Genomic DNA, 72,089 nt, shown 5'->3' on the forward strand with positions numbered 1-72,089 from the left:
ATTAATAATATATAATTAATATAATAGAAAATACTTGTCTAGATCGGGCTTGGGCTTAGACTTGGTTATTTTCTGTTTACAAAGAGGAAAAGCCCATCTCATCCCAGCCTGTGAATAGGTCTAGCTCTAGGTTTATCAGTTAGAACCGGGTTTGTATGTTATCATGCTTGTGGCTACTAAGTAGGGCCTACAACTTATGTTCCAGTCATATGCAACACTCTAACTGTTGGGTTGTTTCATTCTTGGACAAATGTACAAAGGTGCTCAAAGTGCCTCATCGCATTTTATGCAGCAGTTTGATTGTTCAAAGTAAATATAAAAATAAAAAATATATAAAAAACTTATGAGGTGTTTGGAAAGTCTTTTTAAGAAGATATTCCAAAAGCTCAAGACCTTCAAAGACTAATGAGCTTTCATGGTTGATCTTCAAAAACCAAAGACCGTTTGATTGCAATTTTTTTCATAGATCTTCTCAAGAGCTAGAAAAAACCCAAAGGCCGTTTGGAAACACATAGCACAACTTAATTAATGGATTCCCATTGGATACTCATCACCCAATCCACCCAACCCATTAAAATCCTTTTTATTGGATTCACGGATTGACCCATCAGCTATGGATCCAGGATTAAAAAATATGACCTAGCCCGCTAATAAATGGGTGGGTTGGGCGGGTTGAGCTGGTTGATCAGGTTGGGGGAAAATTTCCACCGCTACTTTCCACCATTGGGTGGTGGCTTTTCATCATCTAGAGTTTGAAGTAGTAAAAGACCTTCCAAACCTAACCTAAGACTGAGGATGACCTCTAATTTAACACCATTGGAACAAAGACTTGTAATTTTGGGGTTTATGCAAAAAAAGGGCATATGAGAGTGTTGGCCCTTAAAACGACCATAACTTTTGATCAGGTGTCCATTTATGATATATAATAGGGTAAATTTCTTAAATTATCATTATGGTTTTGCTAATTGACTAAGTGTACCCTTACTATTATCATTATGGTTTAACTCTCCGTCAAAGACCGTTTACACGTGACTTCATGTGTTTGATTTAATGTTACATAATACCCAAAGTACCCTTCGCAGGTCGAAAATGCCCATTTGACTTAGACTCTCCCACATGAAGAGAAAAAGTTGATATGGTGGTCTGGTCTGGTGCAGATTTAGACTCTTAGGAACAGTCTCATCTCGTGCAGACTTAGACTCTCCCACATCAAAGAGGTTAATAGAATACTAGATACGGAGGTTATCGATGACTATGAATATGAAGGAGTAGGGAGGAGGGAGGATCAAAGAGGTGAATAGAATTGGATTGGGAATGAAGGTTACTGACGACTAAGGAGTAGGGAGGAGGGAGGTGGAAGGTCTAGGAGGGAGGAAAGGAGGAAGGAGGGTCGTGTGATCAGACCTCTTGGGTTGGAAAGGAGTAGGATGACAATAGGACTATTTTGGGTTGGGATGGAAAGGAGTAGGAAGTAGGAAGAAGGAAGAAGGAGGAAGGAGGTAGTCAACTTGTAGATGTTTGATGAAATGTCTGACCACCACACACGCACAGCCTGATGCTAGCGTAGCACGCTTGCACCCACTCACTCTTGGTCACCTCCCGTGCCCATGCATCCCTGCCCATTTACGCGAGCCCTTACGCTCTCCCTGTGCCCACCCACACATGTGAGCCCTTATGCTCTCCTCATGCTCGCACCTGCCTATCCAGCACCATGCCCATACGCCCTGCCCATGCCTGCCCACCCAGCCCCATGCACCCCGCACACCTCCGCGCACCCGAGCACCCCTTTGATACCACGAAGGTTTTCTACCTATGTGGTGGTGGAGAGTGTGTACCTGTTGTGGCATAGAAGGGAAGGTTGAGAATGTTTAGCGAAAGTTCTATGGTTGTCACTACTACATAGGTTATACATTGTGTTGTGATTTTGCATTGGGCATTTGATAACATTTCATGTAACTCAAATTCTTGGTTATTGTTGTAGTTTTCCCCTGATAGAAGGTGTAATTTCTTCTATTGGAAGGTTGAGATAAGGAGTTGTCCATGTGGAAATGGGGTTTGCAAGGTCTTCACATCTAAACGATCAAGTACACAAGGGAGACGATTTTGGGTTTGTGCAAAGTCCCAAGTAAGACGTATTTGTCTGTGCAAATTTGTTAAATACTCAATCGCTTAATCCACATTATTTTTTGTAGGATGCATGTGGGTGTAAGTTCTTTGCATGGATACCAGGGAGACCACATGTCTAACAGAGCGTAACCATCAAAGGAGATGGGGCAGGGCCTTCTAAAGACCCACTATACGAGGTTGAAGAAGTTGTCCAGTCAGAGAAGGATAACTTCAATAGATTGTCTAAATTTTGTGATAAATTGTTGGGTCGTATAAAAAATATGAGAATCAAAGATGTATAATCTAATGTACTAGTGTGTTGGTACTTGGACAATTTAGTTGAATTCAAATCCTATTGGTGGTCTACTATTTAGTTGAATTCAAATTTGGTTTTCCTTTTGTCTAGTTGAATTCCCGATGAGGTAGGTTCATTAAGTTTAATTTCCTCCTTATACAAAGAGGCAAAAAATGATAGAATTTTTAATAATTAGATAGAGGTCAATATCATCAGCAATAATTAGCTAAGGGGTGTTGTTTTCTTTGCCAACCAAATACAACCTTGAATAGGCATTTCCCATCAGAGCAACTAGGTTATGAATTTGTAAAAAATGGCTATGAGTTCAAACTCCACAAGTTTTGTCATCCAAAACCCCACTTCATGTTGCAACTTAATTCTCAAGTTTAAAATTAATTTATTATGATCAACTCATTTGCACATGTGTTCTTACTTAAAAGTTACCAAACTAATGTTATTTTGCTAATGAAGAGATGGAACTTGTGAACTTTTCCCATGTTAAATGATCCAAATCTGAGAGGAATAGATGAATGAACGTCAGGTGTTAGATTGTGGTCAAATGAATGCAAGGGTCAGTTGAAATCAATTATAGTTATCCTCAATTGTTCAGTCTTAAACTTAGACCTGATGTTGTTAATGTTAAAGAATCTTAGTTTTGGGTTGTAATATTGGCAGCTTCTAAACTATCAAACACTATGCAACTTATTTGAGCTCAGCTAGTGTCAACTAAGTTATTCTTTGTGTTTGACAAAACCAGTTGTCTTCTACATCTACTATCTTTTCTTCTTTCTAAACAAAAAATGGGGAAAAAAGAAAAAAATACCATGTATACATATTTTCAACTGAGGGAGTTGCATTACTGGTCATCAGAGCTCTATTGGACATAGACTCATCTCCTCCTTTTCACTTGCAATAATTTATTATCCAATTGTAGAGCTTACTACAGAGGCTGTCTCCATGCTTGGTTCACTGTATTCTAAGTTCTACAAATTCTTTAGCTCATTATCTAAGCCAAATATGGCCTTCTAGTTAACCAACTACAAACTTGGTCCTTGTAATTGAGCATGTTATTTAATGAAATGTCATGTTAGGATTCTAAAAAAAAATAGAAGCAGCCTCTGCACACATCTTATGAACAAATGTGATTCTGGGGTGTTTTGGTTAAAAACACATCATTCATTTATAGAAGAGGACTTTGTTTAAAAATAAAAAAACCCATCATTCATTTAACAAGTGGTTCATTAACATTTACAAAAAAACAAGTGTTATATTGACAGTATATTCAATTTGAACATGGTTCATGCACTTGGAGTGTTGATCATGTACACAAAACAAAAAAAAAAATCTCAGTCATAACCCTATAATAAATACACAAAAAGACAAATCATTAAAAGAAAACCAAACATATCACCTTCCAGCCCATCATCATCACCACCAGCCCATCTCCTCAGTTCTGATCTTCATCAAATTCACCATCACTAACCTCCATTCCATAACCATACTCATGCTCAGATGCACCATCTCCAATACCATCATAATGAGCATCATCATCGGATACAGATTTAACAATACAACAGTCATCATCACCTTCAACTATATACTTTCCTTTTCAATGGTCACTATTCTTTCCACTTCTTTGAACATACATGTCATCAACTGATACACATTTTGCATCCGTAGTAGTGACATAGAAGATAATCTCATGCATATAACCATGCAAGACAAACATCTGCAACATGTCACTCTCACTGCCCAACAAACTCAATTGCTCCTCTAGTTCACGATTCGGTACCTTGTAGTTTATGGTTACCGTATTTCCAGGTGGATCCCACACAAACTGCAAGAGTCATCAATGATGTCTAAGAAGTAAGACCCGTCACTGTCAATGTTATCCACATATCTCACATCACCACCGACATATGACAACTTCCCATTAATGGTCTTCCATTGACCACCATGGTTGACAATGAACATATATCTCCCTCCTTCCATTCTTGTGCATGATGGAAACAAAACTTTAACTAATGAAAAGGAAAGATAAAAGCATTCACATACAATATTTCATAAGAAAAACATCCACATACCGCATTTCATAAGAAAAACATTTACACATATACCAACTTTCATAAGAAAATCATTCACATACCACATTTCATAAGGAAGAGAAGTACTTCATATTTGACTGATAGAGAATGAACATTTTGTATTTGACTAAAAGAGAAGAACAAAACATTTTTTAGATGGGCAGAAATATAGAATTACATGATCATGGCCATGTGTAACCAAGATGCTATATAATATCTTCTTGCTCTAGCTAATTTCACCCTAGAGAGAAATGAAAATAGAAAAAAAGAAATAGATAGGTTTAAATTATATCAACCACTATCATATCAACCATCTAGCAATATATGACTTAGGACCATCCTGAAAGTTGGCTATCATATCAACCACTATCATATATTACAAGCCCACTTTTCGAAGTGGGCTATCATATCAACTTTGAATCCATAAAAAACAAAGTAAGAAAAAAAGGAAAAAAATCCCACTCTTGATATATGAAAATATTAGAAAATTTTCTAGTCTTTTGAGGTGAAGGGATTAACCTTATATTGTCATCATATCCCCTTGCCATTGAGAATTCCAAACCGGAAGCAAAAAATGTCCAAAGTATTTTCTTTTGCTACATGTAGACGATGAAGGGGGAAGGTTTTGAATTGAATATTCAAGTTTGCTTGCTTAGTAAGGCTAATCATGTTAGACAATGTATGCCCTTAGCTTCAATCAGATTGATGTACAGATCCATTTATTATAAATGAATAAAAGTACATAATTGATTCATGTTATATCTAGTGCGTTTCTGTGTAATTACCCTTAAACTGGACACTTATGAAACTCGTGTTAGTTTAAAATGTTCTTAGCCGTTGGATAAACTTAGGGGAGTTTATCCTACCAAGGCTGACACTAATGTGCTGCCAAGTCGGCTGGGGTAACTTGTTTCAGCTACCAGGGTTAGACCCAAAGCACATGTAGTGTGTGTTTGTTTGAAACACTGAATTCGGGCCAATTTCCAGTTGTGCCCTGGACCTTGGAGACTGGTGGACAAAACTGGAAAGTTACACCTAACCCCTAGACTCAATTATGGTACTGCACTGGTTGTTGGATTAGGCTGTCTTTGATATACCAATCAATGAGATCCTTCGGGGTCAAAACCTGGGTATGTTGGGGTAGTCTAAGATTTCACTCGAGTGGGTGATCATAGTGACAAGATAAGCCCCTTTGTCGAACAAAGTGAATGATCGGGACTGCACTCTCTCTAATGGAAACCAAAATTTTCGGCAATTGATTTCAAACTTGTTTGAGATTTTTTTTGCAAAATATATTTATATGAATATATACACATATATTATATTTTAAGAAAAAAGTTTGCAAAAAGGTTTTAATTCCCGGGATCCATCTGAGTAGAGAGTGCAACACTACACCTTGTAGCTGAGGGAGAGGTCCTCCCTTATCGGGCAGTGTTTGATCATTAAGGGTTGAGAGGTGAAGTGTAAGACCATTTAGGGCTTTTATAACTGATGGGCTATATCTCACATGAGTCCATTGTCCTTGGGTCTTCATAGGATGGCTGGACCCAAGGACCAATTAGTGTAAATGTTGGGCCCATTAAGAGCCCATAGTGATGGACTCAGGGGTTCACTGTGTCAACAGTGAATTCAGCCAGGCTTTGTTACAAAAGCTAGGTTAAACCCATATGGACTTTTGTGAGGTCATTGTTAGGGTCCCATGCCATACAAAGAGAGCCAAGTTGGCCAGCAATTAATAAGGGATGTGTGCCACTTCCTTAATGGGCCTAAAGCCTAAAGATTAATTGGATTAATCAGGGTGTCACATGACAGCTTAAGTAGTCATGTGACATGAGCGAATTTGGGTATGGATATGGGTTTGGATCAGCAGATAGGATAAGAAGATAAGTCTTATCCACTTAAAGAGTCCAGATCTAAGTAAAGATTTGGATTAGGAAACTTCTAATTGGATTAGGAGAGCTTCTCTTTAAGGTCTACAAAAGGAGAGGGCGAACTACTCTAGTTTAGATACACCACTACTCTCAGTTTTTCCTCTCTCCTTCTGCTCTTGCCGCCATAAATACCCAATTTGTTCTCCACCTTTTGGACTGATAGAGATCAGTTCCTACCTCTGATTTTGCAAGAAAATCAGATCATATTTCATGCTCATACTCCCTTGCTCGATGTAAACTGTTGGATTGCAGTTCTTGCTGAAAGACTGCATTGCTGAACCTACTTCATCCTAAGCTGCACCATCTTCAGTGGAAGCGGGTTTTGGTACCCTCTTTGGGCATGAACATTACACGTGTGGATTCTATATCAAGTATTCCTCTCCCTTTCTTTTGGTTTCAGATTTGGTCCGGTTTGGTTCAAGAACGATCTTTGATAAATGTAGTTTTTCTAAAACTGGGAATACGATTCCTAAAAGGGAGAAAAGAAATTTTTGAAATTTTGCCAGCCATCTAGTATGGTCCATCCATCCATATGATGGATTTCCCCTTCCTTCAAATCAAGCAAATATTCATGGTTCATCAAGTGAATTTGGTGTGTGACTCATTGTGTTCGACATAATTTCTCAAAAAAAAAAGTGTTTTGGCATTCTAATTTTTCTTGAGTGTCATGAGTTAAACCCCTGTATTAGGGTGAGATTTTTAACCAACAGTGTTTTGTAATTGCAATTTTGACATAATTTCTCAAAAAAAAAGTGTTTTTGCATTATAATTTTTCTTGAGTTTCATGAGTTAAACCCCTTTATTGGGGTGAGATTTTTAACCAATAGTGTTTTGGAATTATAATTTTTCTTGAGTCTCATGAGTTAAACCCCTATATTTGGGTGAGATTTTTAACCAACAAGTGATCCAGAGTTCACATTGAATCTAGTATTTGTTTTTTGAAACTTTCATGCTGTAAGTATCATGAAGCATGGGAGATGATACTTATTTTATATTATTGACTTTTGAAAATTGAAAGTCTTAACATCTTTATCATTTCCATTTCATGGTTTCTCATTTTAGGGTTAGTTTATTCAAGTTTAGCACTTACAAGAAGTGGGTGGCAGAACTTTCTTACATTACCTACTCTTGATAGAAATGTTGAATAACAATAGAAATTCCAACAAGTTTAAGTACAATTCACTGGGCTAATGCCTTCGATATTTGTATGGTTACTTCTAAAGCTTGAAATGTCTTTACTTGTGCAATGTTATCACAGCAATGTGTCTAAATCAACTGAAAGGTTGTGTATTTCTATCCTAATGATTGCACAGTGCAAGAAAAAAAAATTTTCACAACCCATTTTTTGTGAAGTAGACATGTGTAACTCCCATGTCTGCACTGTAGCAAACACATGAGTCCCAAAACTGCCATGTGTAACCCTCAAAAAGACTGATGCTATGTATAAACTTGGGAGCATTCAAACACCCATTTGACTCGGTCTAAGAATTGGTGTGGATGCAGACATAGGCCACGAATCTCAGAGTATGGTCCCTTACCACAAACAAATCACAAAAAGATGGTCCCCTACCACAGACAAGCCATAAAAAGATGAGGCATCTGTATATACCTCAGATGCTACAGATTTCAATAAATAATACACTCATCTCATTTGTAGAACTCACTACAAAAGCAAAAAAATCCCCTGCAAAAGCGACCAAAATTTGTACATGTATCAGTATAAACCCTCGTCATTTTGATTAGGGTTTATTAATGCTAAACAAACAAAAGATGAGTGTTCAAAATACAAAAACCCTCACCGACCTCCGTCATTCAGTAGTTGCAACGGTCGCCATTGTTGGCGATAGCGAAGGCTGCACCGATGGATGGTGCTCCCTCCCTCCTTCGACTGATGAGGCGAGTGTTTGAGTAGGGCTTTGAGTTAAGTTATAATGAGGGACACAAATTTAATTTCATAGAAGGGTAAAATGAACATTTGACTTTTTTTGTCCATGCTTAACGACTCTTGGAAGATTTAGACAATTTTTAGAAATAGTAAGGGTAGAGAAGTCAATTTTCAAACAGTAAGGATGCACTTAGTCAATTAGGTAAACCATAAGGGTAGTTTAAGAAATTTACCCTATATAATATGTCAAAATGATTGATTCAAAGAGAACTACACATTCTATAAAAAAACAAAAAAAAAACAAAAAACAAAAAGCAAAACTACACATTAAACTCAAGCAATAATCATGTGACTATCTTAGTTTGCTGCATGATTGATCTAGGATTAGAGTCATGCCTAGATTGGCATGAACGTTATATATGTTTTTGATCTTTTACCTCCTCTAGAGTGTTTTTCTTCATGGAAAACTTGTTTTAAGTGTTGAATTCAACCCTCCACACTCAAATACACCTCTAGAACCTTTCTAAATTGAACCAAAGTTGATTTACTTCAAACTCAAGAGGTTAAAATTTAATGTTCTTGCTTTAACCTTGACATAGCCATGTTCAAGTCCTCCCCTTTTGAAAAATTTAGCCCTCCCAACACTATAAATAAAGGTCTTGCTAGGAGACTTAATGGAGGAACAAGATCAATGCTCAATAAAGCAAGAGTGGAAGCTCTCCCATAGAGGAGATCTATCTACTAAGAGCTTCTTGAGGCCGGCCATTTCGAAGTCTTTAGTTTGCATGGTCTACTTCAAGTCTCCAAATTATGTGGGATGAGTTAAAGCTTGAAAGTTGTGGTCGAGATGTCTGGGTCGAGGGCATAAAAATGAACAAGTATGATGAGAAGATTATTGGGATTTAGTGCTTCAACTTGGTCTTCTTTCTTTTTTGCATTAGTCTTTGTCAATTTCCTTTCTTTACCTCATTATTTGCCTTGAAGATAGTTTCAGGGATAAGCCTTTCATTGGCTCATACCCATCGATATATATAACTAGTAAGTGGGCACATGCCTTGCACATGGCAATTTTAGATGCTGCTGAAGATGATTGTATTAATATGTTTCCAAATTTTTTAACAATTTCTTTTTATCTTTCTTTGTAAAACATAATTCTTATTTATCATACTTATTTTTGTTTAATACGATGAATTTTAGAATATATGATATTAGAGGTGTGCCCAAATAATTTATCTACAAAATTTATTGATTTATGTAACTTTTTTTTTGTGTTTATATCTTTTTAATTTTTATTATTTAATTGTGGCATCAATGGTTAACATATTTGACCTAAAAGGTTGAACTATTAACTTGGACCACCAAACATGAGGCCAACTTTACTTTTGGGTTAGCTTTGAATTTTATATTTCATTACCATCATCAGTAAAAACAATTCTTTTTTATTGCACTTTTTTTTAATATGATTAATAAAATATTAGAGATGCACACAAATGTTTTCTACAATTTTCTTTTAATTTTTGCTTGACTTGATGAATGTATAATATTAGAGATGTGCCAAACATTTGCTGCAAAATTTCTGCCTTTTTTATAATTTTTTTGTTTTTTTAGTTTTTATATATTTTTTATTATTTAATTATGATATCAAGGGTTGGCACATTTGTAGACCCTATTTGTGGGGTCTGCAAATAGGAAAACAACTTGATTTTTTTTGGGTCGGCTTGTATTTCATTTCAATCATTACTAAAAACAATTCTTGCTTATCACACTTATTTTTATTTAAAATGATAATATAAAATATTAGATTTTTTTCCTTTTTTATGTTTTATGTATTTTTTTTTTAATTTCTATTATTTCATTATGACATTAAGGGTTGACACGTTTGATCTATTTACTCACTACAATAGAAAAGCAATTTAATTATTGGACTGATTTTAAATTTTATATTTCATTTCCAACATGAATAAAACAATTATTATTTATCAATTTATAATTTTCTTTAGTATGCTTAATATAAAATATTAGAGATGTGCTCAATTTTCCTATAATTTTTATTTTTTTTAATTTATTGTACTATTACTATTTTAAAAGTTTATTATTTAACTATGACATCATGAATTGACCCATTTGACTTGGATAACTGAATTACTTACCCACCACAGGATGAAAGAATAGTGTCATTTTTTCAGTTGGTTTTAAACATGGGTTTTACATTGCTAAAAGTATTAGACATAGATATGATTGACAAAATTTATTTGAAGTAAGAAAAAAAGATAGAATTTATTAGTGAGGAATAACCTAAAGATAGGATTTAATGAGATAGTTTGAGAATTAATACCTTAAATATAAAATTTAATGAGAGGGAATTGAATAAGCTAAAAAGTAGTTCAAATTACATTTTCTACCCTCACAATTTTGAGAGGGGCGAAATTAAAAGATAAGAGCATTTTAGTCTAGAATAGGATTCAATGAAAGATGATGGGAATTAATACTTAAATATAAAGCTTAATGAGAGGGAATTAAATAAGGTGAAAGTAGTAATTCAATTTACATTTTCTGCCCTCCCAATTAGAGGGGGACCAAATTCAAAAATAGGGATATTTTAGTCAAGCAAAAGTTCCATGCTCTCATTCATACATTTAACAATAGTGTAGATAGAAAAAGGACTCTATGAAAGCCAAGGGTCTCTCACCATAGGCCTCACATAGAGTCTCCCCTTCTCTCATTCTTCACACGTGAACATTAAAAAATAAATAACTTACTAAAATGAAAAGATGAAAATTTTAAATTAGGTATCTTAAACTCTCATCATAAAGTTTCATAAATCTCAACCAACTTACAAGTATTTCTGCCCATGATTTTTCTTCAAACCATGAATCTTTAGATTAAATTGTTAATAATATCCTTTTATTAACTATCTCAACTTTTCTTCAGCTATCTCAATTATTTCCTCCTCTCATTTCTCACACAATTACGCATGCGGTTCTTTATTTTTAAATTAAATTGTTAAAATTATAAGAATCCACAACAAAACTCTATAATGTCTTTATTTTCTTATAGTCTCTGTTTGTAACATCTCTCCTCCCTCATTAAATCCATCATTCTCTCATAAATACTTTTGAGTCCCTTTAGGCCCTCTCTAATAAAGCATGAGTATATATCAGATGAATTTGATGGGACCAAGGGAACCTATACATGGACCTTGCATGGAACCAAATTGATGTCAAATCCCAAATTTGCCAGTCCAAACCTAACTAAATTTCTATTCAAATTGCATGGGTTGAATTGCTAATACAACTTAAGTATGAGTATGATCTAATGAATGGGGAAGAGTGAACTAAATACTTTTGTCTTCTTGTTTGCATTTCCTTCTTCTCTTATGATTATCTTTATATGCTCATGCATCATGTAAGAATTATAATGAAGTAAATGCTTTTATCTTCTTGCTTGCATCTTGACATGCCATGTAGACTTGCATTTAGGCATGTAAACTTGGATGGAAACTGGAATTTTAAGGATGAAATTCTTTCTTTTAATTTGCCCATAGTATCCAAAGGTTGAGAGGAAATTTGATAAGTCATTTAAGTGATACGATTGAACACTTCTCTTTCTTTTTAAAGTTTCTTTTTGATAAAAAAAAAGGGTATTAGTAGAGGCTGGAATTTCGATTCTGGGAGGGTGTGGTGCCTAACCCCTTCCACACCTGTACCCTAATTCTTACCTATGGTAGTTCATGATTAGTTTTGGAGTCATTAAGATGGTTTAGGACTAAAATCTCATTCTTAAATCAGAATGTTTTCCAAGATCATCCCTCCCCCCATTTTTTTTCTTTTCCTTTTTATATTGGCAACTCCCTTCAGGCCCCTACTAGCCTGGTCACTATAATATCAAAATGATGAAAACAACCATTTTAAAGCACATATTATTTTCAAGGAATTGATGAATTAATCATTCTGATCAAGGCATTCTCAAGAAATTTGTTGAAAGAAATCTAAGAGAAAAATGTGAGAGTTAGGATTTTAGAAAAATTAATTCAAAAGGGCAAAATGATCTCATAAAATAACAAAAAGGTAGCCTGGGGTTTCAGAAATGTTTAATAGAATATTTAATGAAGTTAACTGACACAATGTTAATGATAGAGGCAAAGTGCAGGACTCCAGAAGTTCATGGAGGTTTTTGAAAATTAAGATATACTCATAAAGATACATATTTTAGTTCTTCCATCACTCTTTAATGTTTATCAATTGTGTTTTCATAGTTTACTTCACATAAGCTATTAAAATGTGTTTCTTACATGTATATAACTTATTTTTAATCATCTAAAACTTATACATTATTGATATACTTTTAGGATTTATTATAGTTTTCCTAGCATATCTGTGTATATTAATATCCATGCATTTCCAAGGATATCTCTCAAAATTGCCTTTCCAATTCTCCTTACATTTCTGATACTTGGAACCTTCATCGGCTTGTATCAGCTGACTCTCTGAAAACTCATATTGAGACCACTATTTAATTTGAAAACATCTTACATCCTATTTTATCATATGATACTAGCACCAAGAAAATGTCTTCTCTTTTCTTTTTTTATCTTATTGAGTTGAATCCCACAGTATTAAAATTGTTGATCACCTAAAATTATCATGTATTGAACTTCACGTAACATATCAAGTCTATTCCAATAACACATTGGAACTATTTTTAATTAATAATGGCCCTCTAATTATTTTATTTAATCTACAATGAGCAAAGGAACTCTAAAGGTCCTTTTTGAGCCCTAAACTAACTCGCTCTATTAAAGTTTCTTGGATCATTCAGAATGCAACCAATTAGAAAACTTGCTGGACAGCCTTGACTACTGTTTCTGTTGTTATAATTACTTTTTTTTTCTATTTACAATTGTAGTTTCCAATGATACCTATACAATATTGGTTGAATTAAGTATATCGATCTTGTAAATGCCAATTTTCAAAAAAAAAAGAAAGATCTTGTAAATGCCAACTAGTGGACTACCAAAGTGGGTTATGAGAAAAAAATTTCAATATATATCTACACTAATTTACAACCATTGCAGTTTTCTCTTTACATAGTTGTTAAAACTACAGAGCATTCCTCCATCATTTTACTCAGCATGGGAAGAAGGAAACAGTCTTTCATCATATACTGAATGGAGACTGATCAAGGGGATGTGCTTCTTCTTATCACCTGATTTACATTTTGCTGATCCACTCGTCGTGGGCATGCATAAGGTGGAATTTTGAAAGATCCAATTTCTGGAGGAAAATATACATGAAGCTCATACACAAATAGCCACAAAAGTGCTGTGAAAAATTGGGACTTCTATTCAAGAAGATCTCTGAAAGAATTAAGATGCAACGAATAAAATTGCCAGAGGAAGTCAAGTATTCTTCTCGAGAACTGATAGTGCTGGTGTCAAATAATTATTTGCTTTGTCAGGTAAATGTGCCACCTGCACCAAGTGAGGCATCTCAGAATCCTGCCATTTAAATACTATTCAAACTTGATACATAAAGCTAATAACGTATTCCTTACCAGCTCATAGAGCTCCTTCCCTTTCTCTGCCACATATTCATAACATACCTGGTCAAAATCACTAATTCCTCAGCCCCACAACAGAATTAATAGACCACTGAACTAGAAAATGGAATGAACAGAAAATACCCACATCAAAGCTCTTATTCCTTGCAGTTGAATCATGCAATGCCTTAACACAGATGTCAGCTACATCTGCACAGCTGATGCCCTGCATTGAAAGATTAGTTTAACATTGATGCTTGAACGAATAGAACTATTTACCAATCCACTTAATGTGGAAGAACATCCACTCTTACCTGAGAAATCCTGTTCCCTTGGTCAAAGATAAGAGCACGTTGTCCACCAGGCTCTTCCTGGAAAAAAAGAAAGTGTTTATGTGGCACAAAGATTTTACATTTCTTGCAGAAACAAAACTAGATGAAATGAATAATACAGTCTATTGAACCTTCCTTTAATTTAATCCTCCATGATCTGAAAACTGGATAATTTATCTTATCGATTAACAATAACTTACTGTTAGGTTTTTTTGAGAGGAAAGATTACAGATTTCATTAAACAATAAAAGTACATGAAAATATGTACAAAGAAGAACACACACACAGATTACAAAGGCATAACTCTCATTTACTGTTAAGTTGTTTAGTTTACTAGCCTTAATCTAACCTAGTAATAAGAAAAACCATTGCTAGCCTTTATCGAACCTCTCTAATGCATTCTGCAGTTAGCTTCCATTCATTCTTCTTTCAACTGTTATTTTGATGAGAAAGAAGAACTTCACACAAAATAAGCCTTTTTGAACAACATAGAAATAATAAATTCTTTACTTGGACTATGGTGTCTTTTAAATGATTCTTCAATATTCCTAGAGACTTGTAACTCTTCATTTTGTTTACTATTCTGTTGAATGATATTATGGGATGGTCCCGAAGAAAACAGGCAAATAAATTCTCTTTAGTATTTCTATCATTCAACCTTTATCCAAAATATTTGGGGTCAGATACATTGTCATTGTAAAATTAAAAAAGAAAAAAAAAGACCATATTAGGTAGGCATGCTACCATCTGCTCGGCAACAGCATCCAGGAGATGTGCTTTGACAAGGAACACGGACCAAATAAATACTGTTGTATTTATGAATTATAATGCAACAATTGTTTCCAGGAAAAATGAATGAAAGGCAGGCAGGTAAAGTTATGTATAGAAAGCAATATCTAGTTGAAAAACAAGAATTTCAGTTAAGTCTAAGAAATACAAAGTTATGATGATAAAATAGAATCATCTACTATGAAACTATTGCTCAGATACACAGTAGTAATCTTATTTCCCCAATATTTAATAATTCAGTAATCCAGAACTTAGGCAGCAAACTCTCTATCATCTGAAAATCATTGAGTTTTCAGATGGTCAAAACTTCTTATGAATCTACTGATATCATGTTCCCAAGTTATTCTTAAGAAATTTAACAAGGCTTCCAGGATATACCTGTAGAGGACCAGGGCGAACAATGGTGTAACCAAGGCCTGATCTTCTAAGTGAATCCTCTCCAGCCTGGTAAAGGTTCAAACATGTAGATGACTCAGAAATTCATGAACTTGATGTAACAATTCCTAAGTCAAAAAGTTGAAACACCAACCTTCTTAGCTTTAAGAACCTGTTCTCTTCTGCTAGGTTCAATTCCTAATCCTGTACACGAAACTAGAATAAAATCTGTTTCCTGTCCACTCTGCAAACATCCAATACCTCACTCAAACAAGGATAAAGTAGAAAATCTACATATAACTAAACAGCGATTACAATAAGTTGGAGAAGTTATGAGAAGAAAACAAATGAACCAAGAGAAAAACTAATATAAAGATCTTAAACAACACTAAGAAAGTGCTGATATAAGGTATTTTCATCCTTCAAATTTATAATGTAAGATTCATACAAAGAGTTCTGGAGAGGAAAATATCACCAGCAGACACCCCATATCATAATTATTCTCTCTTACTAGTTTTTTATTTATCAAATTTAACTCAGTTGAGATATTTGGTTCATTGATTGCAAGAATTTTCACAGACAACTAAACAGTGAGAACAAGAAAGCAGATGCAGTAGTGAAAGAAAACAACTGAGCTAAAAGTAAAACTAAAATGAAGATCCTAAACAACTTCTTTCATATAAAGCATTTTCACCCTTGAAGTTAATCAATAACATACACACTAAGAGTTCTGAAGAGGAAAATAGCATGCTTCCAGAGACTCCCTTCACATCACAATTACTCTCTTACTGTTTTTTCTTTAATGAACTTATCCCAAGATATTTAAATCTACACTTCAGCTATCCACTGAAGAAGAAAATAGCACTCTTCTGCAGACCTTCTTTCAATTTATATTTTCTTGGGCACAGTGTGAAGTTCACATAGAGTGTCATCCCCTTTGCAGTTTGTTAGAGTATTTGGAAGGAAAGGAACTGATGAACATAATTTAAGACAATCATAAATTGTAAGACTAAAGATGAGGAGGTAGCCAAACTGTTTGACCTCAATCACATTCCAGGTTTTCCATGATACAGAGGCCTTTCAGCCTATAATTTTGCTACAGCTAATAAGAGTATAAGTGAAAAAACTATTTCTGTTGGCTTGATACAGTAGTGGGAGTGAGAAAGTGAAGAGTAGTTGGTGCACCTTCTATTTGTTATTTACTTTTTATCTGTTCAACAGTCTTGTAGTTTCATGTATTTATTCTCAAGTCCCTCATAATTCATAAGGGCAACCTATTGAAAACACATAAATGTAGGGTAGAACATTTCTACCGAGATTTATATAGTATGAACACTTGCAGTTTGTAAATGTCAAATATGAACAAAGAAAGGAAGGAGGAAGGAAGTAAGAAAGAAGAGAAAATAGAGGAAAAATTAAAAGAGGGGCCTAAAGTGTTGGCCGTGACCCTTTCTTTGATATTTATACTAATACATGTGAAAGTTACAAATTAGCAACCCTGTTAGTATAAAATAAGATGAGATAGAATTTCCCTTACGTTGATGCCTCTAAACACTCTCCCTCAAGCTACATGTAGATATTATGCATGCCTAGTTTGCATAAGTTAACTTCCAACTAAATCGAGGCATGCCTTAGTCAAACAATCAGATAGCTGGTCACCTGACTTCATAGACAGTAGTTAGATCTCTCCATTAGTTACCTATTCATGTATAAAATGCCTGTCAACTTCTATATGCTTTTTACAACCATTCTGAATTGGATAGTTGACAATTTTAATGGTGCAAGATTATCACAAAACAGCTTCATGGGACTATCAAAAATAACTCCTAATTCAACTAAAAAGGTTTTCAACTACAGAAGTTTGGGTACTCCATGAGTTATCAACCTATACTCTTACAACAGATGAAATGTGTCATTTTAGAAAACCTATCAAACCACCACAAGAATATATACCTCTTATCTTGGCAATCCAAGCACAAGGCCCATGGCTCCATGCTTACATCTTCATATGGTGCTGTTGGGATTGGTAAGGGTTATACCAATGTTGAAGTTCTTGTACCATTTCATACAACTCCTAGTCATAAGTGTTGTATCTCCTTTGTGCTTCATAATGTTATTCACTATAATAAGACACAAGCCTTTGTTCTTGGTCGAGAATTGTTCCTATACCAACACTAGATGCATCACATTCCACCTCAGGCTCAAACAGCTTCCCAAAACATGGCATAGCCAAAACTGGTGTTGTGAATGGCTTCTCCTTAAGCATATAGAAGCTCTTTTCTACTTCTTTCCTCCATGTAAACTTTCCTTTCTTTATGGTACTGAAATCTTTGATGAAGCACCTATAGAATGATGTTGGACCATGAAAGTTTGCACTTATCAAATAGCAGTGGGTGTAGGCCAACTATTAATTGTTACCACCTTACTGTCATAAACACGTATGCCAACTGAACCCACAATCCCCAAAACAGCAGCCAATCTGTTAGAAGATGACACTTTTTCATGTTTTCATAAAGTAGTTCTTGTTGTAGAGTCTTTAATATCTTCCCCAGATTTTTATATATGAACTTCTTTAGAAGGGCGCTCATAAAGACCATCTTGCATCTTAAAAGATGCATAACACTTTTCAAATCAATCTTGGGAAACACCTTAGCATCGTGAAGCAAGTCGAACATATCATCTAATTGAGGTAAGTATTTTGTTGATGACACAACTTCTGCAAATATTATCCATGATCCATCCTTATTTGGCATCAACAAGGCAGGTAGAGCACATTTATTCATTGATCCTTGAATAAATCCCTTTCTTAGTAGTTCATCAACCTATCTCGGCAACTCTTTATGCTTCCTAGGACTCATCTTATAATGTGGCAAGTGGGGTAAACTAACACTGGGAACTAAGTCAATGTGGTGTTGGATACTCCTTATAGGGGGCAATCCATCAGTCAATGTCCATAACTTCCTTGTATTCTTCTAGTAGTGGCTGAACTTTACTGGGAATATAAAGTTGCTTCTCCACCTTTTCTTCAATGACTACAGTAACTTTCATTAGACTTGATAGTTAATCATGTACACTGTCAACCACTTGGAGTATGAGTGTTGGCCCCATCCAATATTAAACCTTACAGCATAGAACAAAAAAGGTTTTCCCTGAAGGTCCCCTGCTTTGCCATCATATCAGCCACAGTATTGGCTAGATCTTACCCACTTGAATGTTACTCCAGCTTTCCTTTCTAGGTAAAGTATTTCCCTCATTTGTTGTCTAACAGTCCATACGCTCAAGCTTTTTGTTTGCCCTCCTTAGCTGGACAAGAAACCAATTTAATAAAATAATATACGAGTGCTCCCTACAGAATCTATTGACACCCTTTTATAGACCTAAAACAACTTCCAAATTTACTCTTAACTGTTATTTGTATTTATTGAGAGTGTAAGGACATTTATGTCCTTTTATGCATGTTTTTATTTGAGCACCTATTCAAGGGACCCTTTGTAATTTTGTTCAAGAGGATTAATGAAAAGTCTCTTGGTGTGAACAGTAACATACCAAGCATTCTCAACACAATTAAACTTTTAACTTGGTAACAGAGAGTTGTATGATCAAGGAAACCATCTACTGTTAGCCACGACTCACAAACAGGCCTGCTAATGTCAATACGCCACTGGTTGATGTCAGCTTCCGTACAGCCAAAGACATCATTATGGGTTTTTAATGCTTGTTGATTCACCCTGATTTTAGGGGAATTTTGGTATAGGTTTCATGGTGGTTTGAAGCTGTTTTAGATTTTTCTTGGATTTTTTGGATGAAAATGGGCAAAAAATACAGATCTAGAGTTTAGGGCTTGCATGCTCGTATGGTGGGGTGGTTTCTATTGAAACCTCTTGTGTTTGAGTTGTGGTAAACCCCTGGGACTGCAGTAAGTAGTCCCGGATTTTTTGGAGCCCTAAAACATTTTTGGGAAATTTTTTCCTTCCCCTGTTTTTTCACTAGTACCTATTTTTCCAGGTTTTACTGTTGTAGTTCGTGTCTAACCTTGTGGGAAAGGTGTTTGAGAGTTCATCTACTGTTGGATAGAAATCTCTTATCTGTACTCCATGTTCCACAATTGCATAGAAATCTCTTATCTGTTAGTTCTCTTACAAAGTCTCATAATTTGTTTGTAACCTTCTTTCCATCTCATTGTGTCTTTTAGGACCTAAGTATGGGGAAGGCGATTGGCAATGGACATGAAGTTGATGGAGTTTATCTTCTTGATCAGTCTCCAAATTTAGGATTGATGTGTCAATCTAAGTCCTCTCATGATGAGAAACTAAGTCAATTGAAATTGTAGCATCACCATCTTGGGCATGCGTCTTTTGGTTCTTTAAAGTTTTTGTTTCCTAGTCTATTTGAGTCCTTGTCTAGTTCTGGTCTACAATGTGAAGTCTGACAACTATCAAAGCAATGTAGAACCACATATTTTGCAAGTAACAAAAGAAGCAATGCTGCTTTTCATTTAATACATACTGATGTTTGGGGACCTTATTCTATTCCATGTATAGGTGGCTATAAATATTTCATTCTCTTTGTTGATGATTACTAATGGTATACTTGGTTGTATTTGATGAAGAGCCGAGACGAAGTTCCTTCAATTGTAAAAGGCTTCTTTAGTATGGTGGAGACACAATTTGAGAAGAATATCAAGATTATAAGATCTAACAATGCCAAGGAGTACTTTGAGAAGCACTTACAAACATTCCTTGAAGAGAAAGGAGTGATTCACCAGAGTTCCTACCCTCGTACTCCCCAACAAAGTGTGGTATTAGAGAGGAAAAACAAACATGTGATTGAAGTTGCCAGAGGCTTGTTATTCCATATGCATGTCCCAACTCAATTTTGGGGGGATGCTGCTCAAACAATTGTATATCTTATTAACAGACTTCCCTCGGAAACCCTTCATCTCCAATCTCCTCATCATCTTCTTTTTCCTAATGAGGATACCTTCCATCTTTTTTCCTAATGAGGATACCTTCCATCTTCCTCCCAAAGTTTTTAGGTGTGTCTGCTTTGTCCATGCCATGAGTCCTTCTAGGTTGAAATTTGATCCAAAGTTTATCAAGTGTGTCTTCTTAGGATATTTTTCAGTCCAAAAAGGGTGGTGTTGTTATAATTCTTGTTCTAGAAAAAAGGTATGTGTCCAAAGATGTCACATTCTTTGATACTCCCTTCTTCTCTGTCTCTTGTCCTTCTCTCCAGGGGGAGAGTGTTAGTGAAGATTGGACTCCTTTTTGTATGTTGATTCCTACAACTGATGTTGTCAGTTGATATTGTTATCACAGGGGATGACATCTATGGGATTGCTGAACTAAAGTCTTTCCTTACTACTGAATTCAAAATTAAGGATCTTGGAAATCTCCGGTATTTCCTAAGGATTGAGGTTACAAGGTCAAAGAGGGGCATTTATATTTCTCAGAGGAAATATGTCCTCGATCTACTTCAAGAGGTAGGAAAATTGGATTGTAAACTAGCTGAAACTCCAATTGATTCCAATCAAAAGTTGGGACTTGGGAGTTGATGATGGAGATGTCCTTCCTAACAAAGGTGTATATCAAAGACTTGTTGGTCGCCTTCTCTACTTGTGTCTAACTAGACCAAATATATCATATGCTGTGAGTGTGGTCAGCCAATACATGGACAAGCCCAGATCATCTGATATGCAAGCAATGAATGGAATACTTGCCTATTTGAAGGGATGTCTAGGAAAGGGGATGTTGTATTCTAGTCATGGGAATCTAAAGGTTGAGGCCTATTTTGATGCTAATGGGGAAGGTTCTATTGATGATAGGTGGTCTACTTTTGGCTATTGTACCTTGGTGGGTGGTAATGTTGTATCTTGGAGAAGTAAGAAGCAATCAGTTGTGGCTCGATTTAGTGCAAAGGAAGAGTACAGAGCTATGGTACATGGAGTCTCAGAATTGTTGTGGCTGAAGAACTTGTTGACAGAAATGGGAGTGCATATTAAAACTCCAATGATATTATATTGTGATAATCAAGCTACCATAAACATAGCCCACAATCCTGTTCAACATGATCGTACAAAGCATATAGAGGTTGATCGACATTTCATTAGAAAAAGAGTTTCTAGTGGAGAGATCTGTTTACCTTTTGTGAGGCTTGAAGATCAATTGGCTGATTGTCTTACTAAAGGTGTCCCCAAATCAAAGCTCGACAATAATTTGAACAAGCTGGACATGACAAATATCTATGCTCAACTTGAGGGGGAGTGTTGAGATACAAGGGAATTTGTCCTTTTATGTATGTTTATATTTGGGAGCCTATTCAAGTGACCCTTTGTAATTTTGCTCAAGATGATTAATGAAAAATCTCTTGGTGTGAACAGTAACACACCAAGCATTCTCGACACAACTCACTAAACTTTTAACTGTATTCAAACTTCCAAAGAAGTAGAAACTACCTTTTCAAACTAGAACATTTTTATGACTTTCTAATTCTACTGAAACTAACTTAATATAAAGAATCAAAAATTACTAAAAATAGTACATCGTGATTTTACTATAAATAATAATTATGAATCTTACTATAAATAGTAATCAGAGGAACCAATATAAATTCCAGCGAGGTCCATTAGCCAATTTGTAGAATTTGACTATAAGTCTATTGTCATCAAATTTTGGTAAATTCAAACAAGGTTTGAATGTCCAATGAGTCAATTCTTTTCTAGTTTATGATGCATTTTGTAGGTCTACCATCTGACCCCTTTTTTTCACTTTCTTTCTCTGAGACTTGCTTAAAATTTTCTTATAACCACATGCATCAGTAAGAGAAATAATTACCTTTCCATTGCATTTTAGTGTGTCTTCTGCTCCATTTATACTGAACATAGTGATGTTTAGGGCCCACCACTTTTTTAGTTAGACTCAAATACCTTGTTTTATTTATTGATGAAATATACTTGGATTTATTCAAAAATAAATAAATAAATAGTGTTTTATTATTTTTGGACCAGGCTATAGTTGAAATTCATTCTTTGCTAAAAGCTTACACTACAATTCATGGGGATAATACATTGATTCCGTGTTTAAACATTACCTTGAAAACTTTGGGATTACACCATCGCTCTCTTACCACACCAAAATGAGTTATTGAAAGGGAAGAACAAGCACATTTTAGAGGTTGCAGATGCACTACTACAAGATTTTTTAGGCTACTAAAACATTCTAGGTTAAATTTATATTCATTATTGTTTATCTAATTAATCATCTTCTATCTTTGTTTTTAACCATACATCACCATTTGTATTTCTTTACCACCATATTACTAGCAACTCCATCTCGTATGTTTTTGGTTGCATTATTTTTTGTTCATCTACCGCAACATGAGAAGACAAATCTGTCTCCATATGCAGCCAATTGTGCCTTCGTAGGTTATAGATAATAAAGAACATGTATTATGATCCAACTCTTCATCAACATATCCACATCTACTGACATGCTGTGTTTCTTGAGAATTTCTCTTATTACATCATTTTGATGTTAATCTATCATTCTTTCTTGATCAACCCTCTATTTGGGAGAAGATTGGTGTATCAAAGGAAAAAGCAAAATGTCCAACCAAAGATATAGTCCCTTATACCTCCACTGCAAGAATCTTCCTCTTTGGAATCTGTAGGTATTCCTTCCTCTTGTTTATCTCCACCTATTCCTTCCTTTTATTTATCTTACGATGGCAAGATCTGATATTCCACATCCCTCTGATCATACCATATTAGGACTTGACAGTGATCAGATTCCTCCAACATGTCTTGTAAAGTAGAAAAATATGTATCAAGGCTCATTTCCCACTAATAAAAGGATATAATCTCCTTCTGAAGCTAATAGATCCTTGCAACATTCTTTCTCTACAAGTGGGTATAAGTCACTTTCTCCCAAATCTAAGCATCCATGTCAAAGAAAAGAAGATCCCTGCTAATCTAAGGTCACATAGAATTTAGTATCCAAGACAATAATTATTAGATTTTCATGCTCCTACTTCTCATAAGTTGTATGTGCAGTACTTGGTTTTTGAATTCTCCCAGTGAGATAACCTAAGTTCCTCTTTCTGCTCAAATAGATTTTGATGGGCTGGGAACTTGCTAGGAAATTGGTTCCATGCGACTTAACAATTGCTATTTAGAAATTGGGACCATCACCAATTCCGCCTACAACTCCAGGATGATTACCAAAAGATTTGCCTACAGTTACGGTTAGGAAATTGGTTCCATGCGACTTAACAATTGCTATTTAGAAATTGGGACCATCACCAATTCCGCCTACAACTCCAGGATGATTACCAAAAGATTTGCCTTTAGCTAGGGTAGACGATCTTAACACCCTGACTATCAGAATCAACCAAACAATAACCACTCTATTTATCTGGTAGGCCATGAAGTTTTTATCACAGTAAAATAAATAGGACTTTACTTGATTAATCCTACAATGTTCCCAGAAGAACTACTGCAGAAAGCTTACATTAAACTGTATAATTCCTAAAACCAGACCCATTCAGCCCTTCTTCCAACAACCCAATGATTCAAAATACTTTATAAAATCTTATAACCCTATTACCTTTACTGGTCCAACAAAATCAAAGGAGAGAGAGAGAGAGAGAGAGAGAGAATGTCTAGTTTGAAACTCACATGATATACCACCTGACTGACCTAGTGGAGAATGAACTTGTACGTATTTACCTAGTACAAATTATCGATAGGCCAAATGAAAAGAAAGAGACATTCTGTTCCAAATTTTGGCATCAATAATCCATACAGATGCACTAATTCAAACAAGTAATGAATTAATCTGAGACAAAAATGATCTTACAAAAATATAACAGTTAATAATTATCATCAAACAACAATATAATGGAAAGCATAATGTAACACTTACTGGCAATGCTTTTATATATTCCAATATCAGTTTAAAGCTTCTGAGATCTTGCTTGGTTCCCATAGGTCCTTCAGTAGGTTTCTGAAGAAAGAGTGTAATAAAATCAGAAGAATCTGATAGAGTCAATCTAACCTTCAAACTAGAGTTCTGATGGATATTCTTTTCATAACAAGTAAAACTATCTACTTATGTGACTCAATGTCAGAACCATCCATGTTTGCATTTCATTGTGAAATTTCCAAGGCCAACCTTACTGGGTTATCTCTAAATTTATACAAATGAATGAATAAAAATAGCATCATAATAGACTGAATGAAATGCTCTTCCCCTTGAATGCCAAGAAATACTTGTTTTTTTTTTCAGAAGAAAAATAAATGTTTACAAAAAGGTGAATAATCATTTGATGACTTCATAAGAAAAGAACATATGGACTTTTGAAATGATTTCTAGTCCTATGTTTTGCAGATCAGTCAAGTATTCTACAAACCTGTCTTCTTGGCTCAAAACGTACAGTTAAAGTATGAACAAGAAATGGATCTAGTGGTGGATCATCTGGTTTCACAGGGCGAAAGGACGAAAATGGCACTCTGACCTGAAAAATGCAGAAAGAAAATGAAGAATTAGATTTCATACTTCCCTATTAATGATGCCACTAACTGAACCGAAAGTTATAATTTTCTGGGAAACAAATCCTCACCCTACAGAAGCCCACTTTTGTGCTAATTCTGGCAAAATACATCTTGCTTTGAGTAGTATCTGCTGAAGGACCAGCTTCAAGAATTAAAACAAATGATCTTCCATTTCCACCGAAAGAGAGGACTAAACCATCATACCTAACCATTTCAGATATATTAATGTTATAGAAAGCATGGCAGGGTTTTTAATGTTGCGTTTATAAATAAATGGAAGATATACCAGCTTCATACTACAGATATAAATGGATAAATTCATGAATGTAGACATACCTGTCAAGAGTGCGACCTAGTGGAAGTGAAAGCTTTTTTGACAGTTCCACATATCCTCCTCTAGTAAAGACATATCCTAGAGTGGTAAAAGGTGTTAAATATTGTTTTCGGAGTTATTATGTCTATATATCAAGGATGAATTGTGCAACAGTATAGCAAGGGTAGCTATTGTAACTTTCTATATTATTACGATAAAATAAAGAGTAGACAATAGGAGGCATGAAGCCTATTCCACATTTTCCCAATTTCATTCTTATTTTTTTCTCTTCTCCCTCGCAACTTTTGTCAAACTAACCTAATCACAACAATATTGTCAATGCAATTAAACGATGACTAGTCATTTTGGCCTCTCTTGTTGATGCTATGCCTATGCATCAACTAGTTGGCCAAATAAATAAAGAAAGAAAGAAAAAATGAGATTGAAGATTTACTTTATAGTCCTCTTGATGGAGGCCCATCCCAAGGCCCATCTCACTCCTAGGGGCGGCAGCTCCTAGGATAAGGCCAAGAGTCCAAGATAAGCCAAGGAAGGATAATTCAAGATCCATCAAGATTCTTCCAAGACTCCAAGACTTATCAAGAATCCAAGCTTATCAAGACTCTTCCAAGATAATTCAAGAATTCAAGATTATCCCAAGATAATTCAAGAATTCAAGATCCATCAAGAATTCAAGAATTCTAGATAATCCAAGATTCATGCATGGATAAGATCAAGGGAGATCGGACGGTGGAAGATCAAGCCCAAGAATTCCAAGAGGGTTCGACCTTATCAAGACAGCCCAAGAAGATCAAGATCAAGATCAAGATTCATGTTCTTTCCTAGTTCTTTTACAATTCCCAAATGTATTATAAATACTGCTATTTTCCCAAAGTTATTCATCAATTTCATACTTCAGATTTCAGAATTTCTTCAAGTTCTCTTCTTCCTATTTTCTCCACCTTTTCTCTCTCCTAGAGAAATCGTGTTATTTGCTAGGTGCTAGCGAACGCCCGGTGCTTGCATAGCCAGCTCCGGTTCTCATTGCTTCCATGCTGCGTCAGGTGGTATCAGAGCAGGGAATTCGCCCAGTCATGTCCAACCCAGACGGTAGCAGTCGCAACCCACCCCGTGACGGGGATCAGGGGTTCCCAGCTGTTTGGAGATCAATCGAAGAGCAGCGTACAGCCACACGTAACATCGAACGGCAGTTGGCAGAGGTGACTGAACAACTGCAAACCTTGTTACGGGAGGTTGTCCCACGAATCCGGGAAAATCCACAGTAGATCGCAGGAGACGACCACGACAGACCACCCGTCGCTACTGCGTCCCAACGCCCAGTTCTTGACGACGACAGTGATGATGATTTCGAATTTGGTGGTTCTCCAGTTCTTCCCGGCAACGACAGAAACGATAGAAATTGGCACAATCAAGGTAATTTCAACCCCCGTAGGAATAATGATGAATTTAAACTCAAGGTAGATATTCCTATTTTTAGTGGAGATCTTGGTATAGAGGGACTTCTGGATTGGATCACAGAAGTCGATAGGTTCTTTGATTACATGGAAATACCAGAGGAACGAAGGGTAAAATTAGTAGCTTTCCGATTAAAGGGAGGCGCATCTGTTTGGTGGGAACGGATGAGAGAGACTTGGATGAGAGAAGGAAGGGGACCTGTTTGAACTTGGAGGCGCATGAAACAATTGATCAGAGGTAGATTCTTACCTCCTGACTATGAGCAATATATGTTTGAATCTTATCAGAGGTGTGCGCAGGGTTCTCGTAGTGTTAATGAATATACATCTGAATTTTTGAGATTAGCTGAAAGAAATCAATTATCTGAAAGTGATAACCAGCAGGCAGCCCATTATCTAAGCGGTTTAAGACCGTCTATCAGAGATAAAATTGGGGTACAGATGGTTCTTCGTGTGCAGGAAGCAAGGAACCTAGCCTTGAAAGCAGAATTAATGTTCCAGGACAAGGCACGCAGTGATAATTATCGCCGGTACAGCGGGAGCGACAACAGACTGGCAACTGTCGACAGAAACAAATCAGTTCCGGCAGTACAACCTTCTCACCCGGCAAGTACAAGTAACGCCGGTAAGGCTACTACAGGAGGACATACTCGAGGTAATCTTTCCAACCCTCCTAAACCCAGTAACCCTTATGCAAGGCCTACTCCTATTAAATGTTTTAAATGTAATGAGATTGGACATAGATCCAGTGACTGTCCCAGGAGGAAGGCAGTTAATATGGTAGAAAGGGAGGAGGAAGAAGATATTGAGGAAGAAATATATTGTGGACCTGATGGGGAGGATGAAGAGGGTCCATATGAACATGAGGAGTATACTTGTGTGGTAAGAAAATTAATGTTGTCCCAGAAAAATAAGGATACTTCTCAAAGGCACAGATTATTTCGCACCAGATGCACTGTCAAGGGAAAATTATTTAATTTAATTATTGACAGTGGTAGTCAGGAAAATATTATTTGCAGGGATGTCATCCAACAATTACAGCTGATTCCTGAAAAACATCCCAACCCATACACAATTGGGTGGATCAAGGAAGGAGGCGGCGTACGAGTGGAAGAACGCTGCAAGGTACCTTTTTCAATTGGTAAGTACCATGATGAAGCATATTGTGATATTGTAGATATGGATGCTTGCCATATTTTATTAGGGAGGCCTTGGCAATTTGATACAGATGCAAGGCACATGGGTAGGAAGAATACCTACCAACTTGAAAAAGAAGGTACACGCTATACTTTGTTACCCATAGCAGAAAAAAGTATTACAAATACTCCAAGGGCACATGAGAAAAATTTCCTTACCATCACCCATCATCATGCTGAATTTGTTAAAGAATGTAAGGATACTCATGAGATACATTTGTTAGTAGTAAAAGGAGAAGATGTTAATGATGAAAATACAATTCCAGTTGAAATACAGGGACTACTAGATGAATTTAATGATGTAGTTCTAGAGGAGTTACCAAATGAACTCCCTCCCATGAGAGATATACAGCACCATATTGATTTTGTTCCAGGTGCTAGTCTACCTAACCTCCCACATTACAGGATGAGTCCCAAGGAGAATGAAATTTTACGAGAAAAGGTAGAAGAATTATTGAAAAAGGGACACATTGAAATCAGCACGAGTCCTTGTGCAGTACCTGCCTTGTTAACACCTAAGAAGGATGGTAGTTGGAGAATGTGTGTCGACAGCAGGGCCATTAACAAGATCACCATTGGGTACAAATTTCCCATTCCTAGGCTGGACGACATGCTGGACCAACTAAGCGGAGCTGTAGTTTTCTCAAAAATAGATCTCAGGAGTGGATATCATCAAATCAGGATCCATCCCGGAGATGAATGGAAGACAGCCTTCAAGACTAGAGATGGCTTGTTCGAGTGGTTGGTCATGCCCTTTGGACTAACCAACGCACCCAGCACTTTCATGAGGCTGATGAACCAGGTATTGCGCCCCTTCATTGGTAAATTTGTGGTAGTTTATTTTGATGATATTTTGATATACAGTAAATCTATCACTGAGCATGTGGGACATATAAGGGAGGTCCTGAAAACATTGAGGGAAAATAAATTATATGCTAATTTGAAGAAATGCATCTTTATGAATGATAATTTATTATTCCTGGGATTTATTATAAGCAAGGATGGTGTGAAAGTAGATGAGGAAAAGGTGAAAGCCATTAGGGAGTGGCCAACCCCATCCACTGTCACAGATGTCAGGCGATTTCATGGGTTGGCAACCTTCTATAGGCGTTTTATTAAGAATTTTAGTAGTATCATGGCTCCCATTACTGAATGCTTGAAAAAGGGGAAATTTCAATGGGGGGAAGAACAAGAGCAAAGTTTTGCTCTCATAAAAGAAAGGTTATGTACTGCTCCTGTTCTTGCCTTACCAGACTTCAACAAATTATTTGAAGTTGAATGTGACGCCAGTGGAGTTGGCATAGGGGCTGTATTGTCCCAAGAGAAAAGGCCCATTGCTTTCTTTAGTGAAAAATTATGTGAAGCCAGGAGAAAGTGGTCTACCTATGACAAGGAATTTTATGCTGTGATAAGAGCCTTGAAAACATGGGAACACTATTTAATTGCAAAAGAATTTGTTCTCTATACTGACCACCAGGCCCTAAAATATCTTAGTGGGCAAAAGCAATTAAGGAGTGATTTACATGCCAGATGGTCTGCTTTTCTAGACAAGTTCCCATATAAAATTGTGTATAAGACAGGACAGCAAAATAAAGTGGCTGATGCACTTAGTAGGCGTGTAGCTCTCATCAAGACCCTCAGCGTTGAGATTGTGGGTTTTGAGTGCCTAAGAGACTTATATACCCAAGATGAAGACTTCCAACAGGTATGGGAGAAATGTGTGAATAAGCAGTCAGCAGAAGACTTCTTTATTTATGACGGGTTCCTTATGAAAGGGGAACAGTTGTGTATCCCCTGCACCTCCCTCCGCGAAAAGATCATCAGGGATTTGCATGGGGGTGGACTAGCAGGACACTTGGGAAGGGACAAAACAATAGAAGCTATTAAGGGGCGATATTACTGGCCGAAATTGAGAAGGGACGTCTCTACCATCTTAAGCAGGTGCTATGTTTGTCAGACAGCTAAGGGACAAACCCAGAACACAGGTCTCTACATGCCCCTGCCCGTTCCTACTGCTATATGGGAAGACTTGTCCATGGATTTTGTTCTAGGCTTGCCAAAGACCCAGAGGAACATGGACTCCGTCTTGGTGGTGGTTGATAGATTCTCAAAAATGGCTCACTTCCTCCCATACAAGAAAACAGCAGATGCATTCGCAACAGCCAAATTATTTTTCAGGGAGATTGTTCGCTTACATGTGGTACCCAAGACCATCACTTCAGATTGTGACACACGGTTCCTCAGTCACTTTTGGATGACCCTGTGAAGGTTGTTCGATTCATCACTTAATTTCAGTAGTACAGCCCATCCGCAGACAGATGGACAAACAGAAGTGGTAAATCGAACCTTAGGGAATTTAATTCGCAGCATATGCCGGGAACGGCCGAAACAGTGGGATTTCGCCATAGCCCAGGCTGAGTTTGCCTATAACAATGCAGTGCATAGTTCTACAGGCAGATCCCCATTCTCCATCGTGTACATGAAGGTCCCTAACCATGCACTGGATTTAGTGAAACTACCCAAGGTACCCAGCGCCAGTATCTCAGCAGAGCAGATGGCAGAACAAATCCAGTCCGTCCAAGACGCCGTGAAGCAGAAGCTAGAGCAATCCAACGCCAAGTACAAGATGGCCGCAGACAAGCACCGCCGACCTCAAGTGTTTGATGTAGGTGATGAGGTTATGGTCTTCTTAAGGAAGGAAAGAATTCCCGTAGGTACCTACAACAAGTTGAAGCCTCGGAAGTATGGTCCATACAAGATTGTGAAGAAGATTAATGATAATGCCTATATAGTGGACCTACCAGATCATATGGGTATATCCAAGACCTTTAACGTTGCTGACCTTCACCGGTACCTGCCAGAGATAACACTTGCCTATCCTCATCACGACTCGGGGTCGAGTTCTCTCCAAGTGGGGGAGAATGATGGAGGCCCATCCCAAGGCCCATCTCACTCCTAGGGGCGGCAGCTCCTAGGATAAGGCCAAGAGTCCAAGATAAGCCAAGGAAGGATAATTCAAGATCCATCAAGACTCTTCCAAGACTCCAAGACTTATCAAGAATCCAAGCTTATCAAGACTCTTCCAAGATAATTTCAAGAATTCAAGATTATCCCAAGATAATTCAAGAATTCAAGAATTATCAAAATTCAAGAATTCAAGATCCATCAAGAATTCAAGAATTCTAGATAATCCAAGATTCATGCATGGATAAGATCAAGGGAGATCGGACGGTGGAAGATCAAGCCCAAGAATTCCAAGAGGGTTCGACCTTATCAAGACAACCCAAGAAGATCAAGATCAAGATCAAGATTCATGTTCTTTCCTAGTTCTTTTACAATTCCCAAATGTATTATAAATACTGCTATTTTCCCAAAGTTATTCATCAATTTCATACTTCAGATTTCAGAATTTCTTCAAGTTCTCTTCTTCCTATTTTCGCCACCTTTTCTCTCTCCTAGAGAAATCGTGTTATTCGCTAGGTGCTAGCGAACGCCCGGTGCTTGCATAGCCAGCTCCGGTTCTCATTGCTTCCACGCTGCGTCACCTCTACTGGCAAACATTAAAAAGTTGTGCCAGATAGACTAGGATATGGAGTTAGAGCCTCTGCCTTTCGAAGAAAGAGTGTAAGCTTTGATTATTTGATGTATCCCTTGCTTGTGGCAACCACAGACCATCACACCATTGACAGGAGAAAAACTTAAATGAACCTCTTTACCACCTTGGTCTTTTGTTTAATGCCTTCTACTTTAGATACAATTAGACAATTATGTTCCACCATAGATACTTGAATAAATAGTGTGGATATAAAAAAAAAATCAGAATATATACTATATTAGTTTAACTAGAGATAAACACAAGAAAATAAAGCTTTAAATAACTTTGTGTTCGACTAGTTAACCTAGTCATTTATCAGCTAGTAGACCTAGAAAATGCTTAGTCATTCTAGGTGATTGCATCATGAATATTGAGTAAAAATTTAATGATGCAATTGGCCTGGCCCTCAACTGACTAGTTGACCTTTGATAACACTAATCACTAATTGCCAGCTATCCCCCAAACTTGGTCATTCCCTAAAACAAAGAAAAAAGGTAAGGGAAAATAAAAGAAAAGTTGTAGAATTGATCTGGGCTGAGATTAGAAGAGAAGAAGAGAGAACAAAATAGCGTTGTAGGAGAGAGGAAGAGAAAACTGACTTCCTCGAACTGTCACCCCTCTTTTAATAAAATAACAAGCTGTGTACAATGTCTAAAATACCCCTACTTAAATAACAAACAAAAGAGAAATAAAAGTAAGAAGACTCTTATACCCTACCACCTAATACAATAAGAAACTAATTAATTTCTAACAGTGGTCATTTCTTATGTTTTTATACCTTTTTCATAGTTATTTCGACTTTAGATTAATTGTTATTGATGTACTTCTGGGTGTTAAAAGGCTTTTTATCTTTTGTTTTTCTTTCTGTTTATTATCACAGGGGTACTATTGTAATTCCCCCTCTTTTATATTATGTTATGGTCACCCTAATATAAATACCTAAAAATCTGGCGCCACCAGCACTGAGTTTTGCTCACAGATCTCTATTTTCTCCTCTCTCTTCTCTCTTCTCTCTTCTCTTCACTTCCTCTTCTGGATAATATGGTATCAGAGCAGGCCCATTTGATCTGAAAGGAGATCGAGAAAGAACTCTTTTGTCTTCTCCCTTCACTTGCTGCTGATTTTTTCTCTGAAGAACCAAGGTGGATCTTTGGACTGATCTCAGAAGTTTCTCTCTTCCTTTTTTATTATTTTTCCTGATCGTGTATCAGGGCAGAACCAAAGCAAGGGGATCAATCAACTTATGTGAGGTGATTAGCACCTGTACCTTCCTTTTTTGTAGGACCGAGTGAACCTTGTGGTGGTTGTAGGTTGGAGGTAACCTGTATGCAAGGTTCAAAGTATCAAAATGATAAGCATTTCGGCCGTATCATATCGGTACTTAGAAACGGCCGAAACACCTTTTTTTTAGTTTTTTTTTTCAAAGTTTGGTTTTTTTGGAAGCTTAAAACGTGTTTTTTATTATTAAAAAAAAGTTGGGGGTCCGAAACACCTGGAAACAGGCGTTTTGGACCGTATCTTTTTCAAAAGATACGATACGATACGCCCGATACGGGGCGTATCGTATCAATACTTTAAACCATGCCTGTGTGTGCTGTGACAGCAGCTTTGTAGTGTGTTTGTAGGTCGAAGATGACCTGTGTGTGCTGTGACAGCAGTCCAGTGGTTAGTTTGTAAGTCGGTGATGATCTGTAGGTGCCGTAACAGCAGTAAAACATTTTTTCCTTTGGTGATTGGAGGACTCTATTCAAACTAAAAAGTGGACGTCTCTAGTTTCCTGGTGCAGTATTCATTTCTTTTTTAGAAATAATATAGTGTGTGAAAGGGAAACAGGTTGGACTGTTTTTTTTTCTAGGTTTTTTGGAACTCTTTTGAGTGTGATCCGAATCAGTTATCATGAATAGTGAAGATTCTGCCACATCTGGTGTTTCCTCAATGCAGAATGGACTGAGTGGGGGTATGGATTTATTCTTCCCTATGGCTGTCATACCTCTTCATGGTTTCAATTACTTAGAACGGTCAAAGGGGATCAGGTTATACATTATTGCAAGGGGAAAGATAGGATATATAAATGGAAGAATTAAAAATCCTAATTCTGGGAGTGCTGAACATGACAAATAGAACCAGGAAAACAGCATGGTAATGTCATGGCTCTTAGTGTCTATGCAACCTCAGGTGATAAGAAATTTTATGTGGGCTGAAACAGCTTAGGAGATTTGGGAACAAGAGAGTCAACCAATTCTGAATTACGCCACTATGAAAAAATCTATCAATTACAAGCAGAATCCTCCTTGTAAGCAGGGGGAGAGGAGTCTCTCTGTGTACTATTCGAGGAGTTGGATCACTATCAGAGTGTAGATTGGAAGTGTGACAAAGATGCCAAAGCGTATAAGTCTCTTGTTTCACAGCAGTGATTCTTTTCCCTTCTCCTTGGCCTGAACCCTATGCTTGAATCCATTAGAGTACAGATCCTTGGAAGCAAGGATCTCCCATCTGTCCAAGCGGTATATGCTCTAGTACAATTAGAGGAAAGTATTAGAAATCTGATGAATAATTTTGGGGAGATGCAGTTGTATTAGCAGCAAAAGGAAGTGTTGTTACAGATGGGGGAAATCCCTTTAAGAAGGGAGACTCTCAAAAAAGGGTGGATGACAAAGAAAAATTATGGTGCACCCATTGCCACAAGTCTTGGCACACTCGTGACACATGTTGGGACCTTCATGGGAAGCCGAAATGGGCTCAGGAATTGAGTAAGAAACAGGGTTCAGATCTGAATAACAAGTTAGGACAGCAAGGTTCAAGAAAGCTCACTACAGCAAACATGGCTACTCAGCAAAACCAGCCCCCAACAAATACTACGGCTCAGACATACACCTCTAGTTCTGACCCTAGGGTGGATATCATTAATTCCTTCCGTGACCATTTAGAACTTTATGGTAGGGCAATTCATCAGATGGATGCTCCTCCATCAACTTCATATGTGTCTACATATGGTAATTCTGCCACAACTCTCCATGTATCGTCTCATTCCTCTGACTCTCCTTGGATAATTGATTCTGGAGCGTTAAAACATATGACTAGTAAGTCTACTTACTATCGGACCTATCATCTTCTCTCTAGAAGAGATAAAGTGAGACTGCCTGATGATTCATTCTCTACCATAGCTGGTCAAGGAACCATTTCTCTTGCTTTTGGTCCTACCTACCCTTTCTAATGTTTTACATGTTCCACAATTCCCTATCAATTTGTTTTCCATTCGTAGTATCACCAATTCATTAAACTGTTCAGTAGCCTTCTTCCCTTCTTATTGTGTGATTCAGGATTTGGCCTCAAGGAAGATGATTGGTAGAAAACGTATGGTGGATGGTGCCTACTTCCTAGAGAATAAGGCTGGTCTTGCAATCACAGAGTCTAAGAGTCATGCATATTTATGGCATAGTCGTCTTGGTCATTTATCCTTTGAATCCTCAAAGATTGTGTTTCCAGAGTTGTTTAAGTTAGTGTTAGTATCGGAGTTTATATGTCAAACTTGTCAGTTGAGTAAACACTGTAGAACTCATTTTCTTGAAAAAATAATAAATCTGAATTTCCTTTCCATACTATTCATTATGATGTTTGAGGCCCAGTTACTTTACAATCTGAAAGTGGCTAGTATTTTATTGCCTTTATTGATGACTACTCTAGGTACATATGGGTGTATCCCATGCAAACTAGGGATTAAGTACCAAAAATTATCCAAGATTTCTAAAGAATGACCTTCGCCCAATTTCAAACCAAAATCCAAATCTTCCAATTTGATAATGCCAAAGAGTACTTTCATAATGATCTCACAGAGTTCTTTGGTTCACGTGGATCACTCCACCGTAGCTCTTGTGCCCGAACACCACAACAAAATGGTTTAGCTGAAATAAAGAGCGGCCACCTTCTTGAAATGGCTCGGGGATTATTGATTCATATGAGTATCCCCAAACGTTTTTGGCTTGAGACTATCCTTTGTGCTACTTATCTCATTAATCACATGCCCTGTCGATGGTTAGAGTGCAATGCTCTACATCAGCTTCTGTTTCCCAAGGCTCCTCTTTTGTCTATTCCTCTCTGTGTGTTTGGTTGTCACTATTTTGTCCAAACCCTGTCACCCACCCGTGGGAAATTGAATCCTCGTGCTATTCCTTGCATCTTCTTGAGGTACCCTACAACTCAGAAGGAGTACCAGTTCTTTGATCCCATCTCTCAAAAATATCATGTTTCTATGAATGTCTCCTTTTTTGAAAGTGAAACTCTCTTTCATGTTTCTCCTCAAGGGGGGAGTGTAGGCATGAGGAAAAACAGGTTTAGCTTCCTCCTCTGCCTCAGATTCAGCTCCCTCTTCTTCTTGATCCTCCTCCCTTTCATGTTTTTTGTCATCGTCACAAAGGCCAACCAAGTTCAAGAGTTTGGAGCATCAAGAAGTTGTACCACCAATGCCATCAAATTCTCTGGGGACAGATCCTACCCAGCCAAGTACCTTAGTTCCCATTGATATTTTTGACCCTACTGCTATTGATACCTCTAGTCTTGACCTTCCTATTGCTCACCAGAAGGGTGTTAGGTCTTGCACCACTAAGCACCCCATTTCCCATTTTGTTTTATGAAAACATTTTACCTTCCTTTCAGGGATTCCTTTCTTCCATTGACAGTGTTCCTATTCCTACTCCTAAGAATGTTGCAGAAGCTCTCTCAGTGCCTAAATGGACAGATGCAATGAAGGAAGAAATTAATGCATTGCATAAAAATGGTACATGGGAATTGGTGGATATTCCTGAGGGGAAGGAACCACTTGGATGTAAATGGGTATTTATAGTAAAACATAGGGTTGATGGCACAATGAAGCAGTATAATGCTCGTTAAGTGGAAAAAGGGTTCACTCATGTGTATGGGGTGGATTATGCAGAAACTTTTGCACTAGTTGCCAAGGTGAACTCCATTAGGGTTTTTTTTCTTTAGATACTAACTTCGATTGGGACCTTCACCAACTGGATATCAAGAATGCATTTCTAAATGGTGATCTTGAAGAAAAAGAAGTGTGCATGGTACAACCCCCTAGTTTACGGGCTCAAGGTAATGAACAAAAGGTGTACAAGTTGAAGAAGTCATTATACGGCCTGAAACAATCACCAAGAGCCTAGTTCAGCAGATTCCATGTAGTTGGCAAAGAGGCTACAAGCAATGTCAATCCAATCATACATGATTTACGAAAAGAGGGGAAGGGAAAATTGCAACCCTAATAGTGTATGTTGATGATATAGTTTTAACTGGTGATTGGAAAGATGAAATTCAAAAATTGAAGAGATTTCTTGCTACTCAGTTTGAGGTGGAAGATCTAGGTTCTTTGAGATACTTCCTTCGAATTGAAGTTGCCAGCTCACAAAAGGGTATCTTCATTTCTCAGAGAAAGTATGTCTTAGATCTATTATATGATACAGGAAAATTGGGAGTGAAGCCCGTTGATTCTCCTATTGATCCTAATCACAAATTAAGTGATTGTCAAGGTGAATTCATCAAAGATGTGAAGCAATTTTAGAGGCTTGTAGGAAGACTGTTATATCTCTCCACTCGGCCAGACATTGCTTGTAGTGGGTGTTCTTAGTCAATTCATGCATGCCCCTAAGACCACCCACCTAGAGCAGAAAGAATTCTCAGATATCTTAAGAAATTCCCATGTGCAAGTTTATTGTTCCAAAAGCACGGGCATTTAAAGGTTGAAGTGTATACTGATATAGATTGGGCAGGATCACTGGATGATAGGAAGTCTACCAGTGGCTACTATACCTTTGTGGGAGGAAACCTAGTCACATGGAGAAGCAAAAAGCAGAATGTGGTGGCTAGGTCTAGTGCTGAAGCTGAATATAGAGCAATGTCTCATGGAGTGGCTGAAATTGATCTTGATTTCCTAAAGTATTTCCTTGTAATTTTTTATATCTCAATAGAAACATTTTTTGACCAGACAAATAAACTTAGTTCTAAGCCAATAGAAATTCCTTTTGAACCTAACTTGAAGCTAGATGATTAGAATATTCACTAGTGATCCAATTGAAGATCTTAGCCAGTTCTAGAAACTAGTGGTAAATTTATATATTTATCTCTTACAAAACTAGATATTCCTCATGCAATTAGTATGGTAAGTCAGTTTTTGCTTTTGTATAGCCCTTGTACTACCCACCTCAATGGTGTAAATAGAATCTTGTGTTACCTGAAGATCTTATCAGGTAAATTATTCTTGTTTTGCAAGAATTGTTATATGAAAGTAGATGCATATGTTGATGTGGACTGGCCTAGTTTCATTGTAGACAAGAGGTCTACATAACGGTATTGCACATTTGGGAGTGAAAATTTTGTTAATTTGAGAAGTAAAAAATAGTTTGTGGCGACCGTGTCAAATGTAAAGGCAAAGCCCAAAGCCAGGTATCGTGGAGCTTATGAATATTGTGGCTTAGAAGACTACTTCAAGAGCTCTAGTCTCCAGTGAGAAGGTCAACAGATCTTGTGTTACCTGAAGAGCTCTAATGTTTGAGCATCACTTTTTGTACAGGTGGTTATTTTGTACTAACAGTTTCTTACTGTGTAGAGTGGGAGTGTTTTTTTTTCTTTAATACAATACATACCTTTTCTCAAAAAAAAAAAAAAAACAAAGCAATTAGTATTGCTCACAACGTTGTCCACCAATATGACCATATGAACATATTAAGGTAGATTGGCACTCTGTCCATGAAAGGGATGTTGCAAAGATGTATGCTTACCATTTGTTAAGATTGAGAGTGAACTGGCTGATAATACTTACCAAGGTTGTTTGAAAGTATTAGTTGTCTAATACTTCATAATCTGTGTATGCTTGATATTGAAGTACCAGCTTGAGGAGGGGCTGCTGTCTCAGCTATTGGATCTATATATCAAGGATGTATTGTCATATTTCCTTTGTTGAAATAAAGAGGAAGGAATGGGAGGCATGAAGCCTATTCCAAAGTTGTCCAACATTCAGTGATTTGAAGAAATAGAAAAGGGATTAAAATATATCTACTTTTCCCTACAATAGATTCTTTTTTATTCTTTTGAAGTAACAAAAGTTAATTAGGAGGAAAAGAACAAATCCTGTATACAAGGGTAAGCTGCCAATGAGAAATAGGGAAAAGGGACAGAAAAAGAAGCTACAAGGCACACACCCTGCCAACCCAACGATCCTATACATCAGAAACTCTAAACCAAGGGGATACACCACAAACAACCCCAAAAACAAATAAGCATTCATGAACTGCTTTATTAGAAGAAATTGATGGAAAAGGATTTATATCTTAGTTAACCTGATATAAGCGTGCCACAAGCCTTACCTGAGAAAACAGCATTTCCTGTCTCTGTAAACTCAAACTTAGCATCCATCCCTCCATCATACTTTGCAGCAACCACATCCTGAAAGTAAGTTCCCTTGCGGACTTCCCAACCCTTCAATGATTCTGCAGATTTGAACTTTGCAAGCAAGAGCTTGCTTTTGCTGCTTTTTCCAGCTCGTAGCTGTGCAAGTCTGTTGTTGTAATCCTGCACAGGACTAGAAATGAGAATCGTCGTGGACTAATCCCATGCTTTTCCAAGTTTGCATATTATCTAACAAAACATAGACTAATCAATGCCAGCTTTGATAAGGAGAAAAAGAGAAGCTTTCACGAAGCAAACCTGAAATGCTTTGGTAACGTTGTACACCCCTTGATGATCAACTCTGTTGAGATCCCCGGTGATGGTGGAACGAGCAGTTGCACAGTAGATTATCTTGTTGCAGCCTTCCACAGCGGTCTTCAAAGATGAGGGCTCGCCCACATCCCCAATTACAATCTCCACTGATCTTGGAAGCATATCTAGCACTTCCTGTTCGGCTTTCCTAACTAGAGCCTGTTCCAATTGGTCAAACAAAACAATTTAATGTGCTTATCTCAACATATATAGTTTACTTCGAGTAAATTATCACCGAATTCAAAACCCCAAAGTGTTGTGTTGAGGACAAGCGAGTCAATCAGTCCTCACAATCTTCCCGAGATGCGGGATCCATAGTGAACAAATGTGGACGCCAAGAGAGAAAAATGAGAAATCATTTCGCATGATCTCTATCTCCCAAATATAGCCCGATTGTTGTATTCAAAACTTTTATTAGACAGTATATGCTAGCTGTATAAACTTCCTAAAGTACATTCAAAGCTTTGTTCTATCAAAAGAATTCCACCTAAAATTACAACGACACGTAGTTATTCATAATACCTTGACGTTATATCCTCTGAGCATCAGTTTGCGGACGACAACCCGACCAATTCTGCTGGTGGTTCCTACAACAAGCACGGTGGTATTTTGAGCCCCTGGAATGCTGAACTCACACATGGGACCCTCCCTGATGAGGACTGTGTCAAGGCTCTCATCAGTGCGGGTCCTGGAAATCTGACCCAGCTCGGAAAACTTGCGCCAGACCTCATCAAATATCTGACGAGATCGACGGCCTAGTCCAACCGGATTAACATCATCAAGTGTGATGGAAACCGATGGCTGTTTATCATCTTCGTCGACCTTCTTCTCCTTACCAATCTCGGCCCTGGGAAAAACCAAGGAGGTCTGTCCGTGGACACACCACCGGCTCTTCGAACGCTTGGAATTGGGACTGGGAAGGAAAAGACCCAAGAATTCGGAGGAAGACAAAGCAGACGAGGAGGTGGAAGACAAGAACGAGATCATCCCGGGTTTCTGTTTCTGATTATAGTGCAGATTGTTGCAAAAAGCAGGAGGAGAAGCAGGAGCTGTAGCAGTCATTTTGATGCTGAATTCCGAAATATGTGAAACCACGCCTCTTTTGATGGTTTTTCATTCCAGACGAATATCTGAAATGGGGTTTGGTGGATAAATTTCGAAAACCAGCGGTGCCATCAGCCATGATCGCGAAGTAGTTAACTTTTATCTCCACCACAAAAATTGAAGTGAAGCATTACCGTTGGTCTTAGAAATTGCGCCTGAGTTTGGAACGCGCCACGCAGCACTTTACATCTCCTCTTATTTGATTACACGCGTCATGTGATAGATCACTGTAAGCATCTTGGGGCAATTGAGAAAATTTTTGAGTCCGGAGCTCCTGTCCACATCTACCACGTATCATTGCTGGTTGCTGCCACAACATCTCATTCTCTTTAGTGTGCTGTGAATAGACGTAGTAGAATTTTTGTGGACAGAAGATTCAAGGTCAAATTTTTTCAATAAAATAGAGAATGGCCCACCCTACAAGCGAATCGGATTCAGCAAAATCCGAATCCGATTAAATTATTGAAATTTTGTGTTCAAATTCAATCGGATTTAAAGACTTCGGCTTGTATTTAAACCTATTCCGATTATATATAATAAATTTATATAAATATAACATATTAAATTTATTATATAAGTTCATATATAATAAAATCAATAAATATTATAATATAATCGGGTGAAAATTTTAATAGTATCCGATGGAGTCAAAACTCAAATTCTCAATCCGTCAGATTATTAATTAGATGCTCTCTCTCTCTCTCAATGTGCGTTCTTGATGTTTCCATTCCTCATCTAAATGGACTAAAACTACGGTATAATACCAAAACTACAGTAATAGCACATGTCTAAATGGACTAAAATGGACTAAAACTGCTACAATAAGACCTGGAACCACTCCCATGAACAGTAAGACCTCATATTGCAATGGTAACATGTCCAAATAGGCTAAAACTGAGTCCATGTCCAAGTGGACTAAAACTGCATTAGTAAATCTAAGTCCATATCCAAATGGACTAAAACTGCAGTTAGCATGGCAATGGGATGGGTTCGGGAGGATTTTGTAAATTTAGATCTTATTTGCCTCCCTAAATCTCCCAACACCCACCCCAAAACCCGTAGCAGGTCAGACTTAGAAAAGCCAAATTCTCTCTGCATATGAAAATGTAAGACCTTCCTGACCCTATCCTCTTTGCATTCAAGGGTAGAAGCAGGTTGGGTTTAGAGCCTACATTTAATTTCTTATTATTTCTTGTTATATATAACCAATAAATAAGTAAAATAACAAAAATAGATAATAAAATTTTCAATTATTTGATTAAGACATGTAAAAAAGACAAACTATCAATTATCCTTCACATAAAATCAAAACATTATTAAACTCAATACCTAGTAGGTAAAATTTATATGCTTTCCAACAATATGTGGATCATGGAGGGTCAAGTTTAGCCTAATACCGTATCTTACCCATACCCATTTGGGTCATAGAATCCCAAAACCCATCCTTGCCCCAAAACCTATCCTTTAAGCAGAAAAAAAAAAAAAACCATTGGGACAAGTACCCACTAGGTAGGGTAAAAATTGTCATCCCTAAGTTCAGTAGCATGTCCTTATGAGACAAGGTCTTATTTCAATGGAACCACTTCGAGGAACAATAACACCTGCTATGAAATTTAAACAAGTTTGGAAGGGATGGAAGTCAATCCAACACATCAAAACCAGCATATGCAACTTTTTAACTAGATCATAACAAAACCAATAAAACCAACCCAATGTGTTGGATGCCAGTCCAACACATGTCCAGTGTTATGAAACCAAAGTGATACCAACCTGTGATAATGTATTCTATCTTGATCAGATGATCAATAACAAGTCTCTCTAATATGATAGCATGTTCTATCCTAATCAATCATAGTCAAGGCAAAGACTAAAGTATTGGTATTGAGTATTGTATCAAACAGCTCGGATACGGATATAGATACACTTTGAAAACGTATGGATATGCATGAAAGATATGAAAGTGCTTGGATATGCTAGGAAAATCCATATAAATCATATAAATATATTAATAACACTAAATCTAAAGCTGAATTAACTATACATGAGGCATAAATACATGAGAACTGCACACTTTAATAGGTTATATGAAGAGAAACATTACAATAAACAATACCATGACTCTAGAAGATGTACAAATCATACAATAATTATCAATCTATTTCAGTTTTTATAATTATAATTTTTAATTCTTATTATTTTTGGGAAATTTTTTTATTTAATGTTTTTATATAAATAATCTTTATTTTTAAAATAATAAACATATTTTACTTTTAACATAAAATTGTTTATTTTACATATAATTTTAAAATAAAACATATAAATCATTTAAGGTAGATAAAATAAATTATTTTTATAATTTTCAGTTTTTACTAAAATTTTGGGGAAAATTAACTTTTAAATAATTTAGTTCAGGTTTTATAATTATAATTTAAGATTTTTATTAAAAGTTTTAGGAAATTTTATTTATTTAGTATTTTTTATATAAATATTAACTATATTTTTCTAAATAATAAATATTTTTTCATTTTCAACATATAATTAATATGTAAAATAAAATATATAACTCATTTAAGATAAATAAAATAAATTAATTTTATAATTTTTAGTTCTTATTAAATTTTTGGGAAAAATTAAATCTTAAATCAAGGTTTGAATATGTCATCAAATTACGGTCCAATACACCTCCGCATTGGTGAATATCGAGCCATATCCACCAATACAGTGTGATATGCACTGATACAGTGGCATATCGCACCGAAACACACGATTGGCAGTATATGCATAGAGTTATAGTGTATCCTGTGCCAGTGAGCATGGATATGGACATGATACACCCCCGTATTAGGTGTATCATATTGATACTTTAATCCTTGAATCAAGCACAATATTGCCGGTCATACATCCAACATTAGCAAAAAAATATACATTATCATATTTCAGCAAACATGAAATATAACTATGGTTCAACTCATACCCATATAAACCATAGTTCAGCCCATAACCATATAAACCATAGTTTAATAAATTGTTTTCCTAACAAAAAACATGGCCATATCTGCTATCCATGATAATTTGGTGGCCTAAGACGGTCAAGTTTGTATACAAAAAAAGTGGTTATGTCATGGTGATCACCTAGGACGGTCATTTATATGCACACACACATATAAAAAAAAGAAAAAAAAAAAAAAAGAGTGGTTGTGGCATGGTGACCTAGGACTGTCATTTATACATTGTTCATGATCTGTTAATTACATAAATGAAAAGAAATGGGTATTCAAGGTTGGGAGTATCTGATTTCCTGACTACATGCTACATGGTTTCCAAACCTGGACATACTTAAATAATTAAAAGTCAATTCCCATTGGATGAAGAACCAGCCACATATACTGTTGCAAGAGCTTACCTGGAAGAAGAACCAAACTTCATACATTGATTGTATAGGAGTTGACCAGGAAGAACAACCCACAACCTCGACAGGTTGAAGCATTACACCTAGAGTACACCTCCTTGGAGGATAGAGGTACCATTCAACCTGATTGAGAATCACCAACTCTACGCCTCTGAAGTATAAATTTAAGAAACCAAATGATTAGTTTTGCCCATATTACCTTTGCTTTTGTGGTGGCACTAGGAGAAGTACAACAGTTCCTTCTGTTATGATTATACCCTTTGCATAAAGAACATTTAACTGTTCTTCATTCAAAATTTTCGTGGTATACAGGCCTGCTTCACCTTCCTCCTTCGGACTATTGGTGGTCGCCCAATCTTTCTTCTCAACTTTAGAGGATTGGTTGCCTAATCTCATACCCGTGGCCAATATTTTTCTCTAGGAATAGCTTGGACAAATGATTGTAGGTGGATTTAAGGAATGCCTTGTCACAAAAATCTATCTTCAATTCTATCGCTGGTGTATGCAAGCATAGCCAATGCATGTGCACATGGAATGCTACTAACATCCCACACCCGGCATGTGTATGTTCTTATGTCCATCATTGTGACATTATCCACGCCATTATCACCCACAATCTGATAATTATACATGCCAAACCTTTATCACTCTAACAAATCTATACACATGGACAATCAAGATTACATTTACACTGTTAGAGTATCTCAGTACTTATGATAGACTCGTAACTAGGATCGTTATCTCTGATAGCTATTCTAGATAACTGATCACCTTATCTCATTATCATGTAGCTTATTATCTGATAATTTCCTAGATAAACTCTAACTCTGTAATTGTTATCATCTGTACATAGTTATCCTCTTGTAACCAATTCTCTATTTAAATGATTCAAGAGACCAGTCAATTCTTGACTAAGTCATTCCCTTCTCATTATTCTAGTATTGCTCTTATATACACACATGCATAATCAGTATTACAAACATCAAATGAAAGTATAAAAAATTACCTAAAATGTTTTCTATTGTCATCTAAGAGCTGAACAATTGGCTTTCTTCTAGCATTCCCAATTTAAAAATTGAAAGACTATCTAGTTGTTAGTAACATGGTTTTTAAAAACGAACCGGTCAGGAGTCCGGTTATCGATTTGAACGGTTTGACCGTTCGACCCAAACGGCCGGCCCATTCTAACAAAAAATAAATAAAAAATTGGAAAACGGTCAAAACCGTTTGAATGGTTCGAACGGTTAATCGGCCGGTTCAACGGTTTACTGACCACAATCAACGATTTTCAGGGAAAAAGTGGTTTTGGAGGAAAACAAAACCGGTCAGATGACCGGTTCCTAGTTTTTCCGATCCGGTTTTGAAAACTATGGTTAATAAGATCATCAGATTTGACAATGAAATCAAACCCATGCCTGAACTAAGTCTCCAAGGGTACTCTAGCAAGTCACCCATAAGCCTCCTTTGGAATAACACTTAACAGTCTACATGTTTTGTTGAAAGCCATGCCTTATATATGCCCCGCCAATTAACCATGTTGTAGCTTTCAACACTTTTCCCTAGAATTTCTTCAAGTTGTTGTAGAGATGCCTTAGGTAAAACCTGTGGTTTGCACCTGGCATGACAATAGAAATATCATCTTCTATGCCCTACCAAGAGGAACAATGCACAATCAGTCAATAATGCTAGAATATGAACAATGCACATGTGAATATACGATTGAAAGCATAACGAGCAAGTATCAAATTTGCTTAACTAAATATTATAAACAATGAATAATGCACAAGTGATTAAATGTCCACGCAATGCATTAGGATATGCTACATACTTTTTGTTTGTCTACCATAAATGCCCATCTATGTGTGTCATCAATACCCAAAGTTTCTTTTAACTCTATCAAAAACCAAATTCCACTTTCTTTTGTTTTCCTCTCTACAACACCATGCATTATTTCCATCGAGCCCAACAACAGATAAAATAATGCCTCCAACTGAACCAATCATCTTCCATCCAACCCAAGAATCTTCCTAATCCTTATAAGAAGTCCTGCTTAGGCCCTCTTAAACAACACCCTCTTAAATGTACCAACTGTGTCTATGTCTAACTCTATCAGAGCATATAACTTGATAACAGTGCCCAGGTTGCCAATCATCAAAATTGTACAATATTTGGGCAACTGAGAGTATGACTCATTCAAGCACCCTTTAATCTTACCAAGATCCTTTACCTTGCACCTTTGATTTTTTTTCCAGTGCACTTTTATCCCATACAATTACTTCACCTCACCTTGAAGAGTTTGCACTGACATATTAGGATTAACACTTAAATTCTCCTCAATCCTTGATGAGATCCAGATGTTGGTTGCCTCTTTGTTTGTTGTAACACGAAATATATGTATGCTTTCCATGCAATGTCTTCACACAAAAACTTCCTCCCCATCATGACTGAGGCCTGAGGGATGAATATATCCTCCAATCACAACCCTTGCCTTCACACCTCTCGGTGAACTCTTTTCATTCTTAGTTCTTCTGATTTGAATGCATGCCTTCAACAATATAATATTGCCTCACTGATTGCCTAAATTCTTTTAACATTTGAAAATTTCATACCCACTCGAAACCATGAATTTGAAAATATAAACTCAGAATTACTACTTCCATAGGCCCCTTCTGACCCCTTGTTCCCCTAAACAAGTGAAGCTCTCCGACTCACGAGACCTTCATCTCCGATAGCAATATATACCATTATTGTTCCCAAGTACATCCACTCCTTTTAAATCACTAATCCCATCTCCTTTCAAATCTTTACCTTCTTCATCCGAGTACCAATCATATTCGTACCCTTCTCCTTCCTCATCGTCTCCATTTCATTACAAGAAAAGCGGTCAAAGCTGGAGGACCAAAGACCATCATCCCAACCTAGATCATCACCCCTTGTAAATCACCATCACACATTTGTTAAACAGTGTATGCCCTTACCTCCAATCAGAATGATGTACATAATTACATTTAATGTAAATGAATAAAGTACATATTTAATCCATGTTATTATGGTGTGTTTCTGTGTAATATCCTTAAACTGGACACATATGAGACTCGTGTTAGTTTAGAATCTTCACAGCCGTTGGATAGATCTGAGGAGATTTATCCTGCCAAGGCTGACACTGATGTGCCACCAAGTTGGTTGGGATGGCTTGTCTCAGCTGCCAGGGTGAGACCTGAGGTACATGCAGTGTGGGTTTTCTTGAAACCCTGAACCGGACCAGAATTCTAGTATTGCCCTAGACCTTGGAGATAGATGGGAAAAACTGGAATGTTACACCTGACCCCTACACTCGATTATGATACTTCACTAGGTGTTGGATTGGGTTGTTTTTAATATGCCAATCAGTGAGATCCTTAGAGGGGGTCAAAACCTGGGTATGTTGGGACAGTTCGAGAATTCATCTGAGTGGGTGAACATAGTGACAAGATCAGCCCCTTTGTCGGTCAAAGTGAATGATCGGGGATGCACTCTCTCTGATGGAAACCAAAACTACCGGCAGTCGTTCTCAACCATTGAAATTTGTTTTGCAAAATATATTTATATAGAGATATACATATATATACATATATATATATATATATATATATATATATATATATTATGGTTTCAAAATGTTTGCAAAAGGTTTTAATTCCCATGATCCATGTGAGTAGAGAGTGCAGCACTGTACCTTGCAGCCGAGGGAGAGGTCCTCTCTTGTCGGCCAGTGTTTGATTATTATGGGCTGAGAGGTTAAGTATAACACCACTGAGGGTAATACCTAATGAGCTAATCTTGCATCTGCCCACAGTGCTTGGGTTTCTATAAGGTGGCTTGACTCAAGGACCATTTAGTGTAAATGTTGGGCCCATTAAGAGCCCATGGTGATGGGCTCAAGGGTTCACTGTCTCCTACAGTGAATTCGGCCAGGCCTTGTAACAGATGCTGGGCTAAACCCATGTGGTTGATGTGTATATCAATGTTTGGGTCCTACGCCAAGGATATCCAACTAGGCAGCAGTTTGGAGGTTAAGTGAGCACATAGACTTAATGGGCCTAAAGCCCAATTCGAACTGGCACAATGAGATTAATTAAAGAGGGGCAATTCTGGGATTTAGATCAGTAGATAGGACATGGGATTGTCCCTATCCACTCAAAGAGTCCAGATCCAAATAAAGATTTGGATCAGGAAACTCCTAATTAGATTAGGAGGGTTGATCTTTATCTGCAGATAAGATAAGGGATTACCCTTATCTCTTTAAAGAGAGTCCAGATCCAAATACAAGATTTGGATTAGGAAACTCCTAATGGGATTAGGAGATGCTCTCTTTAAAGGCTATAAATAGAGGAGTAGGGTGAACCTTCAGTTAATTCTTCAGTCTACTGATTCAAGAGAGAAGATAGCATACAGTTGGACTACCTCTATCTTCTGCTCTTGCTCTCTCCTGCTATTGCCACCATAACCAGTTCGATCTCCACCTGTAGGAAGAAAATTTCTTGATATTATCTTTTGGTAGAAAAGATAATCAGAAGTTGTGCTCACCTGCCCTCCATCGAATTCTTGTTGAAGAACCACTCTGCTGATTCGGCTCCACCCTACGCTGTGTCATCTTCAATGGGAGCAGTCTTTGGTATTCTCCTTGGCATGAACACCTTCGTTGGGGGTTACTACTACTCCGTATCAGGTATATCCCTCTCTTACCTTTTGGTTTAAGATCTGGTTCGATTTGGGTTCAAGATTGATCATTGAAAATGCAATTTTCTAAAATAGAAAATGTGATTCCCACATGGGAGAGAGAGAAATTTTTTAAATTTCGCCCAACCTACCTACAGGGTTCGGCCATCCATATGATGGATCTCTCATCCCTTCAGTGGTATAAGAGCCAGGTTCAAATCTTGAACTGAATTTGGCCAGATCTGAAACTGCGGAAATGGGCAGAAGGTGTTCTACCCGATTTGCGTAGATTGTTGATTTTTTGGGAAATCGGTTCCCAGATTAAGGGAAATTGATCTAAAATCAAATCTTTTTAAATCTGATTTATATTTAGAATTGTTCTTTATATTTATCCTGATTTATGGGTTGTTCGTACGGTGGAGATCGAAATCTTGATTGGCGCAAGAAGTCTGCGCTCCTACTATTCTATTCATTCTTGTCTGTAATTAATTTTTTTTTAATTTTTAGACAGAATGTGTAGGAATTCTTTTTTATGTAATATTAATAGAAAATTAGGGTTTTCTATTTTACTTCATTCAAATTCGAAGAAAATTGAGCAGAAGGAAGGAGTTTTGCAAATTAGGGTTCGGCTATCTGCGATTTGCAGTTTGAGAAACTGCAAACTGTGAAATAACCTCTGTTTTGCAGGGTAGTAGATCTACGAACAGCCCTTCTACTGATTCTTGAATGTCTTTTATCAGTAATTTAATTTCATATCATAATCTTGAATTAAATCTTGAATTAAAGATCAAACCCTAAACCCATTCGACCAGATTGGACCAAATCAGTGGTTCGATGAAGGCTGTTCTCAGCTCTAATTTTTCCATTCTTGGGTCCAGGAGTTGATGGTTAATTGCAAGATGCAATTCAGCCCACACCTGTAAAACCCAGTTTTAATGTGTTAAAACCACTTTAGCCCATTAACTGCACAAAAGCTATATGGGCCAAACTGCTCTTTGCAATTCAACCCATATATCTAGATAATATTAATTAGTAATATTATGGATAGTTATGGGTTTTATCGATATTAATTGATTGGATCAATTATGTTTTCATGCATGAGATGTATGGATGTGTGATGTGCAACATTCATGGGCCATAAGTGCTTGGCCCATGCTGATACGGCAGTGGCTCTTCCGCACACCATGGCTGAATGCACATCATTGCCATGGTGTCCTTAAGATCATTGGATGATCTCCCTTCATGGTGGGCCTCACATCAGCTTCCTCCCCAAGAGGAACTGTGCGGAACCCTAGTCGTTTAGGACCCATCAAAATTTGGCTTTATGAAAGTCAATGGGAGCTACTTTGGTTTGACCTAAATTAAACTAGGGTGTAATGTTTCGTTCCCTCCGCTGAAATATGAGTGCATGTGATAGGAATATTCATATGATGAACTCTTTAAAGGCCTTCCGTCATTAGCATGAAGATGGGTCATTCGGTAATGAAGAAGCACACCACAAAATTGGGTTATCCATTTGTTGTTGAATCTGTTGGAATGTTCATAAGATGATAGGGGCATTATAGACCGATGTGGGAGGGGCCTATCCTAGAATGGAATACTCTTTCACGGTACCTTGGTATTCACGAATATGATGGGTGAGAACTCACTAGGCAGAAAGGTTTAACCTAAAATGGCAATGAACCTTGTCTGACAAAGGCCTAAGGGAAAGCTCATAAGATGAGTGGATATGATCTTTTATAGAAAGGTGGTGGGGTTATGTAGCTGAAACAATTGGCTTCATGCACCCTACGTGATTTCCCACATTTCCAGAGACATAATTCGCAATCTCTGTCACTGAGATAGGAGGGAAATCTCAGAAATGAACAAATGGAAATGAAACATAGATTAAAATCCATATTTATGTAGATAACATGAATCAAATAAGGTTGTGGACTAATATTTGCTTTTTATCAGAAATGGCAAACGAACAATTCGCAAAATTGTTGGATGACAACAAACTTAAGGGCCCAAACTACATTGATTGGTATCGTAACCTTATGCTGGTCCTGACATCTAAAAAGTTGGACAAAGTAGCTAAAAACCCTGCCCTGGAACGTCCGGGAGATAGGGCTTCTTAGGCCTGTAGGAGGGACTACCAGGAATGGAAAGAGAAAATTCCTTTGCCCACTATTACATCATTGCATCCTTAGACAATCCGATACAGTGACAGTTCGATCAGATCGAATTGTCCAATGATATCCTAGACAGTCTAAGGACGTTGTATGAAGAGCATAATCGTTCTACTCGACAGAAGGTCTTGAAACAGTTAATGACCGTGCAGATGTCCAAGAATCAGCAAGTTCATGACCATTGTCTTAAGATGATGGGATACATCAATGAACTTGAGGCTCTTGGATCCGGGATTGACCACGTCACTAAGGTGGACACTATCCTAAAATGTTTGCCTCCTTCTTTCAATCAGTTCATCATGAACTATAATATGAATAAGCTAAATGTTAGCATCCAGGAACTCAGCAATATGTTGCAAAGGGCCGAGGAACTGATCAAGAAGGATGAGCCCATTGCCATGCTTGTTGAACCTGTTAATCGAGCAAGAAGAAGAGGAAGGCGAAAAAAAGACTCAGAAGAAAGCTACTAAGTCCAAAAGGTAGAGGAAAGACAAAGTATCAGATGCTTGTCACTTCTACAAGTAGGTCGGCCACTAGAAGAGGAACTGTCCTCAACACCTGGAGTTCAAGAAACAAGGTAATTTCAAATCCTTTGTCATAAAAACCAATTTGTTGGTAACTTCTGCTTCCTAGTGTATTGACTCCGGGGCTTCGACTCATACATGTAACACACTGCAAGGTTTCAGGACAAGCAGAAGAGACTAAGTGATGAAGAGGTGACTCTTTACTTGGGGACTTTTGCAAGTGTTGCAACTATAGCCATAGGATCTGTATAGTTAATTTTCAGAGAATGAATTATTGTACTTAAAGATTGTCTTTATGTACTTAATTTGAGAAGAAATATGATTTCTGTTTCAAAATTGTGTGCAGATGGATATTCTGTTCTCTTTAGTAATATGATTACTATCAAAAGAAATAACAAATTCCTCGCATACGGAGAACTTGAGAATGGTCTCTATGTTCTCTATCCTTCTCTGAAAACTAACATAACTGAAACTATGTCAGATGATATCCCCAAAAAAAGAATTTGTGATATAGTCAATCCCACGTGCTTGTGGCATTACCGACTTGGCCACATTAACATAAATCGTATCACAAGGTTGGTAAAGGATGGTCCTTTGGATTTTCTAATTGTAAAAGATCTTCCAATCTGTGAACCTTGCCTTCTGGGTAAGATGATGAAACGGCCATCTAACGGTAAGACTGAAAGATGTACAGGCACGCTTGACCTTATACATACTAATGTATGTGGTCCCATGAGTGTTAGGACACGTAACCAACACGTTTATTTTATAACACTTACCGATGATTACTCACGGTATGGTTACGTGTACCTAATGAGACACAAGTCTGAATCCTTTGAAAAGTTTAGAGAGTTCAGACAAGAGGTCTAGAAATAGTTAGGGAGAGAAATTAAGACCCTTCGATTGGATCGAGGAGGCGAGTATCTCTCTGACAAATTCAGGGACTACTTAAACGTCAATGGGATAGTATCACAGCTAGCTCCTCCTACTACACCACAGCTAAATGGTGTGTCAGAGAGGAGGAACTGGACTTTATTGGATATGGTTTGATCACTTCTCGTACACTCAGATTTACCCACATCCTTTTGGGGTTACGCATTAGAGACTGCGATATATGTGCTGAACCGGGTTCCAACCAAATCAGTTCCGAAGACTCCCTATAAGCTTTGGACCGGTAAGAAACCAAGTGTGAGACACTTGAAGATTTGGGATTGTTCGTCACATGTTAAAAGAACGAGTGCGGACAAATTGGAATCCAAGACCAGCCATTGCCTGTTCATCCCAAAGGCTCTGTGGGTCACTTATTCTATGACTCAGGAGAATAGAAGGTGTTCTATAGTTGAAATGCCCATTTCTTGGAAGATGATTACATCTTGAACAATCACCATCAAGAAGTTGTTCTTGATGAAGAGAGCTCAGGGATAGTGGGAGATATCCCACAAGCTCCAGTTAATGACCAACCTAGAAGATCTACCCGGGTTTCTAGGCCTTCAGTTCGTTTCAACTATGACCAGGATAGTTACTTGGTGGAAGTCATGACCAGTGAGGAGGATCCTATGACTTATATGGAAGCTATGTTGGACATAGATTCCTTGAAGTGGGTAGATGTCATGAGAGCTGAGATGGACTCAATGGAGACCAATGGAGTCTGGACTCTGGTTGATCCACCCTCTGGGGTAAAAGCAATCGGTTGCAAATGGATCTATAAGAGAAAAAAGGGCCCCAATGGTAAGGTTAAGACCTACAAGGCTCGTCTTATGGCAAAAGGGTACACTCAGAAAGAAGGAATTGACTATGAGGAAACCTTTTCGCCAGTGGCCATGCTTAAATCCATTTGGATCATGCTAGCTGTAGCAACATACCGTGATTACGAGATTTGGCAAATGGATGTCAAAACTGCGTTCCTGAATGGAGATCTTAGTGAAGATATCTATATGCAGCAACCGCAAGGTTTCATAGTTGCGGGTCAGGAACACATGGTATGTAAGTTAAATCAATTTATATATGGACTTAAGCAAGCTTCTAGGAGTTGGAACATCTGGTTTGACTCTACTGTCAAAAAGTTTGACTTTGAGCAAAATTCGGATGAGCCCTGTGTTTACAGGAAATCAGGTGGGGATAAGGTTACGTTCCTGGTTCTATATGTAGATGACATTCTACTCATTGGGAATGATGTAGGAATGTTAAGTACGGTGAAAGTGTGGCTTTCATAGCAATTCTCCATGAAAGATCTTGGAGAAGCCTCCTACATACTAGGTCTTCAGCTCTATAGAGATTGATCGAAGAGGATAATAGGATTATCCCAATCTGCTTACATTGACAAGATAGTCAAGAGATACAGCATGGAGAACTCCAAGAAAGGAAATGTTCCTTTCAGACATGGAGTCACTCTCTCCAAGGGAATGTCTCCCAAGACTCCCGAAGAGATTGAGGGCATGAAGAACGTTCCCTATGCTTCAGCCGTAAGGAGCATCATGTATGTCATGTTGTGCACTCGCCCTGACATCCCTCAGGCAGTGAGTGTGGTAAGCAGATTCCAGTCAAACCCAAGGCAGGAGCATTGGACTGCTATGAAAAATATACTAAAATACCTTCGAAGGACAAAAGAGTTTTGTCTGTTATTCGATGGTAGTTCACTACAGATCCAGGGGTATACTAATGCTGATATCCAGTCAGATCTAGATAATAGAAAGTCTACATCTGGTTATATCTACACGATAGGATCGTGTGTTGTTAGCTGGAAGAGCAGCAAATAGGGGTCCTAAGTAGTAAGAATAACAGTCCACAACCCAAGCCGAACACATTGCCGTAAGTGAGGCTGCCTAATGTGGCAGCACTGGAGATTGATGTTAAAAGGTAGCATCAGTAGAGAATGTGGCAGACCCATTGATTGAGCCACTGACACGAAAAGTGTTTGAGAAACACATGGAAAGTCTGGGACTCCGGCTTGTACCCGATTGAACCTAAGTGCAAGTGGGAGCTATTAGACAGTGTATGCCCTTAGCTCCAATCAGAATGATGTACATTATGACATTTAATGTAAATGAATAAAGTACATATTTGATCCATGTTATTATGGTGTGTTTCTGTGTAATACCCTTAAACTAGACACATATGAGACTCATGTTAGTTTAGAATCTTCACAGTCATCGATAGATCTTGAGAGATTTATCCTGCCAAGGCTGATACTGATGTGCTGTCAAGTTGGTTGGGGTGGATTGTCTCAGCTGCCAGGGTGAGACATGAGGTACATGTAGTGTGTGTTTTCTTGAAACCCTGAACCGGACCAGAATTCCAGTATTGCCCTAGACCTTGGAAATAGATAGGCAAAATTGGAATGTTACACCTGACCCCTAGACTCGATTATGATACTTCACTAGGTGTTGGACTGGGCTGTCTTTGATATGCCAATCAGTGAGATCCTTAGAGGGGGTCAAAACCTGGGTATATTGGGACAGTTCGAGAATTCATCTGAGTGGGTGATCATAGTGACAGGATCAGCCCCTTTGTCGGACAAAGTGAATGATCGGGGATGCACTCTCTCTGATGGAAACCAAAACTGTCGGCAGTTGTTTTCAACCGTTGAAATTTGTTTTGCAAAATATATTTATATAGAGATATACATATATATATATATATATATATATATATATATATATTATTGTTTCAAAATGTTTGCAAAAGGTTTTAATTCCCGGGATCCATATGAGTAGAGAGTGCAGCACTGTACCTTGCAGCCGAGGGAGAGGTCCTCTCTTGTCGGGCAGTGTTTGATCATTATTGACTGAAAGGTTAAGTATAAGACCAATGAGGGTAATACCACAATGCTTGGGTTTTTATAAGGTGGCTTGACCCAGGGACCATTTAGTTTAAATGTTTGGCCCATTAAGAGCCCATGGTGATGGGCTCAGGGGTTCACTGTCTCCTATAGTGAATTCGGCTAGGCCTTGTAACAGAAGTTGGGCTGAACCCATGTGGCTGATGTGTAGATCAATGTTTAGGTCCCACGCCATACAAGCATATCCAACTGGGCAACAGTTGGGAGGTTAAGTGAGCACATAGACTTACTGGGCCTAAAGCCCAATTCGAACTGGCTTAATGAGATTAATTAAAGAGGGGCGTTTCTGGGATTTAGATCAGCAGATAGGATATGGGATTGTCCCTATCCACTCAGAGAGTCTAGATCCAAATAAAGATTTGGATCAGGAAACTCCTAATTAGATTAGGAGGGCTGATCTTTATCTGCAAATAAGATAAGGGATTATCCTTATCTCTTTAAAGAGAGTCCAGATCCAAATACAAGATTTGGATAAGAAAACTCCTAATGGGATTAGGAGATGCTCTCTTTAAAGGCTATAAATAGAGGAGCAGGGCGAACCTCCAGTTAATTCTTCAGTCTACTGATTCAAGAGAGAATATAGCATATAGTTGGACTGCCTCTATCTTCTGCTCTTGCTCTCTCCTGCTATTGCTGCCATAACCAGTTCGATCTCCACCTGTAGGAGTGATCAAGAAAAGTTCTTGATATTATCTTTTGGGAGAAAAGATAATCAGAAGTTGTGCTCACCTGCCCTCCATCGAATTCTTGCTGAAGAACCACCCTGTTGATTCTACTCCACCATACGCTATGTCATCTTTAGTGGGAGCAGTCTCTGGTATTCTCTTTGGGCGTGAACACATTTGTTGGGGGTTACTACTACTTCGTATTAGGTATATCCCTCTCCTACCTTTTGGTTTAAGATTTGGTTCGGTTTGGGTTCAAGATTGATTCTTGAAAATGCAGTTTTTTAAAATAGGGAATGTGATTCCCACATGGGAGAGAGAAATTTTTGAAATTTCGCCCAACCTACCCATAAGGTTCGGCCATCCATTTAATGAATCTCTCATCCCTTCAACATTACTTCATTAACCCCTTCATCTTCACCAACTTCTTCATTTGTGCTGTTAGTACCACGGGGCCCAACAGTAGCAACACCAATAACACTTATAACCTCCTCATGATCAACATATATTATCATTTCCCTCAAGTCACCATGACACGCAAACATCACCAACACATCATTTCCACATGTTAATTCTCCAATTTTCTCTTCTAGTCAAGGTTAAAGTGTCAAAAATGTCAAGTGTATTGGAAAGGCAATTTTAAGAAACGTATTAGAATACGTCTTGGATACGCATGCGTATCGGAGAAAAATTAAGATATGCATAGATACGCTTGGGAACACTATAAATACTTTAATAAATCATAAAAATATATCAACAACACTAAATATAAGACCTCAATGAGGTGTATATACATTAAATAAATATATTTTAATGATTTTATGAAAAATATATTGTAGTTAATTATAATTTCATTAAAAATCCTTTGCTTAACTATAATTTATAAATTATAATTCTTGTTTTAATGTTTTATGGGATGGGAAAAATCCAACTCTCCTATTCAACCATAAAACATGCATTGGCACAACTTCTATGTGAAAATATAATTAACTATTATGTATTATTTCTTTCCAAAAATTATAAAAAATAAATAAACATTATATAATATATTCAAAAAATAGTTATTAAAGAAGAAGTTTCAATTGCTTTGTGAATATGATAGATCATCCATAGAATTTATAATATATTGAATCATTGTAATCAAATGATAAAATATAATTAATTAATTATTTATTTTTTAATTCTAAAAATATAAAAATAAAAAAAATAATAATAATTATTAAAGAAGAAATTTCAATTGGTCTATGGATATGATAGATCATCCATAGAATTATAGTATATTCAATATTTGTGATCAAGTGATAAAATATAATTAATTATTATTTATTTTTTAATTCTAAAAATATAAAAAATCAAAAAAAAATATTAAAGAAGAAATTTCAATTGCTCTATGGATATGATAGATAAATCCATAGATCTAAAGCATATTTAGTCTTTATAGGCAAAGAAAAAAATTACATTTTCAAATTTTTTGTTAATTTATATTTTTTCTAAATATCTTCATGAAATTTCAATAAATCTACTGATAACATATAAAAAAAAAGTTGTTTTTGAATGTAAGAAATGTATATCAACATATATTTAAACATTCAAGAAATAAAAAGAAATTACAAGATATTATAAAAAATTGAAAAAAAATTACCTATTTTTGTCATATTTTTTCAAAATTTGAAAATTCTTTAAAAAGAATAACAATTCATACTTATTTCATGCAAACTTTTGCAAATCTAGCTTTCTAAGAATGAAGTTTGTAGTTTTAGAATTATTTGGGGGGTGAAAGAAGGCTTATTTCAAGGAAAATAAGCTTGCTTTCCTCCTTTAATTTTGTTAGTTTTTTGTTGTATCTTTTTTGTCAATATGCTACCGATACACCTTGATACACCCCCGATATCGGTCCGATATGCATGAAAAAAAGACAAAACATCCAATTTTCATACGTATTCCATATCTATTTTTCAAAAATACGATACGATACGCCCCGTATCAGACATATCTTATCAAAATTTCAAACCTTATTTCCAATTCTCAATCCGGTATCTTATATAAGTCACCTATAATATCGAAGTAGCATATTAGATCACTGTCAATATTATCAAGATATCCCACTTCCCGGCCCGTTTGCGTTGTACTTTGGATTCCATTGCCTCCGCTGACCACTATAACTGACTACGAACATGACCCTGCCACCTTCCATAACCTACAACATAGACCAATTACATTCAATCCCTTATATTAATATGCAGTAAATGTAAAAACATGTAGTAGAGAAAGATGAACATGTAAAATTAGATTCTAACCATGTATAGCCATGCTGGCCAATAAGAAACTTAGCCATTTAATTAACAAATGAGCAAATTAAATTCAAACGTGTCAATTCACCAGTTAATGAGTAGATATTAAGTAAACCCTAGAAGTACAACTTACCTGTCCTATTCTTACAGATGCATGCCTTACAACAAAGTATTAAACTGAAACAATACTACATTTTCAGTCTCACTTCTACCTATTGTGGGGGCAAACTTATCTAAGAGAGAGTTCACATCTGAGCACCACAAGGGGGCGCCCCACAACACTTTCCCGCCATGTATTGGAAACATCTTAGATGTTCCCAATACATCGAGTGGAGCGCCCTCTTGTGGGGCATAGATGTAAAATTCTCTAAGAGGGATAAACTTACGTTAATAAAAAATTGGATGAAAAATATACTATTATTCCTCCCATTTTATTATTTATCCCCATTCCATCTTCCTTCAACATTAGCTAAAGTCATGAAGACCATTTGGAAAGATAACATAATTTCCATTTGGTAACTAAAACAAAGATGGCCTATTTTGTGGTTGATAGAAGACAAAATACCCAAGAGTAGAGATTTGACTTTGACTAAAATCCAATGTTTCATTTGATGGTCATCAAACTCAATATCCATTCCTAAGCCAGTATTTGAACCACCACAACTTGTCTTGGTCCCTCTGCTTTGGGACTGCTTATACACCACTAATCAACCTGGAGCCAACATGCTTTCCATGTAGTTCAAACCTTGATGGGGTTAGAACATGTCAAGTTAAGCATTATATTGCACATCTAGTTAGGCTTACTGATCTTACGCTGATTGATCAATCAGCAGCCCAAGATCAGTCAGACCAATTCTATCATCCAAAATGGTGATATTTGGATGATAGAATTAGTCATTAGGCATTACACCAAACACCTGTGGCCACATCAAACACCTAAGTTTTTTAAGTCAGAAAATAATCGCAAATGCAAACAAAACATAAGGGCAAAGCTGTCATTTTCCATTTAGGCATTACATCGAACACCCATGTCTACACTATTTTAATTTGACCTCAACCAACTTTAAAATCTCATCCTACCCTAGTATAAGAACTCACATGTGGGGCCCCATATGTGCATTCAAGCATTCACATGGATCCCAAACACACCAAATAATATCCACTTATTTCGATAACACATAAGCAACAAAGCAACTGGAAAATGCAAAGTAGACAAGAAAGGAAAAAAAGGCCATTTTGCTCCTCGGTGGTCAAAGTACCGGTAAAGTCAATGAATAACTATATTTCTATGAATCTCACTGCAACATCCTTCGAATTTCATTAAAAAATATCACAAAGAAAAATCTTTATTGCCTCATTTTTTTTCGGTAAATTATTTATCAAGTAAATGCAATTACTTGGATAAGTTTTTCTTGGGAAACACTTGCCCAAATAAGTGCATTTACCCATGTTCTTTTATTTCTCATGTAAATAAGGTAATGACCATTTTAGTCATAAAAATCTATTATTAAAAGGGATATTTTTGTCTCATTTAAGTATTAGCAACTTTCTTCCTAGGTGGAAAAATTATTTACCCACCTAGGAGATGGGTATGGGTAAGTGATACCCAAAAAAATAAACTTTCACTGGTCCCACATAAATATGAAAAATGAACATGGGATTCTTGGTCAATGGGAACCAAAATCCCATTGACCAACTTTCCCCCTCTCAAAATCCAAAAAAAAGAAGGCCCCCTTAGAGTAACACTTGTCGTCATTTCTACAATTAGGTTATGCTTGGTTTGAAGGAAAATGTAGGAAAACCTATACAAGGTTTATAAAGATTTTCCTACCTTTCTTTCCTTTCCCTACTTTTTCCTTCAAACAAAACATAACTTAAGGGTTTGAAAACCCTCCTCAGTTAAGCCAAAAAAAAACAGCACCTATTTTGAAAACCCTCCTCAGTTAATAGCAAAATCTCATCAGAATTTGCAGCAGTCGTTGTTAGGCTCAATTTGGAAGGAATACAAATATAAATATGTACAGTATAAATATATACAAATAATATAAAATACATGGTTTTACACTTTACATATTTGTATTTGTACTCCTTCCAAACTGAACCTTAATTTTTCTCCACAGCGGTGATAAATTTATATGTTGAGAGACTGAATAAGAAAATGGATGTTTAAACCCCATTCTAGTGACTTAAAGCAATAACGGCAAAACAGTCATTCCACGTTCCATATACTTTTTTTTTATTTATTATCTCTTCACTCAGTAGAAGGTCAAAATTGTCATTCTTAGAAAACTTAGGGGTATTTTATGTAATTTACCCTTTTTTAAATTTATTCTAGTTTGGATAATAATTGTTATTATCTCTGGTTAACTCCAATTATTACTCATTCAATAAAATTTCAAATTCAAATTCAACATTGTTTTCTCATCAGCCCACCATTAAATTCTTTAAATATGAGTAAAATCAATTATTAAAATGTAAATATTAATAAACACTGACAATAATTATATTGATTTCATAACAATAAGCATACAGGTGCATATTTCAATTTTATCATTTTTCAGCATTTCCCATGTTCTAATAGTTCACATATTTATTAAAATATATCGTATGTTTTATTTACATATAACATATTTATGATCATGGTAAATTTAGTTTAATGTTAATAATGTAATTTTTAGAATTACTAGTAAGTATGCATATGCTTTGCATATGGCAATTTTAGACTGATGATGATGATGATAGTAATAATATATTTTCATTTTTTTAACAACTTTTTAATACTTCTATGTATAAAAATAATTTTTATTTATCACACTTATTTTTTTTAATATGACGAATATATGGTAGTAGAGATGTATCCAAATGATTTCTACAAAATTTGTTCATTTTTGTAAATTTTTTGTTTTATCTTTTTTTTTATTTTTATTATTTAATTACCACTCCAAGAGTTCGTATATTTGACCTAAAAGGTTGAACTATTGACCTACCACCAAACATGAGAACAACTTTACTTCTGTGTTAGTTTTGAATTTTGTATTTCATTACCATCATTAATAAAACAAATCTTTTTTATCACATGTTTGATTAATAAAATATTATCATTAGTAAAATATTAGAGTTGTGACCAAATGTCTTCTAAATAACTTTTGCTTTTTTGTAATTTTTTTCTTTTATATTTTTATTATTTAATATGATATTAAGGGCTAATACATTTAACCCAAAAAGTTAAACTGCTGACCATCTACCAAATAGGAAAACAACTTAATTTTTGGTCAACTTTATATTTTGCATTTCATTTTCAGCATTAGTAAAAAGAATTATTGTTTATCACATTGATTTTTATTTAGTATTAATATAAAATATTAGTGATTTGTACTTTTCATTTTTTTGTATTTATCTTTTCTAAATTTTTTTATTTAATTTTGGCATCAAGGGTTAATACATTTGACCCAAATTGTTGAACTTTTGATCCACCACACAATAGAAAAACAATTTCATTTTTGAGTTGCTTTTAAATTTTGTATTTCATTTTCAACATTAATAAAAATAATTATTGTTTACAGTACATATTTATCTTTTAATTTGATTAATATAAAACATTAGAGATGTACCTAATAGAATTTATTTAATTAATCATGGGTTAACTCCATTGAATGGATGATTGAATTACTTACCGACCATCAAATTGGAGGAATGATGTCATTTTTGGGATGGTTTTTAACATTGCTTTTATATTGCTAAAAGTATTAAATATATATCCAATTAATAAATTTTATTTATTAATAAAAAATTAAAATAATTTATTTAAAGAAACAGATATAAAATTTATTAATAAAAATAACTTAAATATAGGATTTAATGAGAAATAATGAGAATTAATACTTTCAATATAAGACTTAATGCAAGTGAATTGCATGGGGTAAAAAGAATGAATTCAAATTACATTTTCTACCCTCATAATTAGATATTGGCCAAATCAAAAGATGAGGGTATTTTAGTTTAGAACAGGATTCAATGAAAGATTATGGAAGTTAATACCTTAAATATGAAACTTAATGAGAAGGAATTAAGGCCATGTTTGGGAGTGCTTAAAAATAAGTGCTTATTTGAGCCATTAAACTTATTGGTATTTGGGAAATAAACCAGAAATAAGTGCTTATTTAAAAAATAAGGGCTTATTTTTTAAGCCCAAATTTCCAACTTTTTTACTTATTCATTTTTTTCTTCCAAAATTATCCCTAGTTGAATTTTAAAATACCACTTATAAAATTATCCCCAGTTGAGCTTTATAAATTTACTTTTATGAAAGCAATTTTAAGAAAGCACTTTTATAAAAAATACTTTTATGAAAACACTTATACAAAAGCACTTATATAGAAGTACTTTTACAAAAGCACTTTTAAAAAAGTACTTTTATGAAAGTACTTTTCTAAAAGCACTTTTATGAAAGTACTTTTACAAAAGCACTTTTATGAAATAACTTTTACGAAAGTGCTTTCATAAGGGTACTTTCTTAAAAGTGCTTTCATAGAAGTGTTTTTTTTATAAAAGTAATTTAATAAAAATGCTTTCAAAGGATATATTTTGAAAATTTGAAAGAAAATTAAGGACAAAATAGTCACAAATGCTTATTAAATGCTTATTAGAGAAAAAGACTACCAAATGCCCAATACAAAATAAGTGTTTATTCTAAAAAAGGGAAAATTCTCGATGAATACCTTGTACTTTAGGTCTAGTGCCACTTTGGCCCCTGAACTTTAAAATGCAACAATCAATACTCGAACTTTCAAAATGTGACAATCCATTACCTGACATTAACTAGTTGTTAATCAGCCGTTAAGTGACATTTTAAAAAACACAAATGCTCTTTGAGTGTCAACTAATTTTCCTTATCAACTATCCAAACATTGACAAAAAAATTAAGTCTCAAATCCTTCTCTTCTATTCAATAAAGTTGGGGTCACTAGAATGCCCACTCAAACATAGCCCCAAATTTCTTGAATGGAAGAAGCAAATATTTGGGACTGTTAATTTTTTGTCAACGTGTAAATGGTTGATAGAAAATTAAATGACACTCCAAAGGCATTTGTGTCCTTTTCAAATGTCACTTAACATCAGGTTAACTACTGATTAATGGCATATACTGGATTATCACGTTTTGAAAGTCCAAGTACTAAATTGTCACATTTTAAAGTTTGAGGACCAAAGTGGCACTAGGAACCAAGGTTCTAAATATTAATACGCCCAATACACCGGTAGGGGCGTATTGGGTAGTATAAGTATTGTTTTTTTATTTTTTAACTTTTTTTTTCAAATCCGGTTAGGGGGACCGATTTAAGGTTCCTCCACCCCCTAAATCGATCAAACCCCCTATACACCCTCTGTAGGGGCACATCAGGGTGCTCCCGATACAATACATATCAACCAATACGGGCCGATACATAATGATATTTTGAACCTTGATAGACACAAAGTACAGGGTATTAATCCAGAATTTTCCTTTTAAAAATTCAACACTTGAAAAAGTTGGGTGCCAAATGCAAATAAGTGCTTAACTGAATAAGCACTCCCAAACATGGCCTAAATAAAGTGAAAACTAATAGTTCAAATTATATTTTATATTCTCACAATTTTAAAAGAACCCCAAATCAAAACATATTTTAGTTAAAGGATAAGATTCAATGAAAGATGATAAAGAGTTAATACTTTAAATATATGACTTAATGAAAATGAATTATAGGGTAAAAAGAATGAATTCAAATTACATTTTCTACCCTCATACAAAATTCAAACATAGGGGTATCTTATCAAACAAAAATTTCACTCTCATTTAAGACTTCTAATAGTGGTAAAGATTTAAGTATCCCTACTATTATAATTTTTCCATATTATAAATGTATATTAAAAATGTATCCCGGATTCTCAATGCATCCAGTAAACTTGCCTTTCCAATATGTTCCGAATCTGATACTTAGAATATTTGGACTTGTACAACCACAGCAATGCTTAAATAACAGAAAATGGAAAACCAAATTGGCCAAAATACATCGGGAAGGTCTTTATAGTCTCAGGAGTAACCTTTATTGATGATACTAGGAAGAAAATGGCACCTTACGCTCGTTCCTGAGACATGATAATTAAACTGTAGTTGACAATTTTATTTTTTACATCTTTAAATAAGAAAGCCATTCTACAAAAAATGGACAGCAAAACCAAATGCATATGCTGTCCTCAGCACCACCGTGAAGGGGTGGTAAAAGAAAAAAAAAAAAAAAGATGAAACCTAAAACAAAAAAGGGCTGACCTCACAAATTCCCCTTAAGGAAGATTTTTTTTTCTTCTGAGAAATAAGAACACTTGTAATTTATAGTACACCGCCACTTTATCCAGGGATGAAACGGAATAGAGAGGATAAATCAAAGAATAACCCCAGTGGAGCCCAAGACAGATGAATATTCTGGCTCCCAACTAGCAGGTTGGAAGAAAAATGGTTAGCAGTTGAAGAGGGCAACTCCGGTCAATAAACTTGGCTGCCCATCATTACAAGAATGCAGACAAACAGGGCACCCTCTCATGCATGTGATAAATCAATAGGCTCCAAGCTTTTGGCAAGTCCTACCAACCATCCCATATAGTACTGCACACCTTCCGCCTGTGTTCAACTGCTGTTGTCTCCAAACAGCTCTTCCATTGAGTGACTTGAAGGCAATAAGCTCCCTTTTTTGCTCTCAAAATTCTCTTAGACGCCTAACCATATGTACAAACTGGTTATCCAGTGTTCCCTGCAACCTCAGCAGCTCGCTGTCTCATCATCTCCATCACTGCGGCCCTCCTCCGTGAATCAGACTGCTGCTGCAGCCTTCTTAAATGCTCTCTCAAATCCCTGAACAGAAAATACATATGTTGAACATTTTAAACATGAAATTTTGTAACAGTAAAAAACAACTAAAATCTCTCAAAGAAGAGTTTGTCATATGCACCTGCAACGTGGCACATGGCATTCTGATTCTTTGCAGGCACGTGCATGCAGTTGGAGAAGATACCACATTTTCTTACAGAGAAGACAACCTCCAGAAGCACGAGTTTTGCATTGTATCCCATGGCGGAAGAGACCCTTAACCTTGCGGCAATTTGGGTACTGGCAGTGAGGGGAGCGACATTGAGAAGCATGTACCAGAAGATCAAGCATTTTCCTAAGCTGCAATAGAAAATCATTACAAAATGTCACATCACCATGAAGATGGAAAATCTCCACAAAAGAAGTAAAATTAAACAGAGGGGTCATCATTCAGAAGAGACAAGGAGTTGCAATTAAACCAAGAGACGGAAACTGGGCAAATTAACCTCATTATGACAAAGGTAGTAAGAGTATTTAAAGCAAACTAAGCATTAAACGAGAAAATTAGCATGGATACCAAGTAGGTGGCAGAATTTGAAAGAAGCTCCTCTAGCCACCCACATCTGAGTCTATCTGATTACTAAAAAACCAAATCCAAATTCAATTTGAAATCTAATTGGATCTATGATGTTTAGGATCGGATTCAGATCCTATGACATTCTGGAGTTAGCCCAAGTCCATTTCGTGAATTCTAAAATAAAGAAAACTAAAAAATTATAAAAAAGGTTGACCAATCTTTGATTAAATTATGGTTCTTAAATCATTTCTTATTACCACCCAAGTCCTTTTTGTCTGCCCCTAGCTCTACTCAGTACCTTCAACTTGCAATAGATAACTCTACCTAACAAAGTGTTGTATATGGTCTTCTATGCATGTGACCAAACCATCTCAATCTACTCTCTCATTTTATCACCTATTGGAGCAACTTCTAGGTTCCTTTGTATGACTTCATTTCTAACTCTGACCTTTATGGTTTTACCACTCATCCATCTAAGCATTCACATTTCTGCAACACTGTTTTTTGGACATACTGGTTCTTAAAATTTTCCTTTTAGCTTAAGTGGTATTTGCCTTATCACATGGGATTCCGGATGCACCTCTCCATTTAACCCATCCTTCTCTAATTCTATGGATGACATCGTCTTCAATCTTTCCTTTGTTATGAACAATGTTTTAAAATGCATGGGAGGTGCATGCCTGGGGGCATGTCTCCAAGCAAGGCATCCCCAAATTGCCTTGAGGCACATGCTAGAGGTGCAGGTGCCGATGCCTCTAAGATGTACTCAAATGCCATTTGCATGAGGCTATAGGTGCACACCTCATGTGCCTCACACATGCCTTGTACAAAAAAAGAAAGAAAAGAAATGGAAAGGGAAGGGAAAGGAATAGACCCCCCCCCCTTCAGCTAGCATTATGCATCTTCATTCTTCTTAATACAAGACATCTTCCATCAAAAAGAAACAAGAAAAGCAATATGAAATTCTTCTACCTCTTGTTCTTCTTCCTCCTCCCTCTTCCTCTTGAGAGAAGGCTTACAGCTCCTTGTGCTCCGGAGGATTTATGCCTCTTACATTCTGAGCTATGCCTCACACCTCCAGGTAGCAGAGTGCCTTGTATCACACCTCCGCATTTTAAAACATTGGTTATGAACTATTAAACCAAGGTAACAGAAGAAGCCACATTAAATTTCTTGGTCTCTAGTGTGTCTTCATTTGCACTCCTATTATTGTTAAATTTACATTCCATATATTTGGTTTTAGCCCTACTTATTTTTAAACCTCTTGTCTCTAATGCAGTGGTCCATAAACCTAATGTTGCATTCAATCCTTTGCTAGTTTCATCGATCAATACTATGCTATCAGCAAACATCAGGCACAATGGGACCTCCTCTCGAATATGTTTAATCAATTCATCTATGCCTAGCGTAAATAAATTAGGACCAAATGCTGAACCTTGGTGAAAACCCATGTAACTATAAAGCAACCGTCAAACTTGAGGAAGACTTAGTCGATTTGTAGACCTTAGAAACTGGTGCGGGTATGGTTTCTGGGGAGTACAGGAGTGGGTGATTACGAAGTTTGCAAGACCAGAAGTTTCGAGCATTTCTGAGCACCTGGAGATTGAAACAACTTCAGAGAAAACTGCCTCCAAAGCACTTCCACGGGTCTTTGAAGATGGTGAAGCACAAGTATGTGTTTTCGAGAAGGGCGCAAACATTCAGTCAGTGAAAGAAATAATCAAAGTTTCGAATGGGGCAAAGGATGGCAATGGAGGGGCAGAAAGAGTTGAAATGAGTGGAAATCAGGTTAAGGAAGGATCTTCAAAAAAGAATGTAAGTTTCTACTCATCAAACAGTAAGGTTCCCTCTTGTGATTTCAGTAGCAAAAATTTGGTCCAGGAATTGGGGGAAGTCACAAGTGACGAGACCAAAAAGAGGACGGGAGAAGAAGAAGATTCGAGTTCATTGATTTTCATTGGGAAGTTGGGGAAAGATCTGTGGAGGAGGAGAATTGAAGCTGTGTCGGAGTTGATTACTCATGAAAACCCCAAGGCAGGGGAGTTGAGAAAAAAGAAAGGATCCAGTAATGGGCAGCTTGTTCGTGTCACCAAGTTCCTTCATCGTCTCAAGGAAGGACTGGTTGGGGATAGTCCATGTGGCAGATTCAAGAGAAAATACAAAAGGAAAGGATGTAAGCTCATATCTAGAAACCAGATATGCCTGACAAACAAAGGTGATGAAAACAGTTTAGCTGAGGATTCAGACAAGAAGGCGCAGCGCATTGATTTAAGTTATCAAAGTGGGGAAACACTCACAGGGGTAAAAGAGGATAAGTATAGAGTAAAGGCTTCTGAGAGGAATTGGGAGGAAGAGATAGCAGTAAGATGGTTGGGGAGAAAAAATATTGAAAGGGGGGTGCGGAGGGGGAGTAGTGAGGGCGAGAAGGAAATAGGAAGGAATAATGCCGAAGATACTACTAAGGCAAATACAATGGAGAAAGGAAAAGTGGCGTTAACCAACTAGTTGATAGACAGATAGCAGTTGGGAAATCTCTTGGTCTTTTCTTTTTGGGGGGAGAAGCGGTAGTGAGGAAGGCAATCAAACAATTTGAATAGAATAGAAGGCAGGAAAGCAATAATAAGAATACAGTCAAGGAGGGGGAATGGGGATGGGAAATGGGAGGAAGGAGGAAGGAGTCAGACATTGTTGATGAAGAAAGTGTTCTGTTGGTTTGCTGCAGGTGAGGCTTGTGAATCTGTAGTTGTGCTGCATTTGATCCCCAGAATTAGTTTGTGTGCTAATGCAGATGTTTCAAAATTCTGGGTTTCAGTTTTGTTGTGTTTCTTTCGGGGTAGTTGGTTTTGAAAGTTTTTGAGGGTGTTGTAATGGGTTTTGGGTGAAAAATTTTTCTAAGGTAAGTGTTTGTGTGAATGTTGTTTCCTTGGCTGTGATTGGAGGTGTTTCCTCAACACCTCCCAAGGTTGTATTTTGCCTTTTCTTTTTATTGAATTCTTCTTTTTTACCTTCAAAAAAAACAAAAAAGAGGACAACCTAGAATTACATCAGACCACTGCCCTATTTGCATTGAGAAAGAAATCCTAGGGGGAGGCCCCTCTCCTTTTAGATTTGAGAATATGTGGTTTAAAGACCCCACATTCAATATCAGGTTGAAGGAATGGTGGAGGGAATTCAGACCTTTGGGGAGGCTGAAAATGATAGGTTTTGCCAGAAAACTAAAGAGGCTAATAGGAAAAACAAAAGAACGGAATAAAGCCCACTTTGGAAGGATAGAAGAAATATAAGATAACCTAATTGGGGGGGGAGAGGAGATTACAAGTATTTTCGTAAATCATTTTAAGGAAATATTCTCAAACTCAAATGGAGTATTGTCAAACCTGCTGCTAGAGTTGGGGGGTGGGTGGGGTATTGTCCTAGAGGAGCAATCTATCTCCCTCTATAAAGGAATTTTTCCCTAGAAGAAATCAAGGAAGTAATTTTCTCAATGGAGAGATCTAAAGCCCCTAGGCCGAATGGCTTCTCAATGGCCTTTTACCAATAGTGTTGGCTGAAAACAAACATGTTGGAAGTCTTCAATGAATTCTTTCTCAAAGGAGAGGTTTCTCCAAGGGTAAATGTCACTTTTATCACATTGATTCCAATGAAGAGGGAGGCAAGAACCCCTAAAGACTTCAGACCAATAAGTCTGCTTGGGAGTGTATATAAAATTCTGTCAAAGGTTTTACCAGAAAGGTTAAGAAGGTGTTACCATCTATTATTTCACCTTTCCAAGGTGTTTTTGTGGAAGGAAGGCAGATTATGGATCAAATCTTGGTGGCCAATGAATGTCTTGTAGAAAAAAAAAGGATGGAGAAAAGGGATTAATGTGACTGTGTACAGTAGATCTTGAAAAAGCTTATGACCTAGTTAATTGGGAAGTCCTCCTTCAAACACTAGAAGGACTGGGCTTTGGAGTCAAGTGGAGATCTTAGATTAAAGGGTGTTTAAGCTCAGTCCATTACTCAATTCTTATCAATGGTGTAGCAAAGGATTTTATTGAGCAAAAGAAGAAGAAGAAAGGAAGAAGAAGAAGAAGAAGAAGAAGAGAGAAGAGGCTGCAGACTTAAGGCCTCAAAAGAACTGCTTCATGCGAGTGAAGCATTTGTATTTATACTATACTGGCCGTACAACACAAGAGGCCTACAAAATTACAAAAATACCCCTGCAGGCACTAAACCTGCGTACAGTACATATAATACACCTGTCAACACTCCCCCTCAAGTTGGGGCATAGATATCAATCATGCCCAACTTGTCACAGAGACCTTGGTGTTTGGAATGGTTTAGCCCTTTTGTAAAGATGCCAGCTAGTTGGTCTTCAGAGCGGATGTATGGAGTGCATACTTCGCCTGTGATGATGTTCTCTCTGATAAAGTGCTTGTCAACTTCAATGTGCTTTGTTCTATCATGTAGTACCGGATTGGCAGCGATACTTATAGCTTCCTTGTTGTCACAGAGTAGAGTCATGGGTTTGTCAACTGGAAAACCCAACTCTCCCAATAGATTCTTTATCCACATACCTTCGGCTACTCCGTGTGCCATTGCACAGTACTCAGCTTCAGCACTGGATCTAGGTACCATGGTTTGCTTCTTACTCCTCCAAGTAACAAGGTTCCCTCCTACAAAGGTGCAGTAACCACTAGTAGACCTTCTGTCACTTTGAGATCCAGCCCAATCCGCATCTGTGTAAATTTCAACTCTCAAATGTCCATGTTTCTGGAATAATAAGCCAGCACCTGGAAACTTCTTAAGATACTACAGTATTCTCTCCGCTGCTTCAAGATGAGTGGACCTAGGTGCATGCATGAACTGGCTGAGGACACCAACAGCATATGCTATGTCTGGACAAGTCAGAGAGAGGTACAACAATCTTCCTACAAGCCTCTGAAATTGCTTCACATCCTTAAAAGGTTCACCTTGGTTGTCACTTAACTTATGGTTGGGGTCAATGGGAGAGTCAGCTGGTTTAACCCCAATCTTTCCAGTGTCCTTAAGCAAGTCTAGGACATATTTCCTTTAAGAGATGAAGATACCCTTATTTGATCGGGCAACCTCAATTCCAATGAAGTATTTGGCGGGTCCTAGATCTTTCACTTCGAACTGAGTGGCAAGGAAGCCCTTCAAACTTTGAATTTCATCCTTCCAGTCACCAGTAACAATTATGTCATCCACATATACTATTAGGGCAGCCATTTTACCTTCTACCCTTTTTACAAACAGTGTGTGATCTGACTAACATTGCTTGTATCCCCTCTGCTGAACTGCAGTATGAAATCTGCTAAACCAAGCTCTTGGTGATTGCTTCAGCCCATATAAAGACTTCTTTAACTTGCACACTTTCTGTTCACTTCCTTGAGCCAAAAAACCGGGGGGTTGAATCATATAAACTTCCTCTTCCAAGTCACCATTCAAGAAGGCATTCTTGATGTCAAGCTAATGTAGATCCCAATTCAGATTTGCAGCAAGAGAGAAAAGTACTCTAATAGAGTTCATTTTGGCAACAGGGGCAATGAATCATATAAACTTCCTCTTCCAGGTCACCATTCAAGAAGGCATTCTTGATGTCAAGCTGATGTAGATCCCAATTCAGATTTGTAGCAAGAGAGAAAAGTACTCTAATAAGGTTCATTTTGGCAACAGGGGCAAAGGTTTCTACATAATTCCTCTCCACAGTTCCATCAGCCCCATGCTTAATAGTGAACACCCATTTACATCCAACTGGATCGTTTCCCTTAGGGAGATCAACAAGTTCCCACGTGCCATTCTTATGAAGAGCATCAATTTCCTCCTTCATGGCATTTGTCCATTCTAGTACTGAGAGAGCTTCTGCCACATTCTTGGGAATAGGGATACTGTCAATGGAGGTAAGGAAGGCACGAAATGAAGGTGAGATGTTCTCATAGGAAACAAAGTTGGAAATGGGGTGTAGAGTGGTGCACAACTTAACACCTTTCCTGTGGGCAATTGGAAGGTCAAGATCATTAGCAACAGGGAGGTCAGGACCATCATTGGGGGTCAAATTACCTGAGTGAGTATGATCTTCCCCCGAGGAGTTTGATGGCACTTGAGGTACAGCTTTTGGATTCTCCACAGCTCTTGAACTTGGTTGAAATTTGCGACGACGAGAAAAAACACGGAAAGGTGGAGGATTAGAAAGAGAAGGGGGAGAAGGAAAAGGATTAGGAAGAGGAGGAAGCTGAACCAGTTTCTCCTCATGCCTACACTCCCCCTGAGGAGAAACAGGAAAGAAGGGCTCATCTTCAAAGAAGGTAACATCCATGGAGACATAGAATCTTCGAGAAACAGGATCAAAGCAACGATACCCTTTCTGAGAGAATGAGTAGCCAAGAAATATGCACGGGATAGCACGAGAGTCCAATTTCCCCCGGGTGGGAGATAGGTTTTGGACAAAGCACCGACAACCAAAAACACGAGGGATAGAAAGAAGAGGGGCCTTAGGAAAGAGAAGCTAATATGGGGCTTTGTACTCTAACCAACGAGAGGGCATTCGGTTAATGAGGTATGTAGAACAAAGGACAGCCTCAAGCCAAAATCGTTTGGGAACATTCATGTGGAGTAGTAAACCCCGTGCCACTTCAAGGAGGTGTCGGTTCTTCCGTTCAGCCACACCAATTTGTTGTGGCGTACGGGCACAAGAGCTCCGATGAAGAGAGAGCCATGTGAAGCAAAAAACTCCGTGAGGTCACTATGAAAAAA

The 72,089-nt window shown here is 36.9% G+C and overlaps 2 protein-coding genes across 3 annotated transcripts in view; both read right to left on the reverse strand.

The window, feature by feature from the left end:
* Positions 1–13,323: 13,323 nt before the first annotated feature.
* Positions 13,324–40,500, reverse strand: HCF173 (high chlorophyll fluorescence phenotype 173). The gene is made up of 13 exons (XM_010280110.3): positions 39,742–40,500; positions 39,166–39,378; positions 38,826–39,030; positions 25,222–25,297; positions 24,954–25,089; positions 24,744–24,848; positions 24,257–24,337; positions 15,490–15,579; positions 15,339–15,404; positions 14,154–14,210; positions 13,988–14,065; positions 13,855–13,902; positions 13,324–13,771 (listed from the first exon to the last, which is right to left on the reverse strand). The coding sequence occupies exons 1-13, from the start codon at positions 40,279–40,281 to the stop codon at positions 13,700–13,702; spliced, it is 1,767 nt and encodes a 588-aa protein (XP_010278412.1). The 5' UTR covers positions 40,282–40,500; the 3' UTR covers positions 13,324–13,699.
* A 23,477-nt stretch (positions 40,501–63,977) lies between these two features.
* Positions 63,978–72,089, reverse strand: part of LOC104612622 (histone acetyltransferase HAC1-like) — a 66,028-nt gene continuing 57,916 nt past the window's right edge. For both annotated transcript variants that reach the window (XM_010280109.3, XM_088892616.1), the window contains exons 17-18: positions 64,900–65,117; positions 63,978–64,802 (exon numbers count right to left, since the gene is read on the reverse strand). In XM_010280109.3, coding sequence (XP_010278411.1) covers positions 64,688–64,802; positions 64,900–65,117 — 333 coding nt within the window. In that variant the 3' untranslated portion in view covers positions 63,978–64,687. The remainder of the gene's footprint in view (positions 64,803–64,899; positions 65,118–72,089) is intronic.

Source organism: Nelumbo nucifera, chromosome 8 (genome assembly GCF_055504915.1).
Source record: "Nelumbo nucifera cultivar China Antique chromosome 8, China Antique-T2T, whole genome shotgun sequence".
Taxonomy (NCBI): Eukaryota; Viridiplantae; Streptophyta; class Magnoliopsida; order Proteales; family Nelumbonaceae; genus Nelumbo; species Nelumbo nucifera.

Excerpts from the sequence above, each read along its gene's own strand:
- HCF173 (XM_010280110.3), bottom strand. The coding sequence starts at position 40,281 with ATGACTGCTACAGCTCCTGCTTCTCCTCCTGCTTTTTGCAACAATCTG. Across the intron at positions 14,211-15,338 it reads TTCGCCCTGGTCCTCTACAG|GAAGAGCCTGGTGGACAACG; the intron begins GTATATCCTGGA and ends CTTTTTTTCCAG. Across the intron at positions 13,772-13,854 it reads GGAAGGAGCTCTATGAGCTG|GTGGCACATTTACCTGACAA; the intron begins GTAAGGAATACG and ends CACTTGGTGCAG.